Genomic DNA, 69866 nt, shown 5'->3' with positions numbered 1-69866 from the left:
CGGCGAACGAGTCCGGGGAAAGAGGGAGGGAGAGAGATCGCATGTCGGCGGCGAGGGACCAGAGGTGGGGCCACAGGCGGGCGCGAGCGAGGGGGAGGAGGAGTGCGTCGAACTCGGCGGCGGAGGGGCGGTAGGAGGGGCGGGAGCGGGCCCAGGAGAAGAAGCGGAGGGCGGGGAGGGGGGCGGCGGGGGCAGCGGCGCGAATGACGCGGAGGACGAGGTCCGGGGTGGGAGGGGGGAGGCGGAGGCGGTTCAGGGTGCGCTCCAGGTAGAAGTCGCGCCGAACGATGCCGGCGATGTGGTGGACCACGGCGAAGTAGGCGTCGTTCGCCGTCGGGTGGCGGCGCGGAGGCGCGAAGGCGGTGGAGAGGGGGCGGAGGAGGAGGGAGGAGGACGGGCGCCCGCGGAGGGAGAGGAGCGGACCGGAGAGTGAGCGGAGCATTTGGTTGGCTGCTAGGAATGAAGTGCAGAGGAAGCTACCGGAACCGGGCGCATCATCCCCAAGTCCTATATGCAAAGTCTGCAAAAGGGTCGCCGGGTTTATTTGATATGAACATTAATATTCCTGCTCCTTTTCCGTTTCAGGAAATAATTGCGTACGATTCAGTGATTTATAACATTTTAAAAAAATTACAAATCAAACGGACCTTTTTTTTCCTAATTTTTGGTAAAATCGGATATATTATATTATTCAGTTTATTCTTGAGTAAATGTAGGACTTTTTTTTTCAAATTATACTGTCAAATTGTTAAAGTTATATGTTTATAATCCTATCTTATCCCTATGTACAAATCCACCTAAATAATGTCATTCTTTTTGCAAAAAAACATATAGGGTTATACTTATTATAGCAATGGCCATTTTCTTAATCATTTAGGGGGTAAAATTGCCTCCATCTCCTTTCTAAATAGGTCCTAATTTTATTATTTTTTTTATTATTTATTGTAGTTCGTCGATGATTAAGTTTTGGGTACAAATAGGTCCTAATTTTATTAAAATTTAGCTGTACCTTTTATTCAAAACAAAGAAACAAGAATTTTCTTTATCCATGAAAAAATCCACCCAACCAACCATATTAGAAGGAAAACAACTTGGGAGAAGGATATGGATGACTATAAATATGTTTGAACAAGGAAATGCAAAGTGGATAAAATTTATCAATAATTTTTGATGATATATTTGTAATTTTGATTTCATTTTTTTTAAGGTTAGTATTGGACTTTGGATATTGGACCCTAACAAGATAGAGAGTTATCATCTTGAGGAAGGATAGAGTCTAACATTACTTCAGTCACTGTGAATGATAGAATTTGGCTCCAACTTAGTTGCTTGAGATGATTAGAACTTTTACCTCTATAAATAGGGAGCTATAACTCGAGAGTATATGGTAAATCACGCACATATTATGAGTATTGAGATAATCAAAAATCTAAAAAACCAAGCCAAGTGAGTGACAAGGCATATGAAGAAATCCAAAAAGTTTTTTATCATTACTCCAAAAAGCTATAGGATACTTGTATTATGGCAAGTGTGTGCTTTTCGGTACATGATTGTGCTCCCAAGTAGGATTGAGTAAGTGATTCAACCCAAAATCCTAGATACGTTGTATTCGTGCTTCCACAAGATATGATCATCCAAATTTATTAATATTATTTTTTTATAGTTAGCTATGACCTAAAGTTTATTCTAATTTCCACTATCCAAAATAGTTGATCTTTCTCCATTTAAGTTAGTTATTTTTTATTTGTTCCATTTAACGAACCAATTCCTACTTTTCTAAGAAAAAAACTATGAAATACTCAATTTTTTGTTTAATAAATCTACAATTTAGGTATACTTATATATTTATTATAAAATTCGAAGATTATATTATAGTTATACTTATCTTCTGGCTCTACATCATGCTAGACCCTTTAGGAGAAAATATTCAGCTCCATCTTTGACTATCTTATTAAAGAAGCTACCATTCTTATAGCAACAATCATGCTCAAAATTTTAATACTTTCATTAATCATTCATTTTCATATGGTAATACTTTTTAAATATAAGTCACTATATCAATTAAAATATTATCCAACTTATTGTAACAAAATTAGATTTTTGAAGTTCTTGTAACATGATTAGATAATTCTATTAACTACTTCTATATTGTTCCCACATGATTTTAACTAGAATATATGAACGAAATTACTCACTGGGCATTTATTTATCTTTAATAAGCAAAAATTATGGATTCCTCTCTCATAAGTAATTTTCACCAAGTTAAAGAAAAATAAGTGCAAGCAAGCAAGTAAAAAACTTCTAAATTCTTTTAATGTAAAATATGAAAAAGCATTTCTCCTTGTTATTATATCATTGGAGCATCCAAAAAAAATATTTTACTAAATGAAATTGAATTAGTGAAACTTTATTCATTATTCATAAACCTAAAACTCAGTCAAAAGTTTGATTGGGTAAATAGCACAGTGTATTCCGGTGTAAGAGAGAAAACGGCGTACCACCCGGCACACGTGGAAGTCGTAACGGGATGAAAATCGAAGCCATAAATTTTCTCAAAAAAGGGCACTCTCTAGAAGCGTCACGGCCCTTCGTTTCGCTGTCTCCGCTTCGAACTCTCTAGAAGAAGGCTGCAAGGCCCTGTTCCTCCGACCCTCAGAAACCCTTCTCGCTGTTCCTCTCTTCTTGCTCAATCGATTCCAATCGCCCTGGAACAAATCACCATTCGTTGCTCTGTCTTGCTTTGATTTCTTTCTAATTCGTAGAGGCTTCGAGGTGGAGATATGGAGGAGGACTTCGATCTGCCGGCGGGCGAGGAGATGATGAACGAGGACGCCATGGATTTTGCCGACGAGAGCCCCATCATCAAGGTTGGGGAGGAGAAGGAGATCGGGAAGCAGGGCCTCAAGAAGAAAATCGTCAAGGATGGCGAGGGCCGGGACACCCCCGAGGTCGGCGACGAGGTCGAAGGTATAGTCAAAAAGCTATCTTGGATCCGAATATCTTTCTTTTTCTTACATTTTTTTTTGGGTTGGACGGGGGTTTTGGGATGTGGATGTGGTTTATTTAAGGTATGCTCGAAGTATTTTGGAGGAAAAATCTGATCTTTGAGGTGTTGGGTTGCAGTGCACTATACTGGAACGCTACTCGATGGGACAAAGTTTGATTCGAGCCGCGATCGGGGGGCGCCATTCAAGTTTAAGCTTGGACAAGGTGGATTTGCTCTCTCTTCTCTTTGCTGGTTGGATTTCTATTTGATTAATCTTCGGAGTGTTAGGACCGATAGGAGGACATATACAGTTTTTTAAGAAAAGGTTTGAATTTGAACGTATGTTCTTTTTTCTTAACTGAAAAGTTATGTGTGCATTCAATACCTTCGATATGGATTGGATGATGCTTCTGAAATGGAGAAATGAATGTAAGATTTATTTATACGATTTAGTGGGCGTGGATAATGTTAAGTATATCAGATGTACCTATAAGACAATCTTCTTAGAAGCTTAGTTAAGAAAGAGGGAAGCTACAGTTGGGTGGGCAGATATCTTTTGATTCGGTAACTATTGGAAACAGGCTTAAACTTACGGCAATAAAGATAGATGGTAATTATTTTCTCATTAACAAATTACATGTTTATTGTTGGAATTAAGTATAATCCTTCATGGGTTTGATGAATTGGTAGGAAAGAGAATTAGACGTACTGGATGTTTTTTTAATTGCTATTCTCTTACATACCTGTTAGTATTCATTCATTTAAAAAATGCTGATACATTTACTGAATCTGGTCTAATCAAATTACTCGTTGTGTTTTGAGGGTGAAATTTCCATCTAAGCCTCCAGAAAAACTGGATATTATGTTGGGTTTTGACTACTTAGGGATATGACTTGGTTAGCATGTCATTTTCCTGGATATAATTTGTAATCATCTGAACTTTCATGAGCAAATTTAGTATTTAAGGACAGATGGTTAGCATAGAATGTACTGTGTTCTTTATCTTATTTGGCTAAAGTCAGAACCAGGGAACTGGTGCCTGATATAGTAACAGAGTTTGCAACAGGTTTATAATGCGAAGATTAGGGGCTTTTAAGTAAAGTACTATATTATGTTATTAATATTCTAAATGGCTCCTGGTGTGAGCATCATGTGTGCTTCTTCTGCCTGGGTTTCCCCATTAAAAGAAGTGTTATGTAAGATTCCAAGTCCTTTTTTTTAAAAAAAGGTAGTTCAGTTTGGTTGCTGTTTTTTTTTAAAAGATGCTTAATTTAGATCCATGTTTTATGATTGTAAGTAAACAACAAAGCATGCAATTTTCTATAGTTGAAAAATGTTTCTGTGAGGGGAAATTTGTAAGTGATTGGGTGCTAGAGCAAGAGGAAGATTCTGCAAGATTAGATTTTAAGGATTTAATTCCCTACGTCATATCTGGTTGGCATGCAGTGACAATTATGAACACTTATTCTTAAGGCTCCTGCTAATCATTCCACATTTCTCTTTTATAATTACTCCTGTTTGAAACAACTGTACGTGCTGTTGTTCTACCTTTGCTTTGAGGGATAAAAACATTAGAAAGTGCAGCTTCTAAAAATTATTTTTTATTATTATTATTTTGCTAATTATGCTGGAGTTGTAATACTTATCCCATGGTAGGTTTTTCATACCAACTTGTTAGGATCAATATTCCTGTGCCTTTGCATCCTTTTGCTCAATTTTTTTGAAGTATTTTTTGTTGAAATGCTAGTTCTATTCTGGAAAATGTAGAGAGGAACAAAAAAAAAAAGAAAAAAAGAATCTCTAATGCTTTCTTTTTAACTATTCCAGGCCATGTGATTAAGGGATGGGATCAAGGTATCAAGACGATGAAGAAGGGTGAGAATGCCATCTTCACCATCCCTCCTGAGTTAGCTTATGGTGAATCTGGCTCTCCTCCTACGATTCCACCCAATGCCACACTCCAGTTTGATGTTGAACTGCTCTCCTGGTCGAGTGTTAAGGACATATGCAAAGATGGAGGCATTATGAAGAAGATCTTGAAAGAAGGAGAAAAATGGGAGAATCCTAAAGATCTTGATGAAGTACTTGGTATATTATATTTCCCTAAATTTCTTGTCAATTCAATTACACATCTTCCTTTTGCCCTGAAATTAACAATTCTCTACTATAAATGTAGTGAAATATGAGGCCCGGCTCGAGGATGGAACTCTAGTATCGAAAGCTGAGGGAGTGGAGTTCACTGTCAAAGATGGTAGGTATTATTCATTGCTATCCATATAAAGTATGATATTATGCTGTAATTATAGTAAGCTAACAGGAATACGTTTTTGGAGCCAGGATTTTTCTGTCCTGCACTGGCTAAAGCTGTGAAAACCATGAAGAAGGCTGAAAGGGTGCTGCTGACTGTGAAGCCACAATGTAAGTCTGTAACACTGTTAATTTGGAATTCCCTTCTGTTCTTAGCCACAAAATAATTCTGATTTTTAGCACCTTCATTATGAAATCCTTATTGTGGACAGATGCATTTGGTGAGAAGGGTAGACCGGCTTCTGGTGATGAGGGTGCTGTGCCACCAAATGCTACCCTTAGTGTGGAGCTTGAATTAGTCTCTTGGAAGACTGTTACAGAGATAGGGGATGATAAGAAGATCCTCAAGAAAATTCTTAAGGAAGGAGAGGGATATGAACGTCCAAATGATGGTGCAGTTGTGACAGGTGATAATTTACTTCAGTGTTTTCTTCTATTTTTATATGTTGTCATATATTTGAACTCTCTAATATTGATTGATTGTGATGTCAGTGAAATTGATTGGGAAGCTTCAAGATGGTACAGTGTTCGTGAAGAAGGGTTATGATGATGAAGTGCCATTTGAGTTCAAGACTGATGAAGGTAAAACCTATTTCCTTTTTCTAGACATTTGTCTTTTCTTTATCTTGTTAACACGATAACAAGGGTTGTTGCATTGTTTGTGGACAGAACAAGTCATTGATGGTCTTGACCAAGCTGTGATTACCATGAAAAAGGGGGAGGTTGCTCTTATCACAATTCCACCTGAGTATGCCTTCTGTTCCACTGAATCAAAGCAAGATCTTGCAGTGGTTCCACCAAACTCCACAGTAACTTACGAGGTTGAGCTTGTATCCTTTGTGAAGGTATGCTTGATCTTGTTTCCAATAGCTTGATTGTTATAGCAGGTGTGTATCATGTCTGGAGAGTAATGTAACTTCTTGTTTTCAGGAGAAGGAGTCTTGGGACATGAACAATGCTGAGAAGATTGAAGCAGCTGGTAAGAAGAAAGAAGAAGGAAATGCACTATTCAAAGTGGGTAAATATGTAAGAGCTTCCAAGAGATATGAAAAGGTACTTGTTATATTCAGTATTTTGTAAGGAATGCACTTCTTTATAGCCTGCTTGTCACAGATTAATGATTTCGTTGTCCTTTATAATTTTCATATAGGGGGCGAAGTTCATCGAGTATGATAGCTCTTTTAGTGATGAGGAAAAGAAGCAATCGAAAGTGCTAAAGATTACATGTAACCTCAACAACGCAGCCTGCAAGCTTAAGCTCAAAGACTACAAGCAGGCAGAGAAGCTTTGCACGAAGGTATTACAACCTACCACCAAGAATTTGTGTGGAATCTGTTCTTTTATTTTGTCTTTCTTCTGAATATGTGAACATTGCGAAAATTATAGGTGTTAGAGCTTGATAGCAGGAATGTAAAAGCCTTGTATAGAAGGGCCCAAGCTTATATTCAGCTTGCTGATTTGGATTTGGCAGAGGTGGACATTAAGAAAGCTCTTGAAATTGATCCAGACAATAGGTATGCATCCTGGTAAAAATCTGCTTCATCCTCTGATTATTATTATAAGCGACGATGCTTATGGTACAACTTTGTGTCCTTAGGGATGTGAAGTTGGAATACAAGACTCTGAAGGAGAAGGTGAGGGAGTACAACAAGAAAGATGCCAAATTCTATGGAAACATGTTTGCCAAGATGAGCAAATTAGAACATGCGGAAGCCAATGTAAGGCATTAAAACTGGGAAAATCTTCTATGCTTAGGCTCCTGTTTCTGATAGTTCATTAATTGTGCATATAGCTGCATTTCTGAGATCTTTTACTTTTGTTGATTGCAGAAGTCTGCTTCAAAGCCGGAGGCAGAGCCCATGAGCATTGACGGTGCAGCTTGAGTTTAAAATGAAGCCGAGTCAGTATCTGTGTGGGTGTGGCTTCTTTTTTGTTCTTTTGTTCTTTTTTCTTTTTTCTGGCTTGGCGAGCTGCATCTTTTGGAGTTGAAGTCATATTTCTTAATTACGAGGACACAGAAATTGCTCAGTGGGAGGGTCTGGTCTCTGCAACTGACATTCTCAGGGTCAACAATGTGCTGTTAGGTTTGGCTCCATTCCGGCAGTCAAATAGATCTATGAGCACTAAGAAATTAAAAATGTGGATAAACGTCTTTCTGGGTATTCTATAAAAGTTAGGGAGTGGCTGCTTATATTTATTATCCACACTGACTAAGGATCCCACTCAAGCCAATAGCATCTCTCATGGTTTTTTGTTTGAAGCTGTAACTAGTTTGGAAGCTTATGGTGCATGGTTCATCCTTTCGCCAACGTGCATGGTTAGGTTGGCACAGGTTTGTATCTTTGGTGCTCCTTTAACTATTCTATTATTTTTAAAATTATTTTCTAGATTTGAGCATGCTTGGACTCAAATCTTGTGAATAGATATCCGTCCAGACTCGATTAGCTAATTTCCTATATAAATAAACAATGAGCTTCTGTCATATTATTTTGCAAAACTAAGATTACTGCCAAGAACTCATGATAATGAAGCAATCTTTAGTGCTATCTTTATGATAATTCTCTTTTGGTTTAAAAATAATTATAATTGGCTCGGTTGATTTTCAAAGAACATTAGGCACGGGAAAGCTTTTTGAAGAAATTTAAAGGTATAACTTAAAAAAAAAAGTCTAACTGGGATGGTTGGTGGGGATCCATGGACTCGGTAGCTAAGTATTTTCCGAAGCGCATAATCAGAAATCAGACATGATCTATCTTGAAGCATCTCATGAGAAAGATAAAGAACAACGCCGTAGTGTAGTATCGGTCGCTTGGACAATTAGATTAATGTGCAGGGGCTGGAGACTTATCCGAAGATGAAGTGCATTACCATTCAGCCCTTTTTGAAAAAGAGACTGATCAGACAAAGTCCTTAAGACTTAGTTTAGAACTTGCCCTACACATTGAGGTAATAATGCAATGAGTCATGGACTAGCCACAGCTTGGTTTAGATTGACAAGTAAAGATGTTCAGTTGATGAACAGAAAAAGGAAAATTATTTCTCCCATCTGACAGCTAATATAAAAGGCACGCCCTTGTTCATGCCCATGCAACCTGACAGCTAATATATTACTTATTGCTTCTGATTTCTTGATATTGGACATAGATTTTTTTTTCTTTTCAAACTATATCTCCTCCATTCTTTTTCTTAGTTGCAGCTAGATGATTGGGTCATCTGTAAGATCTATATAACATCGAAAGCTGGCAAGATTTATGTGACATAGGAAGATTTACTTGAAATACAATCAGTAAACAACGCTCCATCGGAGCCAGAAGCAAAAAGGAGAAGGATGGAAGATCACAAACTATTGATTCACTTTGCATGCACCCAGCCAGGATATTGCCGGTCATTGTCAAATTCTTCAGCTGCCAGCCAATATTCTATCACTGCTCGTCAATGTGTCGAGCATGCCCATTGATTGTTGCTCCTCTACATAATTTGCTGGTGAGGAGCCAAATATTCCAAAGACATTGCTGATGACTTCTTCCAAATACATCAGCTCACTGATGACACCTTGCCGCAGTCTGACCCAACCTTTCCGGTGCATGTGGAGACGATGGAAGAAGGTCCAACCAAGTGTCAAGGCTAGCTAACCTTGACTTGATGCAGAGGATTCCATTATTACCTTCTCTCTAAAAATTATGCAAGTTGGTGATGAGGAGACGGAGGAGACTGAGGAGATGGGCGCATCACTTGAAGAAAAATTATGCAAGCTGGTGGTGAGGATACGGAGGAGACCGAGGAGATGGCCGCATTAGTTGGAAGAGAAATTATGCCTGATGGTGAGGAGACAGAGGAGACTGAGGAGATGGCTGCATTACTTGAGAGAAAATTATGCAAATTGGTGGTGAGGAGACCGAGGAGATGGCCGCCTTACTTGAGAGAGAAATTATGCAAGCTGGTGGTGTGGAGATGGAGAAAACTGAAGAGATGGTCGCATTACTTGAGAGAGAAATTATGCAAGTTGGTGGTGAGGAGACTGAGGAGATGACCGCATTACTTGAGAGAAATTATGCAAGGTGGTGGTGAAGAGATGGAGGAGACCGAGGAGATGGCCGCATTACTTGGGAGAGAAATTATGCTTGGTGGTGAGGAGACGAAGGAGATTGAGGAGATGACTGCATTACGTGAGAGAGAAATTATGCAAGCTGGTGGTGAGGAGACGGAGGAGATTGAGGAGATGGCCGCATTACTTAGGAGAGAAATTATGCAAGTTGGTCATCAGGAGACGGAGGAGACTGAGGAGATGACCGCATTACTTGAGAGAAATTATGCAAGGTGGTGGTGAAGAGATGGAGGAGACCGAGGAGATGGCCGCATTACTTGGGAGAGAAATTATGCCTGGTGGTGAGGAGACGAAGGAGATTGAGGAGATGGCTGCATTACGTGAGAGAGAAATTATGCAAGCTGGTGGTGAGGAGACGGAGGAGATTGAGGAGATGGCCGCATTACTTAGGAGAGAAATTATGCAAGTTGGTGGTGAGGAGACAGAGAAGACTGAGGAGATGGCCGCATTACTTGAGAGAAAAATTATGCAAGCTGACGGTGAGGAGACTGAGGAGACGGCCACATTACTTGGAGGAGATATTATGCAAGCTGGTGGTGAGGAGGCGGAGGAGACTGAGGAGATGGTTGCATTACTTGAGAGAGAAATTATGCAAGCTGGTGGTGAGGAGACTGAGGAGATGGCCGCATTACTTGGAGAAGAAATTATGCAAGCTGGTGGTGAGAAGGCCGAGCAGATTGAGGAGATGGCCGAATTACTTGGGTCACTTCGTGATGACATCTCTATGCCGTCGATTGATGACATATTCCGATAGTCGGTTGATGACAACTTTAATGAATAGCTTGTTTATGTATCTTGTAGTTCTTAGTTATCCTAAATTTGCTTCATGTTACATTCCTCGATAGTTCTGTACGCTACAAAACCGAAATATCTCACTGCAATGATATACTAAATCTGCCAATTGCTTGCTATATGAAACTCATACCCTTGTCTTTACATACTTCATGCTTGGATATGCTACATTTTTTTTTTGTTACTTTGAGAAACAAGAATTTCTCGGAGAAATATTTGAAGTGAAATATATGTCATGTGTATATATATATCCTAAGTTCCTGCTAAAGGTGTCCTACACAAGAAAAAGCTTGATAAACTGTTGTGCCTCATCTTCCTCAATCTCGATCAGTCCTTTATCTTTTGGAGTTTAAGTTAGATTTCTTAATTATGAAGAACTAGAATTTGCTACAGAGTTGTATTTGATGTACCAAGTAGGAATTTGCAACAGCCTGCTAATGCGCTTATGGGAGCGCATTGTGAAGCCCCTCCTGCCCACCTATCGCTTAGTACGGGGCTTTGCTTTGCCGTTGATAGCCGTGGAGGGGTGCTTTGCGGTGGTCAGCTTCAGCTTAAGAAAATAAAATTGCGTCTCTACTAACAGCAATTGCTTTTGGTATGGTGATAAGCGCTTGATCCAACAAGTAGTATCAGAGCGAGGTTGCAGATTCGAACACCCAAGGTGTCGCTGGGGGGGGAGGGGGGGATTGTTGGGATTTTTCCAAGCCTCCCCTTAGGGGTTCGCTGCCATGTGTGGCTTATGGAGGCCACATAGTGGCATCAATGCTTGACAGCCCAGCCTGCCGATACGCTTATGGGGGCGCATTGCGAAGCCCCTCCTGCCCACCTGTCGCTTAGTACGTGGCTCTGCTCTGTCGTTGATAGCCGTGGGAGGTGCTCTGCGGTGGTCAGCCTCGGCTTAAGGAAATAAAATTGCGCCTCTACTAATAACAATTGCTTTTGGTATGATGGTAAGCGCTTGATCCAACATAGGAGCTTCTATCAATGGCTTGCTTCCTGGTAACAAGATCCATGCCAATCCAACAGTGGCAGAGGCAATCGGATCCAGGCTTGGCTACTAGGTATATGATTAACTTATCTCTCAATGTTAGTTGAAAACGATCAGCTCTTTGATCTTTGAGCAGAGTGCATAAACTATAAAATCCAATCCCCCTCAACAACACAAAATCTTCAATACCAGTATGAGCAACAACTCCAATGAATCAGCTATTCTATTCTCACATCATTAACAATAAATCAACAAAAAACAAAAAGAAAACTCCTCTTTAACTAAAAATCTAATCTACTCTATATCCGTTTCACTCCCACCATTTAGAAGTCGTGGATGAAGAATTTGATCAACCGGAAGTATGGAATTGAAGGTTCCAGCTTTGCATCAAATCCATGTGATTAAGATGATAGATGTAAACATACATATATCAATAATGCTCCAATATCTGCGTCTATAACCAACAGGTCAAATAAATTCAGGGATCCAACCTAATTCATCCCACAAACAAAATAGACAAATAAGATAAAAGCGACTCCAAAGAGTCTTTTTTTATACTTCTTTCCAGAAATAAGTTGTAAGCACCACAAATAAATTTGTGGACCGAAAATTTACTCATAACATTGTATCTATATCCCTGAGCCCCCTATATTAATGATGAGTGCATGTATCATATATCAGGTCAGGTTGCTTGCTCATTTTAAAGATCCTTACTTTGCCATTGTTGTTTTACTTTATAGACAGTTCGTTTTGTCTCAACCATCACCTTATCTATTGCTTTACTTCTGCTTCAAGGGAAACAAAATTTTTTGGTAGCCTGCTATTCTGGTTCTTGGTGAAGCAACGGCGAATGACATGAGTCTTTTGGGCCAGGAGATGGAGCGGTTGGTTCTTCTTGTAAGCCTCTATCAATATTCTTGTATTCTTTTTGGATTGATTACCCATCTTCTATTTATTATCAATATTTCTATATCTCTCTCAATTTTTTTTCTTATTTTTTAAAAATTTTAAAAATCTTTAAATTAAAAATTTAATTATTATTCTAAATAAATATATCTTTAATCTATGTGACACAGAAGACAAAGGTATTTGGAGCTTCTTAATTTTTCTGAAACACTCATATGTGGAATTCTCTAAGAGATAATTAATACGAGGCTTTATCCTAAGAAGCTCAAAAAACTCAAGAAGTTTTTCAATTAAAATTCTATTTTAACTCTAAATAGATATCACTGCATAGAAAATGAAGGTATTTGAAGCTTCTTAATATTTTTGAAATGCTTACACATAGAATTTTCTAGAAAAAAATTGATAGATAGCTTTACCTTCAGAATTTTTTGCTAAATAAACAGTAGACTTTTACTATACATACCTAGCAATGTTTTCTGTGGACGCTTGACAATATTATATGCAATTCCTGCTTAAAAAACTAACTTTTATATTATAATATATAGATTTTGAAGACTGTTCCTTATTAAGACCATATATTTATTCTATCTTTCTACTTGAACTACCCTCATCACACATTCTTTAGCTATCTTTGATCAACATCTATATCAAATCTTTTGCTGTTGAGTAATACTCTAAGTAGGGCTGCAAATGGACTAGATATGGCGGTTATGAATATAGATACAAATATTAAATGAATATCAAGATTAGTATTTATGATATTGATGAAGCCATATCCCTATCCATATTTTTTAGCAATTAGAAACACGTATTCGGATATTAAATGGATATCAAGATTAATATATACATTTTTTCTAAAAGGAGATGAATACAAATCATACCAACCATATCCATATTTGTTCTAAACAAAATAAGATACAAATTAGATATTAGTTATATCCATATTTTTTATTTAATTAAGGATATAAGTCAGATTTTCCGGATACAAATAGGTCCGATGAACTATAATAATAAGAATTAATATAAATGGTATAGTTGCGAAGGATGCATAACTAACTGGTAAGGATCCAAGTTATAGTTTGTTCATTTGGAGAGCAAACCAGTCTTTTAAAAATAAAAATATAAAATTAAAAATAATTAAGGTTTATCGATTTTATGGAGAATATGCAAGAAATATAATGTATAAATGTAAGAATATGCTATATGCATTGAATTGTTTTAAATATTTAAACAATGAAGTTTCAAATGTATCATATCATAAAGAGAAATCAAAATGTTTTATTTTTTATCATACTGAAAAGGATTGATTTTTTTAATTAAAAATAATATATAACATATGGAATATGTTGTTCTTATGATGTGAGCAAGTATTAAAGAACTACAATAAAACATTAACACATACGAAGGATGCAAGCTGCCTTAATGGCTGGCCAGTTGACAAAGAAGTTTACTGATTTAACTGTAATATGGAAGGCTAAGGAAAAGAAATCACATCAGATGGTGCTTTTATGTTCATCATAATAACAATTCTTATCTGTTGAGCATATGCGAACTTCAGCCAGACGAAAACCCACAAAGACTACTTCTTCAGACTTAACCAGAATAGTTTATTTCCAACCCAACCCACCATCACCAAGTGGTCTGGCAGATAATAAAATATATGCATGTAGCAAGTTATTTCTGAATGTAAGAACCCACAAGAGAAGTGCTTGATCATTGAAAATAAAACAGCAAAATAAACCATTCATAGTATCTTTTAATTGAAACTGCATTACAAGAAACCTATCCAAGCATTGGATACCCTGTACTAACTTCACCATTAGCATCAAAATTGTGCAACTTAAAAAACATAGTAGAAGTTCTAAGGCTAACACTGAAAAATCCAGAAAGGAAAGAAATACCAAATAACCAACAGAGTAGAATACTTACAGACACCAGCAATAAGACAATATCCAAATCTACAGTATCATGACTTGAAGTATAATGATCCTATATTGCGTCAACACTAAGATGGGTGCTGAGGCCACTGCTGCCATCAAGATGATCCGACCAGCCAACGAGAGAGCAGCCACTAGGCACAACAGATGAGTTCATTGAATGGATGGGCAGCAAATAAATGGCATCCAGGCCTGTTTTCCTTTAACTCTCCTTTTCTGGTTCTTATTGACTGGAAACCTTGCAGGAGAATTCCATTCTTTATAATCTTCTCGATTAAGAGAGGGCTCAGCAGGATTCTCAGAAGCTATTTTGGAACTCCATGCCTTTCCTGTGCATCGCTCATTCTGCAAGGTCTGACTTTTCTTGTCCTGCAATGATTTGTAATGCTCCTGGGCATTTGTTACCTGTTGGTTCTCAAAGTTTGTCTCGGCAAGGAGGATTTTCAAGGGAACATGAACTTTCTGGGAATTCCCCCTAGCAAACTTTGCAGTTATATCTTCATTCTTCTTTCTTGCTTCAGATTCATCTTGTGAGTTCAGTATTGATTGTATCTCATGAGAAACTGATGGTCTACCAGGTTTCACATGGGTCATGAAAGAAGGTTCCTCAAAAATAACACAGTCGGTTGCCCTGCTTTCTGGAAGAGCACCTTCCTTAGAAGCACAAAGATCCTTTGGAGTCTGGGTTTGTGGGTCAAGGAAGGATCTGCTGACTGTTTTATGTCTTATGGATGGCACTGTTCCATCTGCAGCAACAAATGAACAATCCAATACTTTAGTTCAGGGAAACAGGTTGAGGGATGAAAATAAGGAAACCATTACTTGAAGGCGATATTGAATTGATTACATTGCTTTGTGGCAAAAATGACATGCCGGTATTCATGTTAACAAAGGGGAATCTCTAAAGAACTTGTTACAACAGAGTCATAAAACATCAAATTGAAGGCTTTTTTTCCCATTTTGAGCTAAATCATCCTGTTAAAAGTTGAAGTACAGGGAAAAGTAACAAATATCCACTAAAACCATAAGAATCAATTGAAAGTTGAAATGTTGGAGAGTATGAATACATATTCATGTCACACTGTCAAAAGATGTTTAATTCTATGGATTGTTAACTGGGTATCTCTGGACAGACAACTTTAACAACTGATTTTTCCTTGCATATAAGACTAGTTTAATCACTTCAAGGTGATTTGACTGCAGGCTCTTTCATTTGGACATAACTTGAATTTCATAAGAGGAAAAAAAAGCCCAAATAGCCAGAAGATAAGATGCTCCTAGCTTTAGTATATTTTCAGAAGTCCATATGATTTGATTAATTGCCACCACATGCCTCCCAAGTGTGTAACAAGATGAGCTTGAGTGAACAAGATCAAGCTTGAGCACAGCTCGATCATCAATGAAACAGATTTCAAGAGAAATAAATGATTCAATGATCTGATCAAATATTATAAAGCCAACTTGATTTCTTCTTAGTGATTGACAAGCAGGGAAGGTCCCAGCTCAAACTTGGTTTCCATTAGTTGGAGATACCTCAAGTTTGGTTCAGTTGGGCCTGCTTAGGGTGGTCCAGGAGAGGAGTTTAAAAGGGTTCATGGAGGCAATGACAACATGTGGCAGCCCACAGGATTGGGGTTGAAATAAAATCATAAAGAGAGAGAGGAGCAAGGAAAGAGATCACAAAGGTGAAAGAGAGAATGCAACAGAGAAGTAGAAACAAATCGGGAAAGAAAAAGACCAGTTGGTATTCAGCAAGGCCTGGGAGCTTCTTCTAAAGGCAGATGCAGGTGGCAAGCGTCATGAATGAAGGCTGAAAGGCTGCATCACTAATGAAATGAGAGCATCGAGTCTCAGTAGGTAAAGCTTATTCTACAACTAAGATGTTTACACATCACTAGATGCCTTAACTGTTACATAAGATGTAATGGCTGAAAACAGTTTCTTCAACAAAGAATATAAAAAAAAACCAACAAACAAAACTAACTTTGACTTTTTATAACTGAAATATCTATTATGATATAAATTATTTAAAATTCAAGCTTAACCAAGCTAAATACAAGTAAACCATAGAAATCTTAAGCTTGGCAGGATTGGAATCTTAGCTCAAGCTTTGCAAGTCTACTAATCGAGTTCGAGTGCAAGACAATATCTAGCAGAATTACAAGCCAAACACAAGATGATCACAAGCACCTCCCTTATTTAACAATCCTAATGCCTCCATCTGAACACCTGGCAATTGATCTAATGTAAATGTTAATTGAGAATGTTTTCTTCCATGACCAATTTAATAACAAGTTATAAAAAAAGGAGGCTACAACATATTCACTAAATAAATTGTTTTTAGTAGCTAGTAATTTATTGGAAAAATGGAAAAAGGGTATCAAGTGCAGTTTAATGAAGTCCAAACTAAGCTAAGAACCCGTAAGTACAGTCTCTTACCTCACCAAAATGCAGCTATGCTACTCCACTAATTGCAGCCACTGAATCCATCTCCTTTAGAGATTTCTCACCCATTCTCTATGCCACCATAAGCAACCCTCAGAGTTTGTTGCCCAGAGGGCAAAAGCAGGGCAGGGGAGTCAAGTTTGAAAGCTAAAAAAAATCAACATATGGACTAATGTTTCATTTAGACATTCAATTAAGGCATGCCATTAATAAAGCGTGTATGTTACAGTGTCGCTGGTATTCTTTCAAACCTACAAGCCAACAGATTCTTATTGCAAACTAAGATGTCCAGTTGTCAAAAGGAGATTACTACGTGTTACTATATTTTCGAAAAGGAAAATTTAGCAACCTGAAAAAGCAAGAAGTGAAGTACAATTGTAAGTAATGAAGCTGAGTATCGAGCCGCAGCAATGGTTTTCATCTCAGATTGATACCAGTTTGTGACACCATCGGGCACTCACCGATACAATATAAATAAAACCAGAACTTTATCCCAAAAAATCAGCCAATGCAGTATTAAGATATCATCTGCAAACATTCTAATCTCTTGTGTTTATCTTGTTAGGTATTATGCATTTATCTTACACTAGATATTAAAATCAATGCATAAAACCATAATTTTTTTCCTTTTTTACTATATTGCCTAATATTTCAGTTTCTCATTTTTTATATGTGAGGCTGCATAGCGGCTACGTTGGTCCTTCCAAATGTCCGCTACCTTCCATCCTGGCTGAATAAACTGAAGATTTATCACAATATCATCACCCACCAATATAGTTGAGATATCAAATTATATAAATCTAGACCATGGCACATACAACAGGTGAACTCTTCAGCTAAGACTTAAGACACTACTTTTTTCAAAATAAAATTTCTAATCTAAGGTCAACAAAACCACAAGGTAACAAAACACAGTAAAGTGTATTGTTAATTCATTTTCAAAGGAGGTTGATAGTAAGGAGGTGACCATATGTTAAATCAGAGTGTTAAATTACTAGTGTCATACGCCCTGCTTAGAATAATTTTATACTTCATGGTCAACTGTAGCCACCGAGTCCTCCTAAATTTTCAACTGAAGCAATCCTACATCTTCTGCTACTTGCTAATTTTCTTAAGAGAAAAAAAAGGAGAAAAGCCTTTTTGCACGAATTAAAGCTAATCTTCTTAACTAACACTGCTTCGACTGCTATGCCAGATGGTCATGGTACCCTAACTTATTGTCCTTTAGTCTTTATTACAGTAGTGTCTGTATCCATTCTAATCTAAAATTAAAAAGGGGAATAAGGTAACTCTGTACTGGTCCGCGTGTTGATAATCTTGCTACAATGTTAGTACGCCCAGTATAGAGGTTGGTTTGGTGTAGCAATACTCGATATGCCCCCACATACTGCATGTGGGTTTGGTACTGGTACAGTATTGTACCCTCAGTACGCACCAATACAGACTGATATGGTGTACCATGAAGCGGACATTTATGATCATGTTGATAATCAATTGTAACATTATGTAGGGGTGGCAATTGGGTGGAGTTGGATCGGATATGGGTCGGGTCAAGAATATGTCAACCCCAATCTAACTGGGTCAAAAATTTAGACTAGACCTGAACATTGTATTAAACAGGTACCCCATCCCAACCCACATAACCTGTTTAACAAACAGGTTGAATCATGTTAAATAGGTTAAACCAATTAAGTGGTTCATATACGAGTTAAATGGATTTTAAATAGGTTACACAAGCCTTAAAAGGGTTAAATGGATTGAGTCATGACTTGACCCAATTACTATACAAGTCAAAAAGGATTAAACAGGCAAGAGATCTAAACTTGAATCCAGCCTGTTGACACATCTATGACCTGAATCTGTTTATGGCGAAATTTGAATTTGATTAATGTGGATTGAGCCATAAATTGTCAACCCAAACTTTAGGCACATGAAACAAGAGCAGTGAGGTATAAGATTGAATACAAATGTCAAAGTATCATTAACAAACAAAAACTTATAGGTATCTTTCAACTTGAAAACTCATCTATAATGAGAAAGATAAAAATTAAAAGAAATATAAAATCATTAAAGTTAACCAACATGGTTGACTGCAATAGAAAATTAATCTCTCAAAGGGTAAGTGATTGGCCCAATTATGTTTCACAATTTGAATTGTTACAATAAAGTTCATTGGTTATGTCTCAAAGGAATCCATAAAACTATTTTTTTGATCAACTTGAGTTGGAATCTAGGCAATAATTACCTTCTTGATTTTCAAAATAATAGAAGTGCCATCAAGCCTGAAGATAGCTAATCTTGGATATTTGATATTTCAAGCTTACAGCAGTTTATATCCAACCACAAGTAATTTAAGAAATTTTCATATCAGAGAATAAATGACACTAAAGAAGCTCCTAATCGAACAGCTTAGGTGCTGGAACATAATAGGAGATCAAGGAATAAATTTACACCTGAAACAGAGTTCCTCAGCCATTCAACATGGTCTGTTTGGCCATTAGAATCTGCGGAGATAACTGTATCCCAAATAAAAAAGTCAGGATGTTGCTTAGGTTCAAAATTGGCATGCTCTTCTTTCAAAGGCTGATAACATAGATCAGAAGCAACTCCAGATATACCATTCGTTTCTGAGTCACTGCAAGTAATGGGATTTTTGATTGACTCCACTGATGGTGATGAAGTGACTTGCCCCTCAAGTGCGAAATCTTGTGCATCACTACTTTTTTCTTTGCAGTCTGGATCTTCACTGGATGGTTTGGCAAGACCATTTTCTGTTTGAAAGTGAGGAATCTGAAAACCTATTTCTGGAATAGAATAATTATTGTCATTACCAACTGAAGAGTCTTCTGAATTGTCTCGAAATCCATTCTGAGGTTCCAGCTGAGATCCAGGTATGTTTGCCACATGCTCAGTCTGAACTTTGTGGTCATTCAGTTGACAAAGTTCTTCCATAAGGTTATTTTCTGTATTCATGCAGTCATTTTTAAGTGTCGTTTTCATATCAGGATCATCAGTGTCATCACCAACTGTATTTTTTGTAGATCTTATCTGAAGAACTTTTTGATGTTCTAGTTGATCTGAATGATCTTCAGTTATATTCTCCAAGAGCCAGGATTTTTTTTCATTAGGTTGTAAGCCTAAGCCGTTATCAAAAAGAGTGGATGCACTTAAATCTTTGCTCTTTTCCACTTCATTCTCTCCGATATACTCATAAGGTAGGGGCTCTGGTTCCACAGTGTCACATTTATGTTGAGCATTAGTCTTTGTTAAATGACAGCTTTCCTCTTCGTATATTTCCTGTTTGATCCCCACAGAACTGTAATGATTGTTAACCTCTGTTGCTTCATTAATAACATGTTGACTTTCATTACTTATCTTGGTTGTTTCATCAGCTTGACTAACCTCAGATGCTGCAAAACCACCCACTTCTGCAGCCACCATATGATCACATAAGAAAAGTTCACGTGATGGGTCAGACTGCTTTTCAGATTGAAATTCAGTTTCAAATTCTGCTAATTGGATTGATGCAGCACATCTTTCAAGTGAACCAGTAACTTGATCATCTAAAGTCACTGCTTGGGCTCCTGATGTTCCTGCAATTGTAACACATGGATGGGTTTCAAGCCCATCTGATCCTAACCCTTCGGAACCTTCTGCCTTTGCCAGAGATGCTCTGGCTTCATGTTCAGAATCACCGACGAGAGTAGACCTATCTCCATTAACATGCTCATCCATACGACTCTGGTCAGCATTCAGCTTACTGACTGCATTTATACTGACTATTTCCTCACTAGGAGGATTGCTCTCATGAACTTGAATGGATGAAAGGATGCCATTGGCAATGCTGTCTAGTTCCACCATTGGAACTATTTCAGAGGCAACATCTCCCATATGATAATTTAGCTCATTTCCAGTGTCGGCACCAGCAGAAATTACAGTTACAATCGGTTCCACAGATCCACGATCCTCATAAAATCCTAGAGTTACTTCAAGAATTTCTCCCTGAGAAGTGCTTGAAGGCATTTCTAAAGCATTTACATTCTCCAGTTCATTCCCATTCATTTTCCATTTATCAGACTTCCCATTTGGACACTCAGATTGATCCCAGTGAGCAGTAGAATTCAGATGCTCACCATCATTATTTTTCATAAGGCATAATCCAGCCTCGGATAATAACTCATTTTGAGACAGCTGTCCTTCTTCGTTAGTTTGCTCATCCTGTGTATTGCAGGCAATTGACTTGGTTTCCTCTATATTAGCAGAAACTTCATCAGGGTAAACATTCATCAAGGTGTTTTCTGTGGCATGATCTAATGGTTCATTGAACTCCACACACTCATCCATCTTCTGTAATTGAGAGTCTATCACAAAGGAATCACTTGCAGGATTACCAAGTAGGGTTGGAAAAACAGGCATGTCATCATCACTATTATTCTTTGCATGGTACCCTAAATCTGTATCATTGACAAGGATAGTTCTATTAACCTGGCTTTTGGCACAAGCAACCATATATGCTTTGATTAATACAGAAGAATCAGAGTTCTCTCTATGTTTGGAGGCGGAATCCATATTGACACTACAGGACACATCAGCATCATAGGACAATGTATGATCTCCAAACTGTTCATCACTTTCCAATTGATTTGTGCTGCACTCAGTACCAGGACCAGGAACTTGGCTGCCATGAAGCAAAACATATGATTCCAGAGTATTATCTGCAGATGGAATTATATATTCATTAAGGAACCCAACAACTTTGATGGAACATGCTTCGCACAATGAATTAGTGTCAAAAGATCATAAAATAACTTATGAAAGATTTACTAAGACAAACAAGAATTCCAAATAATATCGGCACCAAGATAAGCAAGTAGTCAGTCATTTTGATGGTTCCAAGAGCATAGTTACTTATCAACAATGAAATACTAAGGAATGGAAAAGGGACCATAAAATGGTTTCCATACATAAAGGAATAACAATAAAATAGACAAAGGTTGCAAGTAAATGTAGATGATTGTCAAATCCTCCACATCATTAATAGGTATTTTCAAACATATGCCATGTCTTTCTTGCACTTTATTCTCTTGTAAATGGAAACACAAATAACCCGCTAGCAAGGAAAAGAATAGTTTGTAATATGTTTACAAATGCACAGTGAGAACGAGGACCAATGCACATCAGAAGAACAATAAGAGAAGCCAAGACAGCTTCCCCCTACATTCTGATGCAATTGCAATTTTATATGACAGAGAATTGGGAACAGCACAGTTTTGGAGTATTCAATTAGTATTATATGTGGGTAAAACAGGTCATTTTTTATATTGAACAGGAAGTTTCAGAGCAAATCCTTACCTATGTAGTTTAGGTTTGAAGTAGATTTGATTTCTTAATTTTTTTTCTTGGATTTATTTTCAATTAGTTTGCTGTTTTATTAGGTCCTCAGAGTTTTAGATTTAGATCCTTTTCTGAATGCTAGGTGTTTCTATTATCTTGTGAATTTTGGAGGTACTATTTTATTGAGTTTCTGAGTCCTATTCTGGGTTGAATTTGTGCCTGTAAGTCCTATTAGAGTTTGGATCCTTTGGAGAGGGCCAATGCAATTACCAGCTACCCATGTTTTGCAGTACAAAGGGTGATTTAACAGGGCCAAATGTGATTTGAACTTGACTTCTCCAGCTCATACATGAGGTGGAGAGGCTGCAAACTCTTTTAGGTCTCAATTGAGGAAAAGCTTAAAGTCATAATGTTTCAGATTTGGATTGATTATGATAATTTTCTATTTTGGGTACAAAATAGAAAATTTTGTTAGGTTTTGCAGGAAACATTTTAGTACCTTATTTGCTTCTTTTCTTCAATTTTTATTGGGGGAAAAGTCCAGAAGTGTCCTAGTTGATGAAGGACTCGGTAGTAAGTCTTGGAATGTCTTTAGATACCAGAGGAAAAGAGATAGTGTGAAATCAAATTTAATCATGAATAAAAAATAAATTAATTTCTTCTATCTTCTTGTTACTTCTTCTCATTTTCTATCTTCGAGCTAGAAAATGCACCCTGAATTGTAGAAATAATCATCTTCAAGAGCATATGTTCATAGCTTGTGGCTATTTTGAACAGGTATCTGAAAAATTTTCAGATTGTATATCTATCTCAGATATGAAATTTTTAGATAAGATCTTTCAGATAAGATCTACATTAATTATTATACTTTGAGGTATCATGATCAAAACCAATATTATTAACAACAAGGTTTTAAATGCTGGTACTGAACCATGAACTATTTTTCTATTGGAACGGTACAGTATCAGTACAACAGTATGTACTGCAACAGACAACTTCTAAAAAAATGAAAACCTATTGATACCGACAACCTGCCGGTATGACCGGTATATACCACTACAGCTGCTTCGGCATCCTGACACCTGTATTGGTGTCGGTTTTGCACCAGAATGGTATGGTACCAATCATACCATCTTGCTTCAACAGTTTTTGAAACCATAATTAGCAACATGATAAGATACAAATGAAGATATACTGTATGTCTAACTCTTTGTGATGGCCGACAAAAGATCTAGCTTTAAGAGCAAGGGAGGAAAGCATGATGTGACATATTTATACTGAAAAGGCATCTCCTTGTTATTCTAGTAACATCTACCTAAATAAATTTGGTATATTATCAAGGATATAGATAATGCTGTAATTACATTCCAATATAGCACTTTAAAATCTAATGAGCAATACCACTATTCCAACACTGTGATTTTATGCAAGAATGCACTTGCATGCAATGCCTGTGAGAAGAAGCATAGAGTGTACTAAAATAGAATAAGAGTAGCTAAAAAGGTGTTAAGAGTTGAGAGCAGTATCTATATATAAGCTACCACACGTGGCCATAAGGACAGTCTGTCATGTTATGATAATAGAAAACATATAAGCTAATCCAGAATATACCCTATGTCCAGTTTTGAATAGAAATAGTTGGAACATAAGTGGAAAATCACATTGCACTAAATAGTGCATGGTTAGAATCTTAAACCAAGTTTTTCTGATAATTATTTTTTACTTTCACCTATGATTGCTATATGGTTGTTCAATACAATTTTTTGAGAGAAAGGAGGAGGCCCATACTTGGAGATGGGTCACCTGAGATTCCAAACCATAACCTCTGGTTGCCATACAGAGGGCTATGACCACTGGGATAAGCCTCAATTCACGCTTTGTTCAATACAATTTCACTATTAATTTTCTGCATATATAAACAAGAGAGGACTTTGCATAAGCTGAGAAGTGTCCAGGAATTTTGTGGGTTCATCATCAGTTGTATGAACCTTGAGTATACAAATAGTAAGGTATGTTTAACTTCCCGCCAACCATTCTGAATTTTCAACCCTGCATTCCCAAATGTTGTGCTGGAAATGACTTTGGCACCAACATTGGGGAGTTTGTGCCCTGTTGAGAGTGGAACATGAAATGTTCTTGGAATTTGGTGGTCGATACCTTGAGGCTTAAAGAGGAACATACAAATGTAATAAGTTTGGTGGTTAGGGTACACAAACATGTCCACATATGGGTATATACCAATGCAGCAATCAAAATGTTCATTTTTTTTTGTGAAAGTTGATCTAAATTAGTAGTTTTGAACATCAAAGGGAAAATTTTAATAACTAGATGAGAGAGAGACTAAGAGGGCAACTGATATGATATAAATGACCCAATTCCGCATAAATAGCACCAATGCCCTCCTGCCATATCAGACAGTGAAGATGCTACAAGACGAACTGCTAATAAAAATGTGTAGATATGCATATCGTACACCAAATAAGGCATTTAAAAGTTACATTAGACATATCTGATGGGGTCTCCAGGAGGTTCACAGAATGTCGGACAAAAATGTGATAACCTTAAGATCCCCATCTTACAATTATGTAAATACATTAAACATCCTTACTTACAGGCTTAAAGAGAACAACAGCCAAAAAAAATCCAAGAGCAATGATAACGTATTATATGACGTGTTATAAAGAAGTTGAGAAGCTGAAGATTGAATAAGGATAGGGAAGGGAATGATCCCTCAACAGGAATAATGGAAGACTTGGTTGCCAATATCTCACAGTTGCAAGTAAGACAACAACAACGAACCCTCTCAACAAGAAACATCTTGAATGTACTGACTGAAGAGGGCAAATAGTTAAGAAGAGAAAATAAATAAATAAATAAACCAACAAAACTCAAACTTCATCAACAGACTTAGAACTATCGATGAAAAGCGCTACTACTGAACATATATTCACTATCCGCAGTCCACACAGACCAAAACAGTTCCAGAAAATACTGTGACCAAGTCCCTCCTTAGTAACGCTTCATCTAAATATCCTACTTCATTGAGTCCATTCATTCATCACTACTCCAAACTTAACAATTCAATTAATCATATAGCCCACCGATCTAGCATGTAATCCCATCCCTCATCGAATCCACAATCTTAGTCCACATTTCTAAGTGTCAAATGATCACTATACCCTGTAATTCCTATAATTCAATTCTTCCACTTGGCCAACCCTCCATTCACATACTAAATCTCCACTAACCGCATAGAGCCAAAATTGTTCAGCAAATCAGACATTGAGAAAGAAAGCTCAGAAAACTCATTACATTGCGTCAAGAAGAATGAGAACAACATAATAATCCATATACCAGCATTGTTAGTCTCCAAAATCGCATCTTTACCCGAATTTCTTACTTCTCCTCCAGATCCTACGCCGCTCTTTACTTCTTTCCCCTCTTCGATTCCTAGCTTCAAATCCTCCAACGCCGCTTCCACTGCCAACATCAAGAACTCAGTCCCAAAAACACCACCCACACAACATTGACAAAGAGTAAAACTAAAGAATAAATCAAAAAACCCGTACCGGAGTTCTTACGGCTGTCTTCGTTAGAGAGCTCCTCATCTGAGTCCTTCTTCCCCTCGCCACCTCCGACACCGCCTGCCGTCCCGCAGTGTTTCCGGTGGGCCCTCCGCTGCTTGGCGCTGGGGTGGGGGTTGGGGTACACCGACCCACACTTGTGGCACACCACCCGCTCATGTCCTTCAAAAAAATCACCCCAAAAGAACTCAAAATCGAAGAAATCTTCTTCCCAAGAATCTAGAAACCAAGAAGAATCCAAAGAAAACAAGACGAACAGGAAGAAGAAGAAGAAGAAGAAGAAGAAGAAGAAGAAGAAAACCCGCGGGCTGAGGCCTTCGCTTCTCCTCTCTCTCCATCTCCCTGGAACTAGGCAATGGCGACGCCGGCGCTTCGTCTCTTTCTTCTTTTCTTTGGATTCTTCGGACACTCCGGGAGTCGTTGGGGAGCTTAAAGGAGAAGCGGTGACCGGTGAGGGGGAGGGAGGAGGAGGAAGGCGGACTCCATATGGAAACCTGGGTGTGGCAAAATTGTCTACCATTTCTCTACCGTTGGATTGGGTTTGATCGCGTGGAGATTACAGAAATACTGATCGGACGGTCATTATTGGGATGGACACGAGAACTTACCATGTGGAGACCAGAACAGTATCAAACACGGATTCGGCGGAGCTGCGACCCATGTGCGCGCGCATGGAAGGAGGACCCGACATATTTTATCGAACGTGATCCCGCATAGAAATGGTTGTGCGAGAAGTTAAATCTAGCGGGCTGCTGCTCTTCTAACGGCTGGATAATGGCATATATATTCGAGATCTCATATACTTTGTATGCGGAAATGGGTGATAGCGGCTTGCGACCGGATGTGGGATGTCGTTTTCCCGGGCTGAGGGGAGGCAAATCCGGGGATTCGCCTTGTTTGTCACTTGCTGTGCTTTCCCCTACTTAAATAAGGGAGGTTATGTGACTCTCTTGGCTTTTCCTTGTTTTTTTTTTTAAGCTAGGCTTAATTTGGTTAGATATTAATTGGGGGAGCTCAGGCCTCCAAGTTAGGTGTCAATGAATGGTACTTTCCATAGGATCACTGATTTTGGGACCATAGAAGGGTTTTTTGTTGTATTTTCCTGATCCACCATGTATCTCACTGTGTCATTTTTGGTACATGGAAATCAGCAATGTATCCTACAGCTCAGGTTGCAGAGGATTGTTGTTCTTAAACATCCGGTAATATTACAAAAAAAATAAAAAATAAAAAAGCATCTTCTTGTAATGAATGCAATAAAATTTGTAGCACTAAAAAAAAAATTCTGGCTAGTTAATAACAAGAATGTTATGGTGCCAAACATGTAACAATTGAATTGGTGCAATATTTCCATTGTGGTGTATTTGAATTTGTAAGTAGATACAGAGTAAGATTTTTCGATAACTAGTTGAGAAAAGGATGCATGTTATTTAATACATAGTGCTATAAGCATGCAAGTGCTGTCATATGCATGCTATAAGTTGGCCGATTTTTTTTAACCTGTACTAATAGTTTATCGTTATCACATTGTTGGTTGATCGAATGCTTTTAAAATTGGTCGACTCCTGCGATAATAAAGAGTAAATTATTATTTACGAATTGGTAGTTAAAATATTGAAGCAACTTTTAGAAGCAAGGAATAATTTAAAGGCGGAGGTGAGAAATGATCACAAACTTTGGTTTTTATTTAGATTTAAAATTGTGGATTAATATATTTGATCCAAAAAATACACTAAGAATGCACAATAACACCCATCCAGAATGTTACATAAAACTGCACCAACCACTCACTTGAAAGCAATGGATGAACCTCTAGATTATCATAATAGTCTAACAATTGTCATAATTTAGCTACCTCAATGGCCTTCCAGATGCAACCAATGTATTATTTAACATGGTTTGCTACCTTCCTCACATGCCTGAATCCTTTCCTGCTATTATGTATCTCAAATCAACACCTTCCAAACGTCAAAGTTGCCAATTACCCAAACTCTTGGATTTTACCACTCATTAAGTCATAGAGGATCACTGAGACCTGCACCTCCCAGCCTTCAATTCTATGTTAGTAAGAGGTAACTCCAAGGTTAGAAAGCTAAGATCCATCTCTTAGGTCATAGAGGATTTTACCTAGACTTATCCCTTACTTGCCGTCTTGTGAGTCTATTGACTGTAGACTGCAAAGTGCCAAAGAATAAAAAGACTCAGAGATGGCCAAAAGCCAAAAGGCCTTCACAATCACATGTCTCTGTCCCTTGTGGACGTCTAATAATCCATCTGAAGCCAAGACAGGCCGTGACAATTTTTTAGTCATCGGGATGCCTTTTTTTTCATTATTTCATGATTCTATCTGCTGCCTATGGTACATCAATGTGGACCTCTGGATTGATGGTTCCTTCTACTCTTTTATGGTTGATTGGTTGTAATAGTAGGTAGAATTGATGACAAGTATCTTATGAAGAGCAACTTTTCTTCCAATTGTGGGAAGGAGGGACAAAGGATTTTTATCATTTCCCCTGGATAAAGAATGGCAAGGGAGAAAGTTCATTATTGGCACTTTGGAGTGTTGATTTTGAAGAATGATGACAATTATTGGCACTAACAATAAGTTTGGATTATCAAAGATTAACTATCGGCGACAATAAATTTGGATCTAGGAGTCAGGATGATAACATGCAAAATCTTGAATCGTCATATCTAATCCAGCTTAATATCAGGTCAAGATTTCTTAATCCACGTCCGCTCAATCGTCACCTACTATCTGGTCTCGCTAAATGATCTATAACCCAATCTTTTTGGCTAGATTCAGTTCATAGCAGATGCGACCTAACAAGTCCGGCCTAATTCTTTTAATTCCTTGTGATATTTTGAAGATAATTTTGAGTCAAAGCTCTAATTGATACTTGGTCATTTAAAGTTCAAGTCAAAAAAATTTAACCCATAACTAACCTAAATAGGACTTTATCTCATCATTTAGGTCTGGTCAACTTTTGCTACCCTTAGTCAATATCCCAGAGCGGTGCTATGAGCCTAGTTAAACTCGGTAACAGAAGAAAGAAAGAATAAGAACTTCTCACAGTATCATTTTTTGGCAAACAATTAAGACTTTTTTTCCTATATAAATAAGGATGGATGGCTCATGAGAAGAGGATATTAAGGGCATGTTTAATGCTACTTTTGCTTTTAAAAAAAATTCCTCACCAAAAGAAGAAGAGGCTAGGTTTTATCTTCTTCTAAAATACTTGTTGCAACTTTCTCTTCATGTAGAAGCACTTTTCGCATATTTTTGTCGGATACTTTTTTTTTAAAGTAGGAAGCACTAATTTTTTTAAAAAAAGTTACAAATTACTTATTAGGCAATACCAATGAATTATTAATGAGATACTATTTGCAAGTCTACCTACTACAAGTGCTATTAAGTAGATAAGTAGTAAAGATCTATAGGATGACTGAATGCAGCTAATAAGTTTACCTTCAACTAAGCTTATTTTAGTTACCAGCTCAACACTGCAAACTAAGTCTAATGACTTAGATTCTTTTTTGACAGAAATTATTCGTTCTTTTATAACATTAAAATTATCTTTTATTCAGAAAGTGCAGCTATATAGCCACGGTACGCATGAGCGATGCTTAGGTATATTGTCGATATGTTCCTTGCTAGGATATTCGAGTGGTTAGATTATATATGCATCTACTGTAACCCATGCACGATTCATAGCCTCCCGTAATTGGTTAACCAATCTACTGCTTGGTTAGCTTCATGGAACATGCAACCAAAATACATCAACTCAAAATTGTTGTCCAAGATGTCTAATAATTCTACAAGTTTATTGAGCTCACAAGCAATAGGCTCACCACTCTCCATAATAGTAAGAAAGATGAAAATTTTATTATCACATAGGAAGCTTGTATTATTAGCAATCAAAGTGGCTCCTCAGCAGCCAAGGAAAAGTCAATTGACAAAGATAATGTCTTGGCTACAATGGAGACTCTTCATAGTCCCTTGCAATAATGCTTGCACCACTCGCATTGCCATTAGAGGACAGAGATCTGTTATTGTGGATTTTAACCCAGGATGAATGTGATAGTTCTCAGATCCAAATTGGCTTTTTGGTGTGGTACTATGCCCTGTCTCAGACCTTATAATTTTTTTTTTTTTGGTATAGAGGCCTTATAATTGATTTGTTTCCCTTACAAACTCTTATAATGTTCATGCTTTCTAGTCATGCTTATAGATTTATGGAGAAAAATTGATCCTGACTGCCTCATCCTTAAGGATTCTGCATTTATATAAATCAGCCAATTTTGACTGTTATATTCAGGTTCAATTAGGGTTTGTGGCTTAATCTTAAAGAACTGATGATGCATTCAAAATATTTAATTTCATGGTAAAAGATTTGAATGGTACTTTCTATATTTTAGAATGTATTATACTGGGTGGGTTCGAGTAACTAAAGTGGTCAATGAAAAGAAAAGCTTTCCTATAGGTAAATATTCCACACATTTTATGCTAATAATTCCTGCAGATTCCATTGTTCATCATCCTAAAATTCTTCTCCGAGAATGGCCCTAGACATGTAGAAGTCCTCATTAGAATTTCATCACCTTTTAAGCTTATCCAGCATAACTACATGCCATCTGAGTACAAAATTGATACTATAAAATTGATGAGTACAAAATTTTTAGTTTAATGGCAATAAATTTGAACGGTATTTTCTGTATTTTATGAATGTAGGTCCTTTTCTCCCTATGGGATTCGGATTAGGCCATTCTACAGCCACTCCTAAGTATTTATAAATATAAGCCTAACCAAACCTGTAAGCTTAGAACTTTGCTGGTTGTACCGGCCCCAACCCACGAATTCTCATAAGATTTTCAGCCCAATCATCCAAACAAGCTCTTGGAATATATAATACTGGGTGGGTCAATGAAAAGAAAAGCTTTCCTATAGGTAAATATTCCACACATTTTATGCTAATAATTTCTGGAGATTCCATTGTTCATCATCTTTAAATTCTGCTCCGACAATGGCTGTAGACATTTAGAAGTCATCATTAGAATTTTATCAGCCTTTAAGCTTTTCCAGCATCTATATGCCAGCTGAGTACATCAGTGTTCAAATTGAGGGCCCTTGCAAGCCCCCTCACTACAGGTACTAGGAATAAGGTGAGTGTGGCGTGAATGCAACAAAATCAGCATCATGCCAAAGAAGGGGAGCAATGAAAGACATCAGCTATGTTTCTTCTTCGGTATTGCTTACCAGAAGTTTGCCATTTATTTTTGGCTTTCTTTAATCATTGAACTGTTTTGAATGCTTATTGATTTTTTATGATGAGGATTGTAATGAACAAACAATGGTGATCATAGGTTTTTGTTTGTTTTTTCTATCTTTAATTTGCTCTCTATTTTCAGTTTCCTTGGATCGCAACATTGTTCGAATTATTGTGCATTTTAATGATAATTGATGATAAGGCATGATTTTGATAATGATCAATGAAGAAAGCATGTTTTCCGAGAAAAAAGAGGCTATTAATGGTGATGTTTTTTGAGTTAGGAGAGAGCATACATAAAGTGCTAGAAGATAATAGAGTACATGGCCTTTGTAGTTAACAAGTTCAGATGATCAATTACTAACATTATCCAACCTAGAAACCATGCATAGTAAATATTGGTTCTCTCGCTCTGAGAACCTTGCAGGCGTGTGTTTAGTCTCACATCGGTTATTTGCCGAGAAGATCTTGGGTACTTATACAGAACTAAGGAACCTAAAGAACACCTTCCGGCTAACTTTTTGGGTGAGATCTTGGATTGTGACAAATAGTAACCGAGAAAATTCGGCTCATTAGTCTATGTGGATTAAAAACACTGCAACACAGATTTATAAAAGCTAACTACGGGCCAATCGTGGTGCTTAATTATGATTAGATTTGAATGGATTTGAACTCTTAGTCTGACGAGAACATCAAGGCTTGAACGGAGGAGGACGCGAGAATCCATACCACCATTCTCGCTGGACTCACAAGAAGTCAATGGAAGGGTCTTGCAGTACGATGCCCCCAGCCCATTTGTCATGAATTTATTTTTGCATTCCATTGTACTCTAGAGAAGCTGTTATATCAGAAGTGCAATGCCCGCCAGGAGACCTCATCTCATGAGCCAGCGAAGGGCCATCAGGTTCAGCCCCGAAATAACACAAAGAAGTTCGGATTCACCGTCAGCCCACCTCGCCCTGTGTCCACATCAATTTGTAACATATGAATATCGAACAAAATGCACACCTTTCAATTTTATAAATTTTTTTCTGGTACTCAGCTTGCAATCTTTTTATCTGTCTGTAGTAATAACTCATCTAATGAAATATTGAAGTTTGTATCAGATTTTTAAATGGTTCTTATTTAAAAAAATAACAGATGCATACTTTTTTTGCATCATTTTGATACAATCAGGAGTTCCCAAAATTATGGTTTCATGCTGCCCCTGATTGTGTTTCTAACAGCCTTTTCTCATCTAATTCTATGTTCTTTTAAGACCTTCTCCTGACTGTTGCCTGCTGCTTTATGATTTTAGCATTTCAGCCCATCTCCTATTTAATGCATACACTGCTTAGTACAGATATGGAACCAAACAGGATCAATTAGGCAGTTTGGTTATCCTCTATTATGATCTTAACACTCATGTATTGGAATTATAGATCACCATGATCATCTAATCAAGCGACATCCATTCGTAGGGTGGATTACATAAAATGTCTAACACATGCTGTGCCACAAAATAAAAAGAGATCACAAAGATATAATAAACATCGAGAACTTTGATCTACAAAAAAAGGGATTAGAAAGAGAAAAACATCGATATAATCCAAGGGTCGGATATGTGTGGTTGAACTGGCAGCTTAAGGAAACATCAATGGATGCTGAGTTTATGCTTTTATATCACATAACTAGGAAAGCAAGTCTTAGATTATCGCAAAAGTTCAATAGTATAACATACGAGCAGATGATGTATGTAGAAAGACTATATATCGTAGAAAAAACTTGAATGTTATAATTTAAGAATTCAGGAATTTACTGGTGGCAAGGCTGTTTAACCCTATTTTTGTGTCTTGCGCTGTACACCGTTCTCAATCTTTTTACTTCTTTTACTCTTCTTACATATGTGCTTTACATTTTCATAGCTATAACTTCTTTGCAAAAGATGTATTTTGTGATTTTTATCATATACTCATCACCAAAATAAGCGACACGTGAGTGAAGAGAAATATTATATGGTTCTTCTTATGATTTTATGATTTTTTTCCTACCTTTTTCTTTCTCTATTCTTCTTATGATTGAGCTGTAGGAACTGAATACTTCTAAGTTCTCCTAGTTTTCTACTCTCTTTTCAAATTTGACACTATAATTTATGTCAATTGAATAAATTTTGGGTGGCTAAACTTCCCTTCATCTCAAAAAAAAAAAAAAAAATCTTATGTCCATATAACTGAAAAAAAAAGCATACAAGCAATCTCACATTTAGATTTTAAGTAGGACCTCAGAACTCTTTGATTTTTTTTGGATGTATTCGTACCCACTATATATGATACATCCGTTTCAGCACAAAAAAAAAAAAAACTCTAGCATGAACCCACCCAAGGAGTTGCAGATTTGTTGGGATATTTCACTCCTAGATTTTGCCAAGTTTAATATTGATGGTTTGCTATAAGTGGTGATAGGTTATCTGGTGCATGAACCATTTGGAAGGAATTCAGGCTGCCATCCTGGCAAAGGCATGCATGCACTACATGAAAGCAAAACTCAATCTCTCTGCTATATCTTTCTCAATAACACAATCTGCAACATGTTCATCAAGAACCAAATCCGGCGGCAAATTGGCTTACTAACTGGGGAAGAATATGAGCCGCTGCACAGTTTTGGGAGCTAGTATTCTTCTCTAATGAAATTATTAGCTTGTGAAATTAATAAATTGCATCAAATGGCTCGGTTGAAGACCAAGTCATGAAATGTGTTGGATTCTCTGACCACCCTATCACAAAAAGATTACTAGCAGAAAAGAACTATAAACATCAAACAGGTGATATAGCCTAAAAATTGTTGGGGAGGGAGATCTGGAGCGAGAAGTAAACCAAAAGCAATGGGTGTGCTTTGCAAGTAGGAATGGTTAAAGAGAACTGCTTCGATTCCACATCCAGTTTCGGCAATGAAGACGTGGAGTCAAATCATTCATGCCAAGGAGATCGAGCATTAAAGAATTGCTAAAAATGAAGACCTGGAGTCAAGTAATTCAGTCCGACGAGATCAAGCATTATAGAATTTCTAAAGGCTCACAAGATATTTCTCATGCTCTCTTCATGCAGCCCAGCCCCCTTGGATCTCGGGCCATCGTTCTTTAGATCGCGGCCCATGTGCTTCTCGTGCCGTGCGCCTGAAGCGGCCCATGTCGCCTAGTCGGACGCGTTGACCAAGTCTTGTCGTGTATTGTTGGATCGCAACGGATCCAAACCGCGTCCCTTTGTCCGCTACTCGACACGGTGGGAAAAAGTAGAGCGACAGTGCCTCCCTCCAAACAGAATGGCCCTTCCATGTCATTCATCACCGGAAGGGAATAAAGAAAAAGAACATCCGAAGAGAGCCAAAGAATTATTGGGCGTATTCGTACCCGTTGTATGCATGAAACGCCTCTTTTAGCAAGCAAAAAAAGAAAAGAAAAAAAGAAAAAAAGAAAAAAAAAAAAAAAAGAGAGCCAGAGAAAGAGAAAGGACTCTTCTTAGCTCTTTCTATCTGTTGCCGTGCCGAGCATATTTATGGCTCTGGAGCCTGGAATACTTTATTCCATGTGGAGACCTCTAATCTAAACAACCTATCTTCCTCTTGACTCCTCTTTCTGCTTAGGAATACGAAGTAGCTCAACTTCTCTGCCTGCCTTCAATACTCTTTCCCTCCTCCCCCTCCCTCCCCTTCCCCAAAGAAGTAAACAAAGGGAAAACAGCCCATCTTTCCTCGCATCCACACTTTCAGCATTTCTTCCACCCCTATTCCTACTTTTACTCCACCTTAAAAAGGCTCTAAGCGGTGAAGAAGAACTTGAAGCCAGCCCAGGAGGAAAAAGAGAAATGGCCTTCCTTCCTCTTCTCCTCCTCTTCTTCCTCTCCACCATCCCTTCCCCGGGTAAGCAACGCTCACTTTCTTCTTCCTATTTCGCCTAAACTCCTGTCCTCATCTTTATCCAATATTTGTTTCTAATATTTCATTTCTCCCCAGTCTCTTGTTTTCCTGTTTCTTTTGCTTTGGAACAGCACAAGTTTGTATCTTCACCCTCTCAAATGCACCTTTTTTTTTGCTGGCTTCCACTTGGACTGCAGAAGTTTCAGGCTGTCTTTTGGGCAGCACGAGTTCCTCTTGACTGCTTCTTTTCTCTCCCAAAAGCCAAGCACAAGCACAAGTTCCCTGTTTTTTTCCGCACTCTAAATTCCAATGCTCTGTTTTCCTTTGCCTTTCAGGACTTTGTATGCTCTGTTTCTACTCACCAAGAAATGCTTTGTTTTGTTTTCTTCTTTTCTTCTTCGGGACAGCGCAAGGTGGGAGCTTCGCCAAGCTGGGTGTGAACTACGGCACGTTGGGCGACGACCTGCCCTCCGCCGCCCGCTCCATCGGCTTCCTCCAGTCCCTCCGCGCCGGCGCCGTCAAGATCTATGACGCCAACCCCGCCATCCTCCGGGCCCTCGCCGGCACCCGTCTCCGTGTCTCCATCATGGTCCCCAACCAGGTCTTCCCCTCCCTCGCCGCGAACCGGTCCCTCGCCGACGCCTGGCTCGCCGCCAACCTCCTCCCCTTCTACCCCCAGGCCCGCATCCGCTTCCTCCTCGTCGGCAACGAGGTCCTCTCCGACTACTCCGTCAAATCCTCCTGGCCCTCCCTCGTCCCCGCCATGGCCAACCTCCACCGCGCCCTCCGCGCCCGCTCCATCCGCGACGTCAAGGTCGGCACCACCCTCGCCATGGACTCCCTCAAGACCTCCTTCCCACCCTCCGCCGGCGAGTTCCGCGACGACATCGCCGGCACCGTTATCCGGCCCCTCCTTCGCTTCGCCAACCGCACCCGCTCCTTCTACTTCGTCGACGTCTACCCGTACTTCGCCTGGGCCTCCAGTCCCTCCACCGTCTCCCTCGATTACGCCCTCTTCCGAGGCAATTCCGCCACCAATTACCTCGATCCCGGAACCCATCTCACCTACACCAACCTACTCGACCAGATGCTGGACTCCGTTGTGGCGGCCATGGCGAAGCTAGGGTTCGGCGGAGTCCGGCTAGCCATCGCCGAGACCGGGTGGCCCAACGCCGGCGATCTGGACCAGATCGGGGCGAATATATACAACGCGGCGACGTACAACCGGAACCTAGCCCGGCGGCTCTCGAAGCGGCCGGCGTTGGGGACGCCGGCGCGGCCGGGAGCCGTGATGCCGGTGTTCGTCTTCGCGCTCTACAACGAGAACCAAAAGCCCGGGCCGGGGACGGAGCGGCACTGGGGGCTGCTCTACCCGAACGCCACAAGGGTCTACGAGGTGGACCTCACCGGCCGGAGGCCGGACGCATCGTACGGTCCGCTGCCGGCGCCGGAGAACAACGAGCCGTACAAGGGGAAGATCTGGTGTGTGTTTGGAGGAGGGAAGAAAGGTGCGAATGCGACGGAGGTCGGGGCGGCGATCGCGTACGCGTGCGGGCAGGGGAAGGGCACGTGCGACGCGATCCAGCCTGGCGGGCCGTGCTACCGGCCGGCCTCGCCGACGGCGCACGCCAGCTACGCGTTCAACTCGTACTGGCAGCAGTTTCGGCGGTCCGGCGGCACCTGCTACTTTAACGGGCTCGCCGTGCAGACCGCCCAGGATCCAAGTAAGTCCGATACTCTTTTCTTTCTGGTTCCTAATATTAGCATATTTCTTCTGTGTTTTTTTTTTTTTTTTTTTTTTTGGAGTTTTTAGTTAGTTGACCATATTTATACTTGACATTATTATTATCAAGTTTGAATTATAATTAAAAAGTTTGAACCTAATAATAATAATATTGAGAAACCCAAATATCTAAAAAACTCTAGGCTGAGTGGGGGAGAGGCATGGGAACTAATAAACATATTATGTTGAAAGCTTAAAGTACTAAGTTTTGGGAAGACGCGCCATGTATAATTAATATATAAAAACAGAGACTATATGCCAAAAAAAAACAAAAAATAAGGCTGAATTTTGGGGCGGGATGTCATGTTTTTTGGTGACATAACTTTGCATTTCTGGCATCAAAATTTTTTAAACTTTAGATTGATTCGGCACACTACATGCCAGTGAGCCATCCAAAAAAACAAAAAAATAGTAAGCTTCAGAGTGCTTTAGACAACTTTCTTTTTTTCAACCCACATAAGCTATATTGCCGTTAATTATGGTCCGAATATTTCAAAATAGGAGGTGGCACCTACCAAGCATTTTATTTTTGAGCTGTAGAAAAATGACATCGCACCTCACATGTGCTAACAAAAAGTTTGCAGCTTGACTAATGGTTATTTTTACTAAACTAGATAATGCATGAGGTTAAGTGGACCGTGACTCCAACTTCTTATATATATGGGTAAAGGCTTTATTTAGGATTAAATATAGAATTTTTTTGGTTAGCACAAAATCCGTCAACCTTTGATGCCCCACATCCACGTCTTATGTTTGCCGTAGTGGAAGAGGTATCCGTTCGACATATCAATCGTTTGCAACAGGGACAGCTCAACAACCTGTCTCCAAAAAAACATGTACGATTGATGTATCATTAGTGACCGTTGTGTCCTCTATTATAATGTTGTTCATCTGTTTCTATGGAATGTATGGCAGAGCGAAGATTCATGGGGCTTTCAAAAAGAAAGATCTTATTAAAGTTAAAAGTCCTTTTCTTTTTCGTACAGTACTGATTTTGATGCAATTTATCCGAATATTTGGTGGTTTGTGCAGGTCATGGATCGTGCAAATATCCAAGTAACTGAAGAGAATTCACATATTCCATTTAGGCCGGAGATTGTTCTTTTTGAGCTGTGTTGAGAGTTTGGGTGGTGGAAGAAAAAGAGAGTGAGGGAAGGGGAATGTGTGGCATCTTGTTGAAGTTCTTACTAACTCATTTAGACGAATTTGAATCTTGTTCTCTGGTGGATATCTTGATGACTCGTTATAAATAAAACTTGAAGACAGTTTGGTTATTGATTGCTGGCTATCGCGGCGTCGGAGGGGAAGAGAGAGAATATTTATTGGGCATTGTATTGAAGTTTTAGCTGATTGAGACTGATCAAATCATGGACTCCATTGGGCATTATGGGAGCTTAATATTAAGCTGCAATTACACTTTTAAGTATTTCTTTTTCTCTTGTCTAATATTGCCTCTCCTTACTAATATGTTACTCTAAATGCTAAGTAGAGGGATGTGACCAATAAGGCAAACCCGGATTCATAATAAATATTGTTATATCAACCAGTAGCAATCATTGTAATTAGTTTTTTTTCTTAAATTATTCAAATTTATTACATACTTAAATAGTAATATGCCAACATACTTATGTACATACGTCCATCAAAAATAAAAACCATCCTTATGTACATGCATACATGCATAAAACCTTTGCTTGGATTCTCTAAGGATAAGAAAATACAAATGCTATTCAACAAATGCGAAGTGGGAAAAGTGATTTGGTTGATTGACACACAAACAACATATGTAAATGGGGATGAGTACATACAATTAGGTCACAACAAAATTGGTTGGAGAGTTATAGCAAAAACTATCGGGATAATTGCAACAAAAATTGTTGTGATAAATCTTATTACTCCTAACTATTCCTAGATATCTTATTATCTATTAATATGCCCCCTTAAGTTGTAACATGAAGATTTTGAATGCCCAACTTGGATATTAGAAATTGAAATTGTCTTGCCAAATGGCTTCTTAAAGATGCCTGCCGGTTACTGATTAATAGGAGCATATTTAGTTGCAATCAAACCATTCTGAATTTTTTCATGAACAATGTGTCGATCCAATTCTATATTTTTGGTCTGTCCACAAAATACAGGGTTAGCTGCAATATAAAGTACACTTTGATTCTTACAAAAGAAAGACAAAGGTTCGCAATGTGATATCCCTAGATCAAAGAGGAGATATTTAAGCCATATAAGTTCACAACATGCAGCAGCAATAGATCGATATTCAGCTTCAGTAAAAGATCGTGATAGCATAATTTGTCTCTTGGTTTTCGGTGAGATTGGGATTTGGGACATATCGTCTAAAAAATGTATAGCACCCACTGGCTGAACTTCAAGTTATAGAACAAGATACCCAATTAGAATCTTCGTGGGAAAGATGGATGGAGGTTATTAATGGCTGAGAAAAGAGTTCCTTGACCTGGTGTGTTTTTTAAGATAGCATCATAAATGCATCGCAGCATCCATGTGCATTTACAGCGTTTATGCATAAATTTGCTAAGGACTGAGTACAGAGAGATGGATAAGCCTCCTAAACCATGAGCCTCAGTAATGACTTGGATCATTAAAGAGATTGCCAAAATGACCAAGGTGAAGATGCTGCTCCATTAGAAAATCACGAATTGCAGAGATCTGGTAGGTCATCAAGAATTTCTAAAGTATACTTCCGTTTGGTTCAAAAAAAAAAAAAATGCCATTGTTTGACCTAGCCACCTTGGTGCTAAGAAACTACTTTAATTTCCTATGTCCTTGATGTTGGAACTGCTGCTGAAGGAAGGCCTTGAGTTGATTAATTGTAGGTTCATTACCCATAGTGATAATCTCATCGGCATAATCTAAGACAAAGGTGCACTGGCCACCATGAATTTGAGTAAAAATTAGTGAAAAATTGTTAGAATCCTGTAGTAATCAAGGCTTTTGCAAATTCAGAAAAACATCATCTTGATGTTTTGTTGACATAGAGAGATTTCTTCAGCCAATAAGCAAGCAACTTGTTGAAATATACAAGAAGGAGGACATGTAACCTCTTCCTCCAAATAAATATGGAGGAAAGATTTAGGTATATCCTTTTGGTGGAGAGACCAGTTGCGAGCAAAGTAGCTGTATACCTTGCTGGCTTATATTACCAAATAGGAGAAAAAATCAAAAAAACAAATTTGGAGGGAGAAACCAACAAAGCTTCCACAAACCTCATACATGAAGCAACCAAAGAAGCGTTGGCCTACACTTGCAGCTGTTCACAAAGTCAGAAGTGGAGTTCTTCCATAATGACATAGATGAATGAGATTGCTTAAGGATATCTTCTATGGCAATCTCACTTGATTTTCCCCTGCCTCTCTTTTTGGTCAAATCCCCTGCCTCTCTTTCACTACCTCTCCTGATCACAATGATGGGCTCCTTATGATTGTTTTCCCTAACTCTCCCTATCCCTGTGGGTTAAAGCAATGGTCAAATGAGCAATTTAGTGAGATCTACTTCAAGAAGATGGACAGAAGAATAACTAAAGTCAAAATAGTAACTACATGGTTTAGTTGAGACTTTTTTAAAGCAAAGGTGGTTTAATTGTAACCAATGAAAACTAGAGGGTGCAAACTGTATTTTCCAAAAGGTGACGGAAGAGGCGGAGGCGTGGGTTTCGTCATCAGAGACCATGATTCTAGACTAGTGGCGACGGAAGGCCAGCAGATCTTCGATTCCTCAGTGGTGCGTGTGGAGCTCAAAGCCGCCTAGAAGGGCATATCCTATGCCCGACGGACACTCGGTGTGGACCGGATTATCCTTGAGAGCGACTCGGCCACAGTGATTGATTGGATCAGGGGTCGGAGACGTGCAGACGAGGGCAGGCCGTTGTTATTTGACATTTGCGGACTACTACAGGAGTGTAGTGCTCATCAGACTTCACACATCTATAGGAAAGCAAATAGTGCATCTGACTGGGTTGCTTCCTATGTGGTTCACCATTCTAGATGTTTTGTTTGGAGGGAGCACGACACAGTGCTGGATTCCTTCTTTGCTTTGTTGTTTTCAGATTTTGCTGGCCGTATTCACACCCGTAAGGTGTGAACTGCTGTTGCACAAAAAAAAAAAAATAGTATTTCTTTATTTTTTATAAGTTTTTTTTCAAACAATTATTTCTAATTTTTTTTTCTAATTATAAGGGAAGAAGAAAGCTACTAATCACATAATGAACCTTTATTTTCATTATAATTGTTAAAATGACCACTATGTCACTATTAATGAAATGATAAGATAAATTATGTTTTTGTTTAGGTAGTTAACATTATATTTTGAAATAAATATGAAGATTTAAGTTTTAAAAAGATAATGGTGAAAATACACTTATTAATTCTTAATATAGCATTATTCAAAGAAAGGGCCCGATAATGCTTGCTATGTGGATTGTGTGCATGCTTAAATACACTTATCAATCCCAAAATTTTACGCCAATCCTAAATTCTTAAACCTCAAATTAATTTCCAAAAAGTTAAAAAGGAAAATCAAACTAAACAAATTAAAAACAATCTGTCTGAGCCCGGGTTCGAACCGGGGACCTCTAGTGTGTGAGACTAGCGTGATAACCAACTACACCACCCAGACAGCCGTTGCGAAAATTAGAACTGACGAGGATAATTAAGTATCTTTACATGGGCAGACTTCAATGTTTGAATTCACTGACTAGGTTGGTGAATGGGCATCAAATTTCAAATTCCTATCCCTCAATTATCTTGGAAATTAGTTTTGGAGAGGGGTGTCTAAGAAAGATACCTAATTTTTATATTCTTTAATTACTTTGCATAACTTATATAACTTATTATATTCTAGTTTTAGTTGATACTTATTTTAATACTTGTAGAGCTAACTTTATTTGCGTCTCTTTTGATCGAAATTACCTTCTAGTGAGAAGAACTTCAGGGTGCAGCATTGTCACATGGAGAAGAGAGATAGGGCTGATTACTTGTACCTCCTATCTAATAAGATATACATATCATTCTCACTAACTTAGGCTATGTTTTATAGCTCCTCTCTCGTATCCCTTTTGCAGCGACGAAGCGAACAACCTGACTTATGGCATGAATTTATTAAGCTTCTATCACTTAATACCCCTATCTTGATGATTGGTGATTTTAACACTATATTATTTATACATGACAAAAAAAAAAAACATGGCAGGGTCGGGCTTTAGATGAACTAGAAAAAAATGCCACTTTGTGCATGCTCATGCAGTTCATCATGTAGGTTTCACCGGTTCTCCTTTCACATGGTGTAACAATTACCAGGATTTATTTAGAGTTAGATATTTTTAGATTGAACCCAACGTAATAACCCTTCGTTTTTCTCTTTTCTAATCTGTGGGATCATGCATTTGGCTCGTAATGTGTTAAAATATATCTTTTTAGTTCTTAACTTGAATACATGAATGCACCAATGAGCAAGGATTTTTTTTTTATAAATCCGGAGATCTAAGTCAACATAGTAGGTACGTAGTTGAGATCATGATGCACCGAGATTTCGAGTTATCTTGGCCGAGACACAGATCCACACCTGAGAGGAAAGGCCAAGATATTATAGGATCTCTGATGGTATTTAAGGAAGCAAGTTATGGATATCTTGGCAAGTATAATAAATTTTGAGACTAATTATATTTTAAGACCCTAATCTTTATATCTAGTGAGTCAAACATTAATTTAAAATAGGGAATGAGTAACTTTGGAATATATTGTCCCGGATAATCTGTGCCAACACATTGGTTTTGTTGCATGCTATTGAAACAAACTAATATTTCATTTGACATGAATAACGTTGCCTGCAACACAAGCAGTTTCAATTTGAGGCCTTTTGGTCTGAATAAGCTCAAGTTTGAGAATTCATCAGAGGATTTGAGCTCTATGCTTATGGCTTTCATATGTGTCTCATCAATCTAACCTCGCATACTGAAATAGCCATGGTCTATGTAAACTTGAAAATATATCGGATGTTGCTAATAAGTGTGCTAATGTTTGACACAAAATCTAGATGAAGTGAAAGCAAAACTCGCAATTGAAATGGGTGTATGGAGGCAATACAAGTATTAGATTCTTTCATGTACGTACATATTGATGAGGACATTATATTGAGCATGAATTTCTTGCTTTCTATTCTGATTTATGGGAAATTGATGAGGACACTTGATTTACTGGATAACGAACCTCACACGCACCAATTAGCTATTGATTTGGAAATCAAGGAGACTCTTTGAGCCTTGACTCATCCAAAATCTCCCGGTCGTGATGGTTTTCGTGTGGGGTTCACGAATACTTTTACCATATTTTAGGTTTTGACTAGACTTGGGCATCGGGCCACCGGGCCAGGGGTCTAAACGGGCCGTGCCCGGCCCGCTTCGTTAGCGGGCCGTGCCAGGCACGGCCCGCTCAGCAGAAAATCGAAGCCCGGCCCGGCCCCGGGCCCGGCACGGCACGAGACGGGCCGTGCCTGGCACGGCCCGTCTCGGGCGCAAACGGGCCGTGCCTAGCACGGCCCGTCTGGAGAGGGGGGGAGAAAATAGCCGTTTCCAACGGCTATTTTGGGATTTTTCCAAAAATGCCCCTCCCAACAGTCCAAAAACAGCTAAATTGAGGAGTATTTTGGGCTAAATTGAGGGGTATTTTGGGTATTTTAATGGAGACGGGCCGTGCCTGGCACGGCCCGGGCCCGATTCAGGCCCATAAGGGCTTGAACCGGGCCTAGCTCGCGGGCCGTGCCCGGCCCAGGCCCTTATGGGCCGTGCCGGGCTGGCCCGCGGGGCGTGCCGTGCTTGGCCCACGGGCCAAGAAGCGGGCCGTGCCAGCCCAGGCCCTAATGGGCCGTGCCGGGCTTGGCCCGCGGGCCAGAAAACCGTGACCCAGCACGACCCCCTTGAATGGGCCGTGCCAGGCACGGCCCGGTACTGTAGCAAGCGGGCCGTGCCAGGCACGACCCGCTTCGTGCCGGGCCGTGCCGGGCCATGGGCGGCCCGGCCCAGTGCCCAAGTCTAGTTTTGACTTGGTAGAGGTGTACGCTATTTTTATGAGCATGTCTATCTTCTGCTACAATGGAACAAGGCTTTCTTGCGTAATGTGTGCTAGGCCTTTAATTAAACTTCTTGTTAATGGATTCAAACCCTCTTGCTAGAAATTGCTACTTGTGATATAAAATAATAAATGTAAATAAAACTTTATATCTACAAAAAAATTTGAAAACCAATTGGTAGAAAGCTTGCATGGATCCAGATGTATAATCAATACTACTATAAGAATGTGATTCACTTCCTACGTGCGGGTCTACAGTAATTTCGTCTGCAAGGTATAATAGCTCGATTCAGCCTAATCCTTCTTTAACGAGCATAATCGCTGGAAAGCTTGATCTGAAAGACTTTTTCAATTACCCCCTCTCAAAAAAATTAGAAGAAAAAGGATGGAAAAGAAGAAAGTGCGCTGTGGAAGCAGTCTTTATCCTAGAAGCAATCTTAATATCAATTTTAGAGTAAAAAAAAGTGTGCCGTATCTCCGAGAGAAGTTTATTTATAGATTCTATTCGAATGCCTGTATAGACGCAATGATTCTAAAGATACGTAATACTTTAGAAATACTATATTTTTTGGAAATCGATATTTTCTCCTACAAAATTGCAACTTTTTTCTAACAAAAAAAAAATCTTAAAGCATTAAATCAAATAACACTTAGAGAATAAAAATATTATTATTATTTTTAAATTAAAACTCCAATGGTTCGTGAATCGTGATCAACGAGGTATTTATTTTAGCGCAAAAAAAAAAGGGCAAAAACCTTTGGACCGGCAGGTGCCCGGTTCACCGGTTCTCCGCCCTAGGATCGAATGCCCGTCTCCACCGCCGTCCCCCGCCTCGCCGCACTCCTCCGCTCCGCAGGACTCCGGCGCTTCCCCGCTCTCTGCCGCCAGCTCCACGCCCAACTACTTAAGTCCGGCCTCCGCCATCTCCCCCCCTTCCCCGTCGCCCTCCTCACCGCCTACGCCCACTGCGGCCTCCTCCCCGCCGCCCACAACCTCTTCGACGAAACTCCTCACCGCGATCCCTTCCTCTACTCCGCCATCCTCGCGGCTTTCTCCCACTCCGAACGCCCTTCCGATGCTCTCCCCCTCTTCTGCCAGATGCTTGCCGTCGACCGTATCCCTCTCGACGGGTTCATCCTCGCCACCCTCGTCAAGACCTCTTCTCGCCTTGCCTCCATTCGCCTGGGCAGGCAAGCCCACGCCCAATTCCTCTCTTCGCCATTGCTCTCAGGAGACGATGTCGTTAAGTCCTCCCTCGTTGACATGTACTCCCGGTGTGGCGCCCCTGACGACGCCCGCAAGGTCTTCGACACTATCCTCCACAAGAATTGCGTCTCCTGGACAGCTATGGTCTCCGGGTATGCGTACAATGGCCGAAAAGTGGAGGCTTTGGAGCTTTTTCGACAAATGCCGGAGAAGAACGTATTCGTGTGGACTGCTTTGATTTCAGGGTTCATACAGAGCGGCGATAGCTTTGGCTCTGTGAAGTTATTTGTTGAGATGAGAAGGGAAGGTGTTCAAATAGAAGATTCCTTCATCCTATCAAGTATTATTGGTGCTTCTTCTCACCTGGCCTCGCTTGAACTTGGCAAGCAGTTACATTGTCTCGTGGTGGGTCTAGGATATGAATCGAGCATGATTGTAGGCAATTCTCTTGTGGACATGTATGCAAAGTGCAGCGATATTTACTCGGCTAGAGCTGTATTTGAGGGAATCTCAGCACGGGATATTGTCTCGTGGACAACTATGGTCGTCGGAGAGGCTCAGCATGGGAGAGCTGAGGCTGCACTGACTCTTTTTGATGAAATGGTTCTCGCTGGAGTGAAGCCGAATGAGGTGACGTTTGTTGGGGTGATCTATGCTTGTAGCCATGCAGGTTTGGTCCAGAGAGGGCGTGAACTTTTTGATTCAATGACCCGGGACTATGGAATGAAGCCCTTGCTGCAACACTATACTTGTTTGTTGGATCTTCTCAGTCGGTCGGGGCACCTATCTGATGCAGAGGATGTTATCAGAACAATGCCATATGAACCTGATGAAGCTACTTGGGCTGCTCTACTGAGTTCTTGTAAGAAGCATGGGGACACCCAGAGGAGCAATAGGATTGCTGATCATTTGTTGGCCTTGAAACCAAGAGACCCTTCAACTTATATACTGTTGTCTAATACATATGCCATTGCTGGGAAGTGGGGGCATGTGGCTACTGTCAGGAGGTTGATGGCAAATATGGAGATCAGGAAAGAGCCAGGTTATAGTTGGGTTGAATTAGGGAAGGAGAGCTGTTTGTTTCGTGCTGGGGAAGTGCCACATAATATGAGAAATGAGATCCTTGAATTGCTTGAGCGGTTGGTTATGGAGATGAAGAAGAGAGGGTATGTTCCAGATACCAGTTCCGTTATGCATGACGTGGAAGAGCATGAGAAGGAGCAGCAGTTGTTTTTGCATAGTGAGAGGCTGGCTGTTGCCTATGGGATACTCAAGTCAGTTCCTGGAGCAGTGATTCGTGTGGTGAAGAACATTCGTGTTTGCAGTGACTGTCATACAGTAATGAAGTTGATTAGTAGTATTATCAGGAAGGAGATTGTTGTGAGAGATGCCACCCGTTTTCACCATTTTGAGGGTGGAAAGTGCTCTTGTGGTGATTTTTGGTAACCTAAGAATTCCATGATGAAAAATTAATTCTATCCAGACAAATAGTATCATCAGAAGATCAGCATCAACTCATCAAACAAGTTTTTCATAAAAGGACATTAAATGCATAATAACTTATCAACTGGAAGGTATGGATATCAGAGACACCTTATATTGCTTGGAGGCTATCTGAAAAATCTTACTAAGCTGAAATTTGTTCTTTATTGCAAGCTGAACTCCATATACCAAAATACAATGATCAGGGAAGAATTAATATAATCATTGTTGGTAAGATGATTTGTTTCTAGGCCTTCATATGTAGCATGGAATTCTGGTAGATGGCCAATTGACATTAAAATTCCTGACCAAATAGTCTTATCATTAAGTCTGATTGCATGCAATGTCCTTGGTAGAATGAGTAGTGTATACATGAACATTGTTTGATGATAGTTCTGGCATGCAACAAGTGGGCGAGATGAAAAATTTTGACCATAAATCCCACCCAACTAGTGCAATGTATTACAAAAAGGATAGTTAACTGTTTAATAATCAAATGATAGGAATGAGAAACTTGAGTGTCGGTGATCATATGATGCGCATGTTGCACTTTATTTATTTATTTTTTGTAAAGCTTTTCTTGATCTCAAAAGCCTTAAGCATTTTTCGCATTTGCTCAGAGGTCAAAATATGTGTAAGTGACACTTCTAAAGGGAATACTATGCACAAATCCCTCCTGATTTTGTAGATCTTTTTCTGGAGGTTTTTGAGCATTACTTGCTCTACAAAGGAGATTTTCTGTGTGGCCATGTTTTCGAAAGACTTTTGTTAGTTCCTTTCATTAGGTGTCTGCAGCAACTCTTTCAAACATAAAGAGGAAATCATGAGCAAAGTGATGCATAATATTGTCACTTGGCCAATACTATAGCAGGAGATGATTTGTTATTCTTGTCTTGTTGCAGGCTCACTTTGTGTTAAGTTTGTCCTTGGGAAAGCTTTCTTGTGTATCTTGAGTTTTTGCATTATTCTTTGTTGTCCTTTCCCCCCTCATTGTTATTGCTAGTCCTGTACAGTCTTAGTAGTTAACTAGTGCTTTTCAGGAGATCGGTGAAACTTATCCTGTTCATGTCTATATACTGTTAGATCCTAATTACTTGTCCTTTTTCCTCTTTATATTTTTACTATTTAATAATCTTGCTGTTCGTGTATTCAAATTTTACTAAACAAAGTGATCTCTCTAGCAAATGGGGATTGATTTTATAGAAGCCAACCTTCTAGTCAATGCATGAGGCCATGATTGGCTCACAAGTCTGTCTTTGTATGGCTGGAACCGGTTTTCCATGTAATCCAAGCTTATGATGCCTATCTTTCAATGCAAAATTATTATTGAAGATAGTCATAGTCATCATTCAGCACCTCTTTGTGAATCGGTCCAGTCTTATAAGATTACATAGGGACAGGATAACATTCGTCATGAAAAGTAGGCATCACTTTACCCGATTGTGAGTTTCAGAACAACTTAAAGCAAATGTCTCTACCATGATATGCCCACATTACAACCATTTTGATTGATAGCTATGTTGCATTGAATGTTGGCTGCACTCTCAAGAACGCAATAGCCAACCCTTGATAATATGGCTGAGGATCATGCTTGACAGTTAATGGACATGTTAATGCTCGAATGATTTGAATAAATCTAATAGTTCAATGAATTGAATTTTAACATTTATTAAGTTGGAAAAATAAATATCAGTAACAGCAGTAACAGCATTCAAATGGATTTAATTTTAGCATTCATAACTTTTTACTCTAGTTTAATGATATCTCATCATAACATTTTTAATTTGTATTGCAGGGGTAGATGCCAACATAGTGAGGAGCAGCAATACGGTGGAAGCAGAGGCCATTGTTTCAAGTAAGTACCCAAGAAATCTCTTAGTTTGTAATCTATGGAGGGAGGCTCAATTTTCATCGCCAAGTTTACAGGAATATGTGCACAAGTACTTGGAAGTTAGATTCTTTGGAGGATGTTGAGGAATGATAATTTACTGCTATAGATATTTAAAGGCAGGAGGCTCCATGGTGTGATCTTGGTCTGATGGTGGTTCTAGATAGAACGTACTAAGAGTGCTTTGTGATATTTTCCGTGCAGATAAATCCCCTCTATGCCATTCAAGGCTAATATTAATATTTTGAACAATTACAAAAGGTGAATGAACTGAAGTTAATGAATAAGCTTGACTTGAGGTGTCTAAATGCTCCATTTCATGGTTATGGGGTTGGGTTATGAAGTGTGGATGTGGTCAGGATCTGCTGAGCTTCCACTTTGGATTGGTCTCTTCAGTTCAAAAAAGTTGTAGCAGAGTAGGATTAGAAGCAGCGGTATGAGTTTGTCTTCCTTTTTGAGAGCTAGGCTTCTAGAGAGTAGGACCTTGCTAGGGTATGGGGTTCTTTGCTAACCCCTATTCTTTGGCTGTGATGGCAACAACTCAAAGACGGAGGAGAAGCCTCAGAACCATGATGATGCCATCAGAGGGCAACATGAGAGCAGACAGATTAGAGAAATAAGCCTTGAATGAGCAGCTGACTTGCGATGTTGCTTTGCGGATCTGTTAGTGGTGGTTCTGCTTGAGGAAACAGATAATGATCACCTCCCTCAGAGCAGGGAACAAGCAACATAACATCAGCTCATCTATGGTGCTCGCATGTCCATGCAGGCCCTCTGTCGGACAAGATATGCCTGTCTGACATCAGCTTAAGCCTTATGAGCTTCACGTTCTTGTCAAATTCATCCATAAGGTGGCGATGCATGAACCGGAACTGGATGCTGCTGCTGAGCAGGTTCTCCTGCCTTTCATCCCTAAAACTCTTGTAGCCATGACTCTCATTCTCTTGAGGAATCAATCATGGGGAATCCTCTCCAATCTAACCTAAGCGGCTGGCCTTGATGCCATGCTCACAGTGGTCAGGCCTCAGATGAACAACGCCAGCGAGTACATGCTGGAGGCAGCTGCCAAGTCCTTCCAAGTTTGTCACCTGGGTGTCAAGATGGTGGAGGAGATCAACGTTGTCATGGGATGTACTGTTGGTCTTGGCCAAAAGGAAACTATGGTGATGAGGATCATTGCCGTCTTGCAGTGCTTGCCTGAAGCTGCCTCTCTTTGTGGCTTGGATATTTTTAAATCAGTGTCGGAAGCTGTGCGCAATTTGCCTGCACCATCGGTCTGAAGCTGTGCCGGGAGCTTGTGTCTTCAGTGCCACATTGCAGCATCGGTATGGGAGTTGCGTCACGTTGCTTCATGTCCATTGTTAGCATGGCCTGATGAAGAATCAGGGGTATCATTTGCAAGTCTCAAGCAGTCTGTGAGCTAGGAATGTCACGAGGGCTGCAGCACTCTGAGTGGTGAAACACTAAGACAAAGGCTTCCTTTTCTAAAGAATATGTGGGGTAGGAGGTTGAAATTGGAGCACAGTCGTCCCAATCTGATAAGAAAGCTACTGCTGCAATTGCCCGAAAGTTGTAGTAGAAAGAGATTTTTCAGGATTATAATGAGATACATAGGAGGTTGATAATTGGAACAATGGAAAAGGTGATTTCCAGGACAGATTCCATGTGTTGGTGGTGCCCCATTAGAAGAGGTTCTCATGGGCTTGGAATCCATGTTTTCATCTTTGTTTTAGGTGGGCAATGTGCTGAAAAATCTGGAGTAAACTAAGGGATATAATATCAAACCTGCGCTTATGTTTTGCAGTGACTTTAAGTATGTTTATGATCTGGAATGGAGGGTCACAATCTTTTATATATGCACAAGAAACGAAACTATACAGGATTCTGCTCATGCCTCTTCAGTTTGCATTACAAATGAATTGTGCGTCCATTCATGTGTGCATGGAAATCAGGTGAATTAGATCTCTCAGTGTAAATTTTATTACAATAGTGGTGTTGTGTCTCATGCTTGATGGGCTCCGGGAATTTATGGTTGAAATTAGATTGTTAGCCTAAAAGAACGCAAATTAGATGATATCTGATGGCTTTCCTGTTTGGCTTAACTCCAGATTCCCCCTGCCTTCTGGTGGGACGCTGGATATTTCCTCCTTTCTTGTTCTTTTTCTTTTCATGGAAAGACGACGGGCTGGTTTTAATTATCCAAATAATTGAAGATGGGTGGGCTCCTGCCTTTAAAACATATCTCCCCAAAAAAGAGAAAAATAAAGGGATTGGTAATACACACCCACCGTCCTACCGGCAATGAGGGAGAAGCATAGGTGGTTCTAATAATAGTAATGATGGTAGTAGTAATACTATTTGTGAGAATCGACCTCGTTGGGCCTTACCCAGGTTGAAGTCGTTAATGCCCACCGACTTCAACTCAAAAATTTCAAAATAAATTGGAGCAGAACAGAGGAATTGCATTCTCCTGCTAGATCCGCTGGCTGTTGAGGGGATAAAGTTGTGGAGTTGTGACCCGTGACGGCTCTGTGGGGTCGTTCGAACGGTCGCTGACTATTGGGTCACGTCGCCACTAGCATCGCGGGGCAGATGCAACAACATTAAGCCTATCTCTCCATCCGAAATCCCTTGAATCTCCCTCATCTTCTGTGATTGATCCACCAACGAGCCTCTCTTTCTTTCTTCCTCACCTCTGGCGGCTATCGTGTCGCCGACACCGAACTCTGCCACCCTAAAACCTTGTCCATTTCTCTCTAGTTCCCTCATTGCCCTGTTTTTCTTCTTCTCCTTGTTCTGAGCGTTGCCGCCACAAAACTGCCGGACCGAGTTGTTCTCGGTCGAGATCCACCATGCCACACATAGGCAAGCTTCCCTTCCCTCTTTTTTTTTTTTTTTCTTATTCTTCCTTATGTTGAGCTATCTCTTCTCTTTAGGGCCAAACTGAGAATGTTCCTCGGCTTCTCTCTTTTTGCCTGTCACCGTAGTGGTCGCTAGCCACCGCTGCTACTGTCGGTTGGCTGTCCACCACCCAGGCCTGGCCGCTGCCTTTCTTCCTCAGCCTCTTCTTTCCTCTTTGCTCCCTTTCTTCCCGTTTTCTTCTTCTTCTTCTTATTTCTTATTTCCTTCCCATTTTATTCTTATTTATTTAGTAATTCAAAAAAAAATCGATTTACTTTTCTAGCTACTATTTCCTCTTTGGCTTGTAGATTAGATGTTGGAATGGTATGCGCCATTGGCAACTAAACTTAGACCCCTGATTGAATCCGGACCGAGACTCTCTCTCCTCTCTATCTTCTCTCTCTTTTTCTCTCTTGACAAGCCCAAGGATTCTGCTTTAAGATCCTATCTTCCTTTGCTCGGATCCAAATTGACCCTCAGAGTAAACGCCCTGCATCACCTCGATACCCGGGCAGCATACCGGACTATTACCGTAGCCTTGTTAGGTGCCACTATAATTTGGTTACCCTTGACCTTTATTGAGCCACTTAAACCATAGTTTATCTTAATCAGTTGAGTTCACCTTGCTCATATCGATTAGAGCAGTTGGGCACTGCTACCTGACCGATCTGATTTGGAGGCACGAGGTCGTATCCTCAATAGTATTTAAATTTTTGACTTCGCCTGGCTTCTAAGATAACGATGAAATTAATTATATTTTAATAATATTAAAATAGGTGAACCTGACCCGCCTAACTAAAAAGTAGAATTTTGAAGCAAGAAGAGGTAAGTAACCTAATGCTTCAAAGAGTATTTTCTGACCTTTGGTAAAATTATAAATAGTTTATCAACTTTGAATGTGATCTGTGTTTTATACTTGATTAAATGGGTCGGGCATTTTATAATTGTTTTAAAATATGTTATGTGTTATGTTATTCTTGCAATATGAAATTTGAAAAATATGAGATAAATTATCAACTTTGTTTTGTATATATGTAGTCTCAGCACGGCTATAATCTAGCTCCACCAATAGAGATTATTTGTTGGCCCCTTCGACTTGTAATATGAGAAACTAGTTTCGACACCGAGTCACCAATAATTAGAATAGTGGTATCTGACACTTTGTGCATCCTGTATTTGATCCATGCCATTGGGTTGCATGACTATAGCCTGATTTTAGGTCTCTAATATCAAATAATAATGATAATAATAAATTTTAAAAAAGATATATGTATTATTCGAAAATTGATTTATTTTTGATCAGTATCATACTTTTTAATTATTTTTTTATTTAGCATGCTTAGACCCCACTTTGTAGTGGTATGTTGTTTACTCGACTAGTATAGCTTATTATTCTTTTTTTCTTCTATTTTGTAAAATCTTGAATCATGATTGTTTGGAACTTAGGGGAGTGCATTGGATCTTTTAAATATATTCGCAATTATTGGAGCTCTAGTTTTGACTATTTAGACTAGTTTAGTTAGAACATTTTATTTGATTTGAATAATTAATAGTTAGATAGCATATTTTGACTTATAACATTTTGGATAATTATGAGAATGATTTATTTTAGATCATGGTTGAATTAATTTTTAACAATTAAAGAATTATTATGATTGTTTTGAGATTATGATATGATTTGTAGCTATGCATGCATGTATGGTCTGCCATGCAGGTATGCGACGTTTGTTACACTCTGGGTTCGGGGCATGACACTATTATTGATGCTATACCACAAATGCCTGAAATCATAAAGATTGTCTTAAACATTTAATCATACCCAACCTCAAATGTCTATAAAGCCACATGTCCAATTCTAGTTTGTTACATAACTTAATCTACAAAGCATAATAATTTACTAGGTATTCCTTGCCTTACTATCACCTTTCGGGAAGGAAAAATAATCACCACCCAATAAATATCCAATAAAAGAGATTTTTTTAATTTATTTTTACGTATATATCTTTCTAAATATATAAAATTCTATAAATAACCTTGTCAAGTTGATATTTATGTATGTACTCATATAAACACGTACATTCTTATTATTTTTCTTTTTGATACGTGGCTATGCTAATTAATGGTGTTAAGAAATAAACAGTTTAAAATTAAAATAATTAAAATATTCTTAATAAATAGACAAGTAAAATAAAAATTATAAGAGTATTCATATAATTTTATATATTTAAAAAGGTATATATTAAAATAAACTTATTTTTTAATAAAAATTTAGTTTTTTAATAATTAGCTTAGCATTATTATAGATTCCTACTAAGAAAAATTAAAATAATCCCAAATAACCAAGATTGCAAAGCTTAGAGGCCATGCAATAATGACTAACAGTTCCTTTGTAAGTGACAATTAGCATATAGAGTACGGGGTTTTAATTAAAGAGAAAAATATTACTGGACACAATCTTGAAATGTATCTTTTGATTAGACTCTAAATCTTCATTTTATACTTATATTTAATTTCAAATTTTGCATTGCTTGTGTTATTCAATTGTTCTGTTAAATAATTTATTTTTTCATAAATACTAATCCTTTTATCGGTAAGATTTTGAAATCAAAATAGTAAATAATTATTCAATATATTCCACTTATAATATATATATATTAAAATTATTTATTTCTTTATTATATAAAATTATATTTAAATTTTCATTAATCTCCAACACGCGCATCATTCTCGCTAATCCATTAATTGTCCTCTGGATCTTACCCTTTTTTTCATTCCTCGGCGAAACTCTTTACCATTTTTAATAATCTCCTTTCCTTATCTTTCCCCCCTCTCTCCCATGCCATATCAAATTACGACAACGCCCTTTTCCCCCCAGGTCCACTCCACTCCGAGTCCAAGATCTCTCTAACCCAGGAATCCGTCCAGGTCCACTCCGCACCGAGTTAAAAATCTCGTCCCCCCCCCCCCCTCTCTCTCCCTTCTCTCAGTTTCGAGGGGAATTTCAAGATCTTGGTGTTTTCCCATCATACTGTGAGTGATTTGGTCGTTTTAATCTATAAAGTAGAGATCTTTTTTCGTTTCTTTGGTCTTCTGAGGATGGGCTGTAATCTAAGAAAACCCTGTTTGGTTCTTTGTTAATCGGCTTTGGTCGGAATTTTAATGTCTCACTTATTTGCTGTTAGAGTAGATTGGTTGCTACCATCTATAAAGTTGTCATCTTTTCCTGCTTCTTTGGTCTTTGGAGGGCGGGAGGTGATCTTGGACTAGGGGACTTCTCTTTGTTTCCTGCTCTCTTGAGTTATTTTGGATGATTTCAAAACTTTTATGGCGTCTTTCCTATTTTCGATGGATTGATTTCAACAGTCGATAAAACTGGGAACGTTTTGTTTTTGCTTGGTATTTGCAGGATTGGGGGCGATCTGAGTGGACACAACCCAATGGCTGGTGCAGCAGAGGTGGCGCAGTGCAAGAACCAGAGCCTGTCCAATGATGCTGAGAGAAAGGGTTGCTGCGCTGGCAAGGGGCCAGGCTACGCGTCACCCCTGAAAGCGATGTCAGGGCCGAGAGAGACATTACTCTATGTCACTTGCATCTATCATGGTGAAAATTCTATCCTTTTTTTGGTAATTTGGATGATTTTTGTATTTAGGGTTCATAAATTGTTATCCAGGTTTTCTGCTGTTTTTGTTTTTGGAAGGAGATTTGTTGTTTTGCATCTTTTCTTGGCTAGGTATATAGGGAATTTGTGAAATGTGCACGTATTTTCTTTGAGCTTTCGATTTCTTTTTTAATGGATGGGATATTGGTCCCTATTGCTCAAACTGGATGCAATTTGAAAAGGCTTTCCTTTTTAGTTGAATTACAAAGCGGAGGTTCTTTATCTTGGAGGGGCTTAAGGAAACTCATCTATGTTTAGTTCGATGCTTTTTTACCTTGTTCTTTTTGGTGCATGTGCATGAGTGCTTGTATGCGTGCTTCATCTTGGATTGCTCGAAAGTAGCCTATTTGTTTCTATTTATAATCATGAGATTTTGTATAATTGAGATAACAAGCTTTTTGAACCCAATGAACAAATATTTCTAGCTATTGTGGCTTAACTGAAGGGGGAAGGGGGACAAGGTTCTGTGCTGTTTGTATTTCTGACTTGGGGAAGTCAGAAATTTATTTAAAGTCCATATGAAGGAGATCAAGAGATAAACCCAGGAGGAAAAGGAAGACAACTGATATCAGTTGACATCAATGGATATTTCTAACTTTAGATTTTTTGGTGTCTCACCTAGGACCACCATAACAATTGCCACTCCACTAAAATTTGTGCCATAAAATAAAAATAAAAATGTATTTTACCCTTTTGGAAAAGTAAACCTGAGATGTTGTTTTGATTTGGGGCTTGGCATAGCATTTTTAGATTTGTTATGTGGGCAAAGGACCATGGGCTCTTGGTCTTTGGGCTATATGTTTATGTTCATCGGTGTAAAGTTATCTTATGGGAATTTGAGGGGCGCATTGTTTTTGCCTATTGAATCTAGGATATATAGAGGTACTTTGGAAGGAAGCTAAGGATCATATTTTCCAAGGGTCTCTTTTAGGATGTCAAGAAACAAATTTTCTTTTTGAATCTAGAAAACTCAGCTTATAGGAAACTGGGAAGAAAATTAATATCGTGCATTGCATATTTGATCAGTTATATTTTCGCACATCTCAAACTGGATCTTTCATGATTTTGCTTTGGCCCTTATCACTAGAAGCTCTAGAACTTTACAGAAACACTTTCTTTATGTGCTACTGAAATATCTACATATTCATTGGGAAAAATTGACTTTGATTGTACTGTATCAGTTCATTTTCTCTTTCTTAGTTTATGGTTGATTGTCTTAACATATTGCGCATGCAACATGGACCTGTCTAAGGGCTTAGAACATGTTTGTTTTTGTGGAGAACCACCAATGATCTGGACAAGAGAAGGGATTCAAAGAAAATCTATTCCGTTCTTTTTTATTCATAAATTGCCATTACCTTTATAAGACAACTCATATAGAGCATAGTTGCTCTTTAGTATTTTGTTTCTAGAGTTTACTTATATAGGATAATTATTGCGGAACAGGGTTTCTAGGAGTTTACCCTTTTTTTAAAATTCATGCACAATTTGCAGTTTGTTTACAATCTTGTTATAGGTCTATATACTATTTGTTCTTTGTTTTGTCTCAACATCTTGTATATTAATAGCTCTTTTAGGCATCTTTACAATGTTAGTATTATTATCTGTATTCCTTTTAAAACTCATTGAACTTCTATAGAGGATTGTGTTGATCGCTTGCCACATCTATGAATAGTTTTAGAACACTCATATCTTAGTCCACTTTGACAACTATACAATTGATGGTGCTTGTCAAGTCATATACTTTTAGAAACTTTTAATTATTATACTTTATTGTTTTTTTTGTCCAACGTCTATTTGAAAAAGTGTAAAAAAGTGTGTCATAGTGCACGAGGATCTCACCTTGGCGGGGTTTGGGGAAGGTCAGAAATGCACAGCCATATCTCCGCATGTGGAGAGGCTATTTCTGTTTTTCCAACCAATGATGCCCATATCACAATAGAGCAACCTTACTATAATAACCCAGGACCTCACCACAAAAAGTTAGCTGAAAGATATTATTTGGGTTTCTTGGCCCTATATAACTATCTAAGATCTATCCAGTGCATAGTCAATGTGGGACTAAACACACAAGTCTTCACATGCTCCCTCTGTTTAAGCTCTGGTGCCTTTGCTAGGCTAAGGATCCAAATCCATACAAATCTAATCACAACTACTACCAACCTAAGTACGAACACTATGACCAACCTATGGTCAACCCAAATGAGCTTGTGCTACAGTATCCCCTATGCCACATAGGCTATGGATCAAGTCTGCTTTGATGTTATTTGTAACAATCCAAGATTTTATCTAAAAAGGCTAGTCGAAAGATGTTATTGGATTCCTTAGTCCTGTATAAGTACGCAAGATACACCTAGTGTATAGCTGATGTGGGACTAAACACATGCTCGCACAGGTCCTCACACATATTGTTGCATCAAGGCCTGACTCTGTTTGAAAAAGTGTGGATTTTGTTTTTTTAATGGAGGGTGTGGGTGGCTAGAATGGTAGTTCAATTTTTTGCTTCTTAAGTCAATATTTTCTCAAAGTGCTAATTGATTTTTCTACAACTTGGTATAAAGAGACTCAATTATTTTTTAATTTTATGTTAGCAAGAGCACAGTGATACTAGTAACTCTGTCTGAACCATCATTATCTAGTTTCACATGTTGCATGCAGTAATTTGGAAGTATACTCAACTCAACTAAGCCTTGGCCCAAACTAGTTAGCATTGGCTACAGTAATTTGGAAATATCTAACCTCATGATAATTTTTTTTATCATACACAGGAACTGAAATAGAGAAACCTGATTACTTGGCAACAGTGGATGTCGATCCTAGCTCACCGACCTATTCTAAAGTTATCCATAGGCTGCCTGCGGCCCATGTAGGTGATGAGTTGCATCACTTTGGTTGGAATTCCTGCAGCTCCTGCCACAGTGATCCGTCAGCAGTTCGGCGTTTCCTGGTCTTGCCTTCATTGGTGTATGTCCAGTTACTCTGGTGTTCATTGTACATTAGCAAATCATCTTTCTCAGAGAGTTGATAATTTTTATTGTTCCCTTTTCCATCTATTGCAGTTTTGACATCTTTTAAATGCTAGATGTGATATAGGACTTGCTTTAATTCTGAACTACTGCAATTGCTGACCATTGCTTATCTGTTCAAGCTGGGAGGTCAAGTCACTAGAACATGATTTGGAGGTTTTCATATGATGAAATTCTATATCGGATGGCAAAAGTATTTACTCTTAATATTGAGCTTTGCCAATTCAACCAATTCTACTTAAATGTGCAGAAAACTCTGATAAAAGCATGTAGCGGATAAAAGAATACCTGGTCTGTTACCTTAGAAATATGTGGTCTTCTAACTGCTCTAGTGCACTTTACTACAAGGTTATTAAAGATTAGAAATCAAGGCTGGAGAGGAAGAAGAAAATTAATATGTTTGTCCTTTCGTTGAGTTTACCTCAGTTAGAGGATAAGAAAACTAAATGTATTGCTGTCCTCTATTAGTACATCTTGTTTCGAAAAAGAGCAGAAGTTCATATAGGTGGGGAAAAAGGAATGGAGATGTTCTTTTAGTGAATTCACTGTGAATAGAAAGGAAAAAAAAACAATTGTTCTATCTATCCTCATTGAGTACAGCATGTCTTCAATATAAATGAAGTGTTTAATTATATTATGCTGTGTATCACTCAAGGCCTTATGGTGCTGACTTAGTCCTTCATGTGAGTATTTTGCTTTGTGTCCTCATGCTTCAAAGTTTTGTTTTTATTTTCCTTTTCCAATCAGTGATAATATGGCTTAGTTCTCCATTACTATCTGCTATCTTCTTCTTTTTTCTTTCTTTTCTCTTGCATGAAAGGGAGTAGACCCACCACTCACTCCTTTCATTAAGGAAATGAAAGGCTTGGACAGTTACCATTTGTATATCCTAGAAGATTTTCATTCTTGAGATGTTATTGTTCCTCTATTTTTTCCAGGTCAAGCCGCATATATGTTGTTGACACTGCAACAAATCCGAGAGCTCCAGCTTTTCATAAGGTGGTTGAGCCGACGGATATTGAGCAAAAAACTGGATTAGCATATCCTCACACTTCCCATTGCCTTGCATCTGGTGAAATAATGCTGTCTTGCCTTGGAGACAAAGATGGAAATGCAGAAGGGAGTGGCTTCCTGCTCCTAGACTCGCATTTCAATGTCAAAGGAAGGTGCTACTCTTTCGAATCTCAGATGTAGCTAAATATTATAAATGAAACTAGCATGTTGGATTCTTGCTTTACAACATCATTTTTCTGTAAGACTTAACTAACTTAATACGTTATTAGAAGCAAAATAGATCAATGAGATCTTTGCATATGAATAGTGCAGCAAGATTGTGATGCTCTTTACCCTTTTCTATTCCCTACTAGAAAATTCATGAGTTAGTGTCTTCAAAATGGTATCAAGTTGTTATTCAAGTCTATACTTCACTGTGCATGTTATCTATTTTGCATTACATGTGAAGCTTTCTCTATCTATCTTTGTTTTCCAGCGTGATAGATGATGGTTATTATCCTTTTTATATTTGTCCATTAATTCCATTTCCTTTGAAGTTTACTCCTACATGATCAATTCTCCATTTCAAAAGGGCAACCTTAGATGTTCTTATTCTCTTTTATGTGATGTTTTAAAACCAAAGGCTTACATACAGCGCATATAACTCTAAGAAGAATTTCCATCCATGTCATGATTTACATCTTGGGAATTTGATTCAGGTAAAATTGCATGGAAAACTATAATGTTTAATTTTGCACTTAATGTGCACTATCTGGCTTGCCATTTCTAAGACTTAACAGATTCTAGTAAATTTGGAATGCCAAGAAGGGGATCTGTATAACTTTAATTTAAACAATCAACGAGCAACAGGTTTATGATCTTCACCGATACTGTATAAAGTTCAAAATTAGCGTTAAAATAAACTTAAACTAATAACATTCTAAAGAATAAAAAAAACACTAGATAACTCAATTAGGTACTTCTTGGATCCAAAAGTGGCTATCTCCAACTTGTGTAGAGTCCTTGAAAATCCCTATTATGCAATGTATCTTCTAGTTGGTGCTTGATTAAATTTATAGTTGAAATTCAAAACTGATTTGAAGCTCTGTTCCATTTTTCTTGAGAAACATGGTCGGAGTGCCACCACCCAGGTCTGAAACCAGGACTTCTCTCAAGTAGGAGAGGAGTGCCAACCAGGTGTTCAGGTAAACTTTATTCAATGTAGCAAGTAATCATGCAGGAAATTACAGACTTAGTTGCCACCATGCAAACTTCAGCATTAATACAAGTAAAATAATGAAACTGCTTTTTTCTTTGGTTTGAAGGATTGTTTTACAATGCATGATGTGGTTATTATAGAACATCTTATATACTTTAGTTTCATTAGCTGCATCATTGGGTCTTTGCCATTTCTTGAAAACCCTTCGGGTTAGACTTGGCCATTGTGCCCTAGACTTCATGACTTTAATGACTTGAATGCTCTATGATAAGTTTTGACGCTTAACTTTCGATTATACCTCTAATCATGACTAAGAATATGCATGCCATGAAGTTTTATGAGCCTCAATGATTGCTAAAATTTTTTAAGGAATTAAAATGTTCTAGGATTTTTTTCTTCTTCTTACAAGTTAGAAATTTCTCATTACTCACATCCTTCATTGTGGATCTAATATCAAAGAACTTGATAAACATGAGTTTTGTTTTGTTTTTAAATCTTTTCCCCTATGGGGAAGGGGGGTTGCTATGGTGGGTCTTAAAATGCTTTTGATGCTTGGCTCATGTTGAGTTTATTCCAGCTCAACTATGAAGGTTAGCAGAAACTGAATTGAAGTTTCTTGAAGCAGTATTACTTTGGGTTTATGCTGTATTAAGCAAGTCCTAGATACATGAGAATCAGGTTTTAGAAGCTTCTCAGTGCCTTTATAGATTAGTGTTTGCAAAGTGGCATATAATATAGTGGTGGTTCATTACTTTTGGAGGACCTCAAAGAAGTATTATCTTCACTTATTTCCTAACTTTAGTCTATAATCGCCTCCCATTTCTCCAGTCTTCTCCTTTTTTTTTTTTTTGGTAAAAGCGGTTACTTATTTCATATAGCTCTAATGTGAGTACATCCTGTCAGATCACAGGATAGTAAAAAATATAAAGGAGGAGGAACATCTGATACAGACATCCACAGAAAATCTCCAAAATGCCGGACGACAAAGGAGGTGACCCAGTCCGCTGCCCGGTTCGCCTCCCTGAACACGTGTGCTGCCTGAAAGTCACCATAGAAGATTTGAGAATGTTGAGATTGATGCATGGTAAATGTAGGAGGGTGCTACTAATTAAGAACAAAATAATGGAGAAGTATTGAGCTGATAGGGGCTTATGCGTCGGAGATTGGAGGAGTTGCTCAAATCTGTGTCAAAGGGTCTAGATAGAGGATCACAAGTTAGCTAACATGGACAAAAGTTATGGAAAAGATTTTGGGAAAGCTTATGTATTATGAATGATTGGTAGTTAAGAATTTATAGAGATGAAACCAAATATTTGGAATAAGACTTGGTAGTTATGGTTTTCATCATATCAGCATATTATATGGAATGCGGATTGTACTAAAATACAGGTCCCTTTAGTGTTTTGGTTTATATGCATAAAGCAACAATTATTGTGCTAATATTGCTGATCTAGGGAGAGAAGTTAGGTGCCATGGATAAAAATATACATACACTGGAGTAGAGGATGGAAAATCTCTCCCAAGATACAAATGACTTGCATATGATGATGGTAGAGAAATTAGAACAACTCTTTTACTATTTTCATAAATCAAGCACCATACATTTACAGGAAGATTCTCCATTATCATATGCTTCAGCAACAAATTCCTCAACAATGAGGATTCCCTGCAGTTACTGTAAGATGAAAGTAATGCCTTGTTATTCTATCAAAGCAAGTGAGAAATATCCAATTGTTCCTTTTCTACTATCATTTGGTTTACCTTTTCTCATCCACTATCTTAATTAGTTCGGAAGCAAAAAGAGATAAAATCCATCTTCATCTCCATTTCTTTGTTCAAAATTCCAATAGTTGATAGATTGAGGAGATAAGGTTGTGTTTATGGATGTAATTAGAAATGCATTAAGTTAGAAAAATTTAGTACATTCAAGTCTAAGTTTAGAAAATGAAAAAGAATGACAAGCTGAATTGTTTCCTCATTTGTAAATTTTAGTCTGCTGCATTTTATGGTGAGCAATATCCACATTCTCTACCCTTTATCATCATTTGCTCATTGTGAAATGGTGGTTTGAATTACAGATCTTAGTCATTGAAGAACTAGGAGGCTCAACTGAAAGAAGAGTTTTAGGGAATTCATGTATAGGGATTCATTTTTTTGAAGCCTGTAGTTGACATTTACAATGCACTGACTAGTATCTAAAAGATAGGAAAGTTGTCAGGACAATGAGAAGGAATTATGGGACAATAATGTAGCTATTAAATGAATTTCTTCGGAGCATGATGGTTTTTACAGCAAGCAACCAGGAAGGACAAAACTAAAAAAGTTAGAGAAAACACGTAAAATTGATGTAATTTTTTAGGAGACATTAGGAGCACATTTATTCTTGATATGGAGAAAATACTTTTACAAAAATACTAAATGAGTTTAATGTCTAAGGATAATTCTATGTCGAAAAAATTCTTGCTGAAGAGTGTCTCGATGGAGATTGCTCCGATTACTTATATCAAAGTAACCCAAGGTTCTAATCTGCCCTTTATACCCTTTAAGATATCATATTAATATCATCCTTCTTTTTGACAATGAGATGGCTCTGAAATTCCTCCACTGTGCATTTCTTTAAAAATGATAGTTGGGAAAACACAGAAATATAAATCTCTCTCTCTCTCTCTCTCTCTCTCTCTCTCTCTCTCTCTCTCTCTTTCTCTGTGTGTCTGTGTCCGAATCTGCGTGCTCCTTTGTGTGCGCCTGTGCATATACTGTATGCGTATTCCCTCTGACCTATTCATAAAGTGCATTATTTTTTTGGGTTTTTTTGCATGAATACCCTCCTAAATATCGAATTTTGCATGAATATCCTTCCTAAATTGATATTTGCATGTATACTCTCATAAAACACTTATATTTCTATTCTACCCTTTTTTATCCTTATTTTTGCATATGTACCCACGCCATCTAATGCCGTTAAAAAATTAACAGTTTCAAATTAAAATGACTAAAATATCTTTAATGGGTAGATGTGCAAAAAAAAATATTTATAAAGCGATCGTGATGGAAGATAAAAAAGTAATTTCAAAATTCTATTTTATTTTTAATTAAAATAAATATGGTTTTTATTAATAGTGGTGTTAGAAGAACCGTCATATATAGGGGCATTTGTGCAAAAGTAGTGTTTTATGAGGATACAAAAATAAATATAAATTTTTAAAGGGTATTCACGCAAATTTGAATTTTTAGAAGGGTATTCATGCAAAAAACCCTTTTTTGTTTTTTGCTTTTCAACATGTATTAAAGCTTTTTGAAATAATGATCTATATTATAATAATTGGAAAAACTTGAAGGTAGTAACAAATCATCATCATCATTTTTTCTGAGGGAATATTATCATCATGATGAAGTTTTAAGGTGTTGACAGAAGCCTGCCTTTTACTCGAGTTTATTGTCATTTCAGTGAATTCATTTGATTCAAATATTTAGCTTCCCATATGGTTTGATCTGACTATATTTTGTTAGCACTCAGGTGGGAAAAGCCAGGTCACAGCCCACAGTTTGGCTATGATTTCTGGTACCAGCCTCGACACAAGACCATGATTAGTACATCATGGGGGGCTCCTGCAGCTTTTTCGAAGGGCTTTAATCCTGGGCATGTTAAAGATGGATTATATGGAAGACACCTCTTTGTATACAGTTGGCCTGGTGGTGAATTAAAACAGACATTGGACCTAGGCAACGCAGGGCTTTTACCTCTAGAAGTCAGTGTCAAGTTATTTTTCATTCAAGGTCAGGACCTATCCCTATATAAGCACCTTTTAAAAGTCATTTCTATTTTCTGCAGATAAGATTTCTCCATGACCCTTCTAAGGACACTGGCTTTGTTGGCTGTGCTTTGAGCGGCAGCATGGTGAGATTTTTCAAGACCGTAGATGGAACCTGGAATCATGAGGTCTGTCTATGCTCTTTGATTTTCTTGCCTTCTTTTCTAACCAACTGGAGATTAATGTTGCCTGGATTCTGATTTAACACAACATACCCATGCTGATATTATTCGACGCATGTATGGGTATGCCTCTTAATTATGTGTGCAAAGGAAAAAAGTTTAATGGTTCTGACTCTTGGATATGCACCCGTGCCCAAAACTTGTAATTGAGTCCATGTGCAATGTTCGAATTAACATCAATCAACTTTCAGTATTTCATGTTAGTCACTTTTGTCAGATATTTTAAATCCTTTCCTTCCTGAATTTGCTGTTACAGGTGGTGATATCGGTGCCATCACTGAAGGTAAAAAACTGGATTCTCCCTGAAATGCCAGGACTGATAACCGACTTCCTCATCTCGCTAGATGATCGCTTCCTCTACTTTGTTAATTGGCTACATGGGGATATTAGACAGTACAACATTGAAGATCCTACAAAGCCTGTGTTGAGTGGCCAAGTATGGGTGGGAGGACTCCTCCAAAAGGGGAGCGATGTAGTCTATGTGACAGAGGATGGGAAAGAGTTGCAGTTTGATGTACCTTCTATCAAGGTGCGATTCATGCATCCTTTAGTATCGCATCTCATTCCCTTGTTTTAATGCTATATTCAACCACTAGAGCTATAGTATATACTATTTTTTTTCCTGTAACACCATGCTTGATTTGAAACTGAAGTATATCCAAACTTTTGATTGTGTTCTAAAATGACATCTTTCCTATGATTAAAAAATGTGGAGTTTCACCATCAAATATATCGAGACGTTTTTTGGATGGCCCGCAGAAGGGTCGGAGGAGGGGGAGAGGGCAAATAGGGAAGTAAATGAATTTTTTGAAAATTCTGGCTCCGTGGTTACTTTATACTGTTGTTTATTTTGATTTTATCAAAATGATGCAAAAAAAAAAGTATTCATCTGTTATTAGTTTAAATGAGAACCATTTTAAAATCTGACACAAACTTCAATATTTCATTTGATGAGTTATTACTACAGACAGATAAAAAGATTGTAAGCTGAGTACCAGAAAAAAGATTATAAAATTGAAAGTTGTGTATTTTGTACAATATTCAACTCGGTCATGCGGAAATGTGTTCACAAACTTTATTTGAAAACATAAATATCATGACTTCCAAGTACACTGAAACAAGCCTAGGAGGCTTGTAGGAATAATACAAGCACTTCCCATAATGATTGCATATTTGTATGATCAATTAACTTAACCAAAATTCGCTTTTATCAGGGAAATCGACTCAGAGGAGGGCCTCAAATGATCCAGTTGAGCTTGGATGGGAAAAGACTGTACGTGACCAACTCCCTCTTTAGCGCGTGGGACCGTCAGTTCTATGGTCAGGATCTTGTGAAGAAGGGCTCTCATATGTTACAAATTGATGTGGACACAGAGCGAGGTGGGCTGACGGTGAATCCGAACTTCTTCGTTGATTTCGGGGCTGAACCTGATGGCCCTTCACTGGCTCATGAGATGAGGTATCCTGGTGGGGATTGCACTTCTGATATATGGATATAAATATGTACAGCTTCTCTAGAGTAGAATGGAATGCAAAAATAAATTCATGACAATTGGGCTGGGGGCGTTGTACTGCAAAGACTTCCATTGACTTCTAGTGAGTCCAGAGAGAGTGATGTTGAATAAATCCTATGACCATCTTCATGATTATTGTGAAAAAAAAAGCAGTTGCATGCAATCTTTTGGATTTCTATGTATTGTTAAACCTGCCAAGTAAATCTGTTCATTGGTTGGCAGCGTGAGAATCAATATATACTACGTATGGTTTCTGGGTTGGATAATGTTAGTAATTGATCATCTGAACTTGTTAGATACAAAGGCCCCGTTACTCTATTATCTTCTAGCACTTTATGCATGCTCTCTCTTAGCTCGAAAAACATCACTGTTAATAGCCTCTTTTTTTCTCGGAAAACATGCTCTTTTTCATTCATCATCATCATCAAAATCATGCCTTATCATCAATTATCATTAAAATCTGTAATAATTCGAACAGCGTTGCAATCAAAGGAAACTAAAAATAGAGAGCAAAGTAAAGAGAGAAAAAACAAACAAAAACCTATGATCACCATTGTTTTTTCATTACAATCCTCATCATAAAAATCAAAAAGCATTCAAACCAGCTCAATGATTAAAGAAAGCCAAAAATAAATGGCAAACTTATAGTTAGCAAAACCCAAGAAGAAACATGGCTGATGTCCTTCATTGCTCCCCATCTTGGCTTGATGTTGCTTTTGTTGCCTTCACGCCACACTCACCTTATTCCTAGTACCTGTAGTGATGAGGCTTGCAGGGGCCCTCAATTGGAGCACTGATGTACTCAGCTGGCATATAGTTATGCTGGATAAGCTTAAAAGGTGATGAAATTCTAATGAGGACTTCTAAATGTCTACGGCCATTCTCGGAGCAGAATTTAAAGATGATGGGCAATGGAATCTGCAGGAATTATTAGCATAAAATGTCTGGAATATTTACCTATAGGAAAGCTTTCTTTTCATTGACCACTTTAGTTACTCGAACCCACCTAGTACAACACATTCTACAATATGGAAAGTACCATTCAAATTTTTTACCATGAAATTAAATATCTTGTATACATCTGTTCTATAAGATTAAGCCACAAACCCTAATTGAACCTGAACATAATATTCAAAATTGGCTGATTTATATAAATGCAAAATCCTTAAGTGTGAGGCAGTTAGTATCAAATTTTCTCCATAAATCTGTAAGCATGACTAGAAAGCATGAACATTACAAGACCTTGCTAAGGGAAACAAATTATAAGGCCTCTATACTAAAAATCTTCCAGGATTCATAGGTTGGGTCAATACAACCAGCAAAATCTTATGATTAAAGGTTGGGTTAGGCCTATATTTATAAATGCCCTGGAGTGGCTTTAGAGTGGCCCAACCCGAATCCCATAGGGAGAAAAAGACCTACATTCATAAAATACAGAAAATACCATTCAAATTTTTTGCCATTAAACTAAAAATTTTGTACCCATCAATTTTATAAGATTAAGCCACAAACCCTAATCGAACCTGAACATAAACATTCAAACTTGGCTGATTTATATAAATGCAAAACCCTTGAGGATGAGGTAGTCATGATCAAATTTTCTCCATAAATCTATTAGCATGACCAGGAAGCATGATTCGTAAGTGCTTGAAGATAATCCTTGTTCGTCGAAAGTAGGGATGATCAGGCCGACAGTGACACTGGCCTTGGATTTTTATGTGGATACATGTGAATACAATGATCCCAGAGTTGGTCTAAGGAAAGACCCAGCGATCCCTGTGGCTTGATGGAAATGCGTTAATTAGTCTTTGGTTGCATTGATCAAATCGAAGTCTCACCAACCCAAGTTTCTTTTCCTCCTTTTTCTTCTAAAGACATTCTGAGACTTACCATCACTCCATTAACTGGTACACCTCTAGAATTTCTTTTCCCACAAAAATGAAGTAAGAAAAGAAGCACTCTGTAGTATTCATATAGTTTCCATAAGTGCGTGCTTGGGCCTATCATCTAGTTTCCATAAGTTAATCTCATTACCAAAACATGGTTGACTGATAATAGAATAAATGGAAGTAAAACTAAACTACTCTACTAGGTAGCAGCATCATGATGCTACTCATCATTGTATGGAACTCATTTTGAACTGAGATGACTGCAATGAGTGATACTTGTCCTTGAAATTTTACGATGACAACTATTAATTTGTTTTGAAAATTTTGACAACATGTGTTAACAATTGAAGCAATGCCATGTCGAGACGACATCACTTGCTTACGGTAGCATCCTCAACCCATGGTACCTGGATCCGGGTATTGTTTCAAGCTTAGATATCTTGATATTGATGAGGAAATTACGATCTAAATGAAAGGCTGCAATCATATAATGCCAGTAAGAGGCAAAGGAAGAAAAGATATAACTAGGAACGATCACAGAGCCTGCAATCAAGGACTTTGTGATGCCACAAATTACCTCTTGGATGGAATGTGAGTAGTCCGAATCGGCATGTGGTTGGAGGCTCCGAACTGAATATGCCCATGGCCAACCCTTTCGGTGCATCATTTTCTTTGCATCTCCCTGCCATCCATTGTATAATATCCCATGTATTCAAGATCTACCATGGGTGCAGACAGGCACTTTTGAAGGCATTCTAATTTATGGATTGCAATTTTAATGATGCCCTGTTATATATATCATACACGCCAAATTTTGCCACTAATGCTTGTTTGATTTATATATGCTTGTCGGATGGAACTAGGGCTAAAATTAGATCGGATACCAACATATCAAAATCCATATTTGTTTTGTTTGACGGAAACAGCTATGAATGTTAGTCAGAAGCCAAAATTTATATCTCTATTTATTTTAAATATATATGGATACAAATTGGATACCGAGAGTATGGATATAAATACAAATGCAAATCGGATAATTAAACTTTATGGCCACAGAATCAAAGATATTACTAAGTGGGTAATAAATTAAGTTAATAGCATGTCAACGCGGTTATTTATTTTTCTTAAAAGTTCATGAGTGCTATATAAAGTTAAATAGAGTTATAAATGAAGTCGAATATTCGGATACGTATCGGATAGTTATCTATTGATATCCAGATCCATATTTTTTTGACCGATATGGATACGGATATGGATATTAGTCAATTATTCAAATTTCTATCTATATCCAGATAGATTTGAATATGAAAACAGATCCAGATGGATCTTATCTGACCTACTTTCATCCCTAAATGGAACCACAGTAAAAAAATAAAAAATAAAATAAAATAAAATAAAATAAATAAAAGGTCCGCCGAGAGTTGAATCAGCTGTATGAATAGTTTTTGGTGTTTGCTGGACCATCTTAGTTACAAGTAACTAAAATTACATGTTGTAGTAGTTACAGTAACTCCAGTGAGACTGCAAACCCCGAGTGTTGGACAAAAAGCACATGGATCCTGGGACATAAGAGCTAGCAAGTAGCAAGTATCAACCATGAACATGGGATATTCATATTACTTTCAGAAAGCCTCAATTCAGCAAGTTTTTTTTTCGAGAGAAACAAATACAGCAAGTTTATGGGGCATCATTCAGAAATAATTGGCACAATCACTACTACAATCACTACTACATGCAAGAACCAAGACTCTCAAACCTGATCTTGCACCACACACACAATGCAATAGAACGACAGCTTCAAACGACAGCCTCCTAACAGCAGCAGCCACATTGTCCTCTTATTCTCTGATAAATGCCTCGAGACACCACCACTCGAAGACCTTTCACATTTCCACAACAATTTTCCCTGTAGCATGACCATCTATGCTCTTAGCCCAAGCCGCCTCTGCTCTGCTCAAAGGATGCCTCGAATCCACCACTGTCTTGATCTTCCCTTCCTTCGCCAAATCTACCATGAACTTCAAGTCCTCCCCCTTTGGTGATAACAGCAACGGCACCAGCGTCTTCTTGGAGAAGGTCACCTTTTTGAAGACAGAAGTAGCCACAGCCTTGATGGATGGAGTTACGTCGATGACTTTTCCATTAGCAGTCAGATTAGGCTCGAAGGTGGACCAGGCAATGCCGGTGGTGCAGTGGATAACAGAGTCATATTTCCTGTCCGACGGGCTCTTCAAGCTTGCACCATCTGGAGTCTTGTAGTCCAGCACCTCATCTGCACCCAGACTCTTCACAAGCTCTAAGTTACGAGCACCGCAGGTAGCTGTCACATGGAGGTTTGCAAGCTTGGCGAGCTGGACAGCATAATGTCCCACGCCACCAGAGGCGGCGGTGATCAGGATGTTTGATGGCTCATCAGTGCTGTCAAACTTGGTCCCAGCAGCCTTCAGTGCCTGGAGGGCAATAACAGCAGCAGTGGGCAGGCCAGCACCTTCAGCTGGAGATACTTCAGAAGGCCTACTGACTGTAAAGGCCGCTGGTGCCACGGTGTACTCGGCAAGACCACCACTATTCTGTCAAGAAGTGAATCCTGATTTAGAAGAATGGGAAACAAGCACAAGGGCTTGGGCACCAAGTAGATACTTTGCTGCCTGCTCTCGAATATCAGTTTATGCTCTTCTA

General features: G+C 38.5%; 7 protein-coding genes and 1 non-coding gene across 27 annotated transcripts in view; 4 read left to right on the top strand and 4 right to left on the bottom strand.

Annotated features, from left to right (window-relative positions):
* The window catches only part of LOC103709441 (Pentatricopeptide repeat (PPR) superfamily protein), a 13411-nt gene extending 12888 nt beyond the window's left edge, over nt 1-523 (bottom strand). For all 8 annotated transcript variants that reach the window (XM_026805547.4, XM_088708730.2, XM_026805546.3 and 5 more), the window contains exon 1: nt 1-523. This exon is cut by the window's left edge and continues 1104 nt beyond it. In XM_026805547.4, coding sequence (XP_026661348.1) covers nt 1-442 — 442 coding nt within the window. In that variant the 5' untranslated portion in view covers nt 443-523.
* A 2036-nt stretch (nt 524-2559) lies between these two features.
* LOC103709408 (70 kDa peptidyl-prolyl isomerase-like) lies at nt 2560-7493 on the top strand. Its single transcript, XM_008794722.4, has 13 exons — nt 2560-2967; nt 3124-3210; nt 4814-5074; nt 5163-5237; nt 5324-5404; nt 5506-5700; nt 5786-5875; nt 5963-6138; nt 6224-6346; nt 6444-6590; nt 6680-6807; nt 6891-7011; nt 7123-7493. Exons 1-13 carry the CDS (start codon nt 2781-2783, stop codon nt 7174-7176), a joined length of 1725 nt encoding a protein of 574 aa, XP_008792944.3. The 5' UTR covers nt 2560-2780; the 3' UTR covers nt 7177-7493.
* A 6268-nt stretch (nt 7494-13761) lies between these two features.
* Nucleotides 13762-25891, bottom strand: LOC103709407 (uncharacterized). 3 transcript variants are annotated; one of them, XM_008794720.6, is made up of 5 exons: nt 25686-25891; nt 25370-25546; nt 25155-25280; nt 18920-21181; nt 13762-14767 (listed from the first exon to the last, which is right to left on the bottom strand). In XM_008794720.6, exons 1-5 carry the CDS (start codon nt 25720-25722, stop codon nt 14175-14177), a joined length of 3195 nt encoding a protein of 1064 aa, XP_008792942.3. In that variant the 5' UTR covers nt 25723-25891; the 3' UTR covers nt 13762-14174. The 3 variants fall into 3 exon arrangements, with proteins under 3 accessions (XP_008792942.3, XP_008792943.3, XP_088564854.1); XM_008794721.5 differs by having other exon boundaries at nt 25188-25280; nt 25686-25839; XM_088708728.1 differs by having other exon boundaries at nt 23589-25280; nt 25686-25784.
* An 8106-nt stretch (nt 25892-33997) lies between these two features.
* Nucleotides 33998-37751, top strand: LOC103709406 (O-Glycosyl hydrolases family 17 protein). The gene is made up of 3 exons (XM_088708727.1): nt 33998-34545; nt 34950-36266; nt 37358-37751. Exons 1-3 carry the CDS (start codon nt 34491-34493, stop codon nt 37387-37389), a joined length of 1404 nt encoding a protein of 467 aa, XP_088564853.1. The 5' UTR covers nt 33998-34490; the 3' UTR covers nt 37390-37751.
* Nucleotides 37752-40895: 3144 nt separating this feature from the next.
* Nucleotides 40896-40969, bottom strand: TRNAV-CAC (transfer RNA valine (anticodon CAC)). Its single transcript has one exon. It is a non-coding gene; the product is annotated as a tRNA-Val (tRNA).
* Nucleotides 40970-44173: 3204 nt separating this feature from the next.
* Nucleotides 44174-50050, top strand: LOC103709405 (Pentatricopeptide repeat (PPR) superfamily protein). 7 transcript variants are annotated; one of them, XM_088708721.1, is made up of 4 exons: nt 44174-46197; nt 46280-46336; nt 47901-47960; nt 48032-50050. In XM_088708721.1, the coding sequence occupies exon 1, from the start codon at nt 44222-44224 to the stop codon at nt 46067-46069; it is 1848 nt and encodes a 615-aa protein (XP_088564847.1). In that variant the 5' UTR covers nt 44174-44221; the 3' UTR covers nt 46070-46197; nt 46280-46336; nt 47901-47960; nt 48032-50050. The 7 variants fall into 7 exon arrangements, with proteins under 7 accessions (XP_088564847.1, XP_088564850.1, XP_088564846.1 ...); XM_088708724.1 differs by lacking the exon at nt 46280-46336 and having other exon boundaries at nt 48198-50050; XM_088708720.1 differs by having other exon boundaries at nt 46280-47960.
* Nucleotides 50051-53800: 3750 nt separating this feature from the next.
* On the top strand, nt 53801-65564 carry LOC103709404 (selenium-binding protein 1-like). 4 transcript variants are annotated; one of them, XM_008794714.6, is made up of 8 exons: nt 53801-53924; nt 54301-54494; nt 57321-57516; nt 58517-58744; nt 63308-63539; nt 63623-63730; nt 64041-64313; nt 64999-65564. In XM_008794714.6, the coding sequence occupies exons 2-8, from the start codon at nt 54332-54334 to the stop codon at nt 65281-65283; spliced, it is 1485 nt and encodes a 494-aa protein (XP_008792936.2). In that variant the 5' UTR covers nt 53801-53924; nt 54301-54331; the 3' UTR covers nt 65284-65564. The 4 variants fall into 4 exon arrangements, with proteins under 4 accessions (XP_008792936.2, XP_088564851.1, XP_088564852.1 ...); XM_088708725.2 differs by lacking the exon at nt 53801-53924 and adding an exon at nt 53939-54041; XM_088708726.1 differs by lacking the exon at nt 53801-53924 and adding an exon at nt 54010-54191.
* Nucleotides 65565-68768: 3204 nt separating this feature from the next.
* Nucleotides 68769-69866, bottom strand: part of LOC103709403 (chloroplast envelope quinone oxidoreductase homolog) — an 11137-nt gene continuing 10039 nt past the window's right edge. For both annotated transcript variants that reach the window (XM_008794713.4, XM_039129972.2), the window contains one exon: nt 68769-69757. In XM_008794713.4, the coding sequence (XP_008792935.2) occupies nt 69071-69757 (687 nt within the window). In that variant the 3' untranslated portion in view covers nt 68769-69070. The remainder of the gene's footprint in view (nt 69758-69866) is intronic.

The sequence above is a fragment of the Phoenix dactylifera genome, chromosome 12, assembly GCF_051530095.1.
Source record: "Phoenix dactylifera cultivar Ajwa chromosome 12, Ajwa_hap1_PhDact_Kaust_v1.1, whole genome shotgun sequence".
Taxonomy (NCBI): Eukaryota; Viridiplantae; Streptophyta; class Magnoliopsida; order Arecales; family Arecaceae; genus Phoenix; species Phoenix dactylifera.
This window is presented reverse-complemented; position numbering and strand designations above follow the sequence as displayed.

Excerpts from the sequence above, each read along its gene's own strand:
- LOC103709408 (XM_008794722.4), top strand. The coding sequence starts at position 2,781 with ATGGAGGAGGACTTCGATCTGCCGGCGGGCGAGGAGATGATGAACGAG. Across the intron at positions 6,139-6,223 it reads AGCTTGTATCCTTTGTGAAG|GAGAAGGAGTCTTGGGACAT; the intron begins GTATGCTTGATC and ends TCTTGTTTTCAG. Across the intron at positions 6,591-6,679 it reads CAGAGAAGCTTTGCACGAAG|GTGTTAGAGCTTGATAGCAG; the intron begins GTATTACAACCT and ends CGAAAATTATAG.
- LOC103709407 (XM_008794720.6), bottom strand. The coding sequence starts at position 25,722 with ATGGAGAGAGAGGAGAAGCGAAGGCCTCAGCCCGCGG. Across the intron at positions 25,547-25,685 it reads GCGAAGGCCTCAGCCCGCGG|GACATGAGCGGGTGGTGTGC; the intron begins GTTTTCTTCTTC and ends ATTTTTTTGAAG. Across the intron at positions 25,281-25,369 it reads AGACAGCCGTAAGAACTCCG|TGGAAGCGGCGTTGGAGGAT; the intron begins GTACGGGTTTTT and ends TGATGTTGGCAG.
- LOC103709406 (XM_088708727.1), top strand. The coding sequence starts at position 34,491 with ATGGCCTTCCTTCCTCTTCTCCTCCTCTTCTTCCTCTCCACCATCCCT. Across the intron at positions 34,546-34,949 it reads CTCCACCATCCCTTCCCCGG|CGCAAGGTGGGAGCTTCGCC; the intron begins GTAAGCAACGCT and ends TCTTCGGGACAG. Across the intron at positions 36,267-37,357 it reads GCAGACCGCCCAGGATCCAA|GTCATGGATCGTGCAAATAT; the intron begins GTAAGTCCGATA and ends TGGTTTGTGCAG.
- LOC103709405 (XM_088708724.1), top strand. The coding sequence starts at position 44,222 with ATGCCCGTCTCCACCGCCGTCCCCCGCCTCGCCGCACTCCTCCGCTCC.
- LOC103709404 (XM_008794714.6), top strand. The coding sequence starts at position 54,332 with ATGGCTGGTGCAGCAGAGGTGGCGCAGTGCAAGAACCAGAGCCTGTCC. Across the intron at positions 58,745-63,307 it reads CATTTCAATGTCAAAGGAAG|GTGGGAAAAGCCAGGTCACA; the intron begins GTGCTACTCTTT and ends GTTAGCACTCAG. Across the intron at positions 63,731-64,040 it reads ATGGAACCTGGAATCATGAG|GTGGTGATATCGGTGCCATC; the intron begins GTCTGTCTATGC and ends TTGCTGTTACAG.